This window comes from Xenopus laevis, chromosome 1S (genome assembly GCF_017654675.1).
Source record: "Xenopus laevis strain J_2021 chromosome 1S, Xenopus_laevis_v10.1, whole genome shotgun sequence".
Classification (NCBI taxonomy): Eukaryota; Metazoa; Chordata; class Amphibia; order Anura; family Pipidae; genus Xenopus; species Xenopus laevis.
Window position 1 is genome coordinate 133,219,231 of NC_054372.1, and position 72,089 is coordinate 133,291,319.

The 72,089-nt window shown below is 38.3% G+C and overlaps 3 protein-coding genes across 4 annotated transcripts in view; 2 read left to right on the forward strand and 1 right to left on the reverse strand.

The window, feature by feature from the left end:
• Nucleotides 1-10,782: 10,782 nt before the first annotated feature.
• Nucleotides 10,783-33,925, forward strand: pes1.S (pescadillo ribosomal biogenesis factor 1 S homeolog). Its single transcript, NM_001087088.1, is given in 15 exon segments — nucleotides 10,783-10,813; nucleotides 12,916-12,995; nucleotides 16,632-16,785; nucleotides 17,454-17,563; nucleotides 19,252-19,423; nucleotides 23,375-23,464; nucleotides 26,390-26,506; nucleotides 26,951-27,028; nucleotides 27,251-27,340; nucleotides 28,584-28,714; nucleotides 29,503-29,628; nucleotides 32,053-32,237; nucleotides 32,366-32,499; nucleotides 32,600-32,767; nucleotides 33,168-33,925. Coding segments are annotated over 15 exon segments (1,740 nt in total). The 5' UTR covers nucleotides 10,783-10,789; the 3' UTR covers nucleotides 33,249-33,925.
• A 136-nt stretch (nucleotides 33,926-34,061) lies between these two features.
• On the forward strand, nucleotides 34,062-57,592 carry gal3st1.S (galactose-3-O-sulfotransferase 1 S homeolog). The gene is made up of 3 exons (XM_018243987.2): nucleotides 34,062-37,059; nucleotides 44,308-44,441; nucleotides 53,311-57,592. The coding sequence occupies exons 2-3, from the start codon at nucleotides 44,308-44,310 to the stop codon at nucleotides 54,458-54,460; spliced, it is 1,284 nt and encodes a 427-aa protein (XP_018099476.1). The 5' UTR covers nucleotides 34,062-37,059; the 3' UTR covers nucleotides 54,461-57,592.
• An 8,376-nt stretch (nucleotides 57,593-65,968) lies between these two features.
• sec14l3.S (SEC14-like lipid binding 3 S homeolog) overlaps nucleotides 65,969-72,089 on the reverse strand; it is a 32,030-nt gene continuing 25,909 nt past the window's right edge. For both annotated transcript variants that reach the window (XM_041580233.1, XM_018243988.2), the window contains exons 7-12: nucleotides 71,206-71,266; nucleotides 70,629-70,712; nucleotides 69,794-69,900; nucleotides 68,582-68,721; nucleotides 68,196-68,365; nucleotides 65,969-66,962 (exon numbers count right to left, since the gene is read on the reverse strand). In XM_041580233.1, coding sequence (XP_041436167.1) covers nucleotides 66,820-66,962; nucleotides 68,196-68,365; nucleotides 68,582-68,721; nucleotides 69,794-69,900; nucleotides 70,629-70,712; nucleotides 71,206-71,266 — 705 coding nt within the window. In that variant the 3' untranslated portion in view covers nucleotides 65,969-66,819. The remainder of the gene's footprint in view (nucleotides 66,963-68,195; nucleotides 68,366-68,581; nucleotides 68,722-69,793; nucleotides 69,901-70,628; nucleotides 70,713-71,205; nucleotides 71,267-72,089) is intronic.

Below are 72,089 nucleotides of genomic sequence, written 5' to 3' on the forward strand. Positions count from 1 at the left end.
TTAGGTTTTAAATATAATGCCCGGACCCAGTCCAAAAAGCGCTGGCCAAAACCAAATTTAGTCAAAACCTCCCACAGATAAGCCCATGATATAGTGTCAAATGCTTTTGCTGTGTCAATAGACACCACTATTCTGCTGCCCTTGTTCCTGTGGTCTAAAGCCAGGTTGTTATACAGCCTCCGAATATTGATATCAGTAGCCTTGCTTGGCATGAAACCAGTTTGGTCCGGGTGCACTAACTCAGCAGTTACCATTTTCACCCTATTAGCTAGGACCTTCGCAAATATTTTGGCATCGCAATTTAGCAATGAGATGGGTCGATAGGATTCACAGCATTCAGGCGGTTTCCCCTCTTTTGGTATCAGGACGATATGGGCCATATAACATGACTCTGGCAGTGCCTTGGTTTGGGAGACATCATTAAACAACGTGGTGAGTCTGGGAGTTAGGATTTTAGTATGAGCCTTATACCATTCGGCAGGAAGGCCATCCGGACCCGGGGAGCGTCCCGTTGGCATATCCGCAATAGCGCTCTCTACCTCTTCAGCTGTGATGTCCCTCTCTAGTTCGGCCACCATAGGGCGTGAGAGACAAGGGAGGTCAATTTGAGCCAAGTAATCAACCAGATGTTCAGTAGGGATTGGGGGAAGAGCAGCGTACGTATTATGGAAGTACTGCCTAAATCTGTCAACTAGCTGCTGCTTATCCACAAGCAGAACCCCCCCTTCTCCTTCAACACTGTGTATGACTGTATGAGGGACATCCCCTTTAGCTAGCAGAGCCAACAGCCTCCCATTCTTATCCCCCCTGTCATACCATGCAGCCTTCCTGTAGAGTTCACTCTGGGAGAATTTATCAATAAGTAAGAGGTCTATGTGCCTCTGTGCTGCTGCCATCTTTTGTTTAACCTCATCCGTGGGAGATGCAATGAGGTCCTGCTCCCGCATAGCCAATTCCACCTTGGCAGTCTCAATGTCGGCCTCGGTCTCTTTCCTCTTTGACGAGATTATAGATACATATTCCCCTCTAGTATGAGCTTTTCCCGCATCCCACACTACATTCTCTGGGGCCGTCCCAGGGTTATCCTGCCAATAACTTTCCAATAATGGGGCGTATCCTTCAGCTACTTTAGGGTTAGAGATCCACTTAGGGGAGAGCCTCCATAGCGAGGCAGTAGCTACATCCCGTCCCTCTAGATGGCATGATCAGAGCACACCCGAGTAGCAAAATGAATAGTATCAACTTTCCTAAGTAAGTCTGCAGTAACCAATATAAGATCAATTCTGGACAATGCTGAAGAGGAGGTGGTATAACAAGAGAATTGTTGCCTGTGGGGATTTTTCCATCTCCACACATCAGTGAGGCCGGTTGCGTCCAACCATTGCGCTAAAGCCCCGGAGTCGCTTGCTATGGGACGGAGTCTATCCAAGACAGGGTCTGGGACCATGTTAAAGTCCCCCGCCCAGATCATAGGGAAGCTACCCAAAGTTGCTACCTTGTGTAGGATCTCGTTAAGAGTTTGTATATCAGCTGGGGGTGGAAGATACACATTGATGAATATATACGTGACACCGTGTACTTGGCCTTTAAGGATCAAATATTTTCCCAGTCTATCCGTTATTACCTTATCAAATTTAAAACTAAGGGATTTCCTCACTAATATGGCCACTCCCCTAGAGTATGTGGAGTACTCTGCGTGAAAGATATTAGAGACCCAGTGTCGCTTTAGGGCCCTTACCCGTTGTCCCACCAGATGAGTCTCCTGCAACATGATAAGGTCTGCCCCTGATTTCCTAAGCTGGCTTAATATCACAGACCTCTTAACTTTGTCATTCACTCCCCTAATGTTCCAGGACAAGAGCTTGAATTTAAGTTGTACCGCCATTGACATGTACAAGAAAAGAGATACACTTGAGAAGGTGGAGAGCACCCACTTCTCCCATCACATTGGTATTTAACTGCATCCGGTTCCACTTTGGCAAACGAAAGGGGTTAAGACAAACATACAGAACATATATAACCACAAATCCCCAACCTTTCCCCCCACCCGGTAATCTCCACAAACAGAATAGGAGATACATCATTCCCCAAAAAAACTGTATCGAGTAAGAGCTCACAACTGTAACCAACAATTAGTCCATCAGTATTCACTAAGTCCCGTGAAACTGCAGTATTCAATTCCCTTCAGAAATCTTAAAGGGTCTTCAAAAACGTATCAAAACAGAATAATCAACAGTCAGAGATTCGCTCCGTGAAGTACAAAGTACCAACCCTCGGACAATAGTAGCGTATAGAAAGGGGTAGTGGTCATCTTAGGCATAATTTGTTAGGGAATGAGAGATCCCCAGAGGCCCCTCAGTCACGGACAGGAAAAACTAACAGGGGAACCGTCTCCAAGTAGTATGGGCCTAATCAGATCCAGGCACTGGGAACATCAAAGCAATTTACTCACAGCACCCTCCGGTCGGGATGGGCCTTCGTTCCATCAAGGCTGACGAGGAGGACTATCGTGCGGCCTAGGCGGGCTCCGCTGGTTTGCCCTAGGATGGGTGTCCAACCAATGTTGGACATTGCCGGGATGATCAAAGAGCTGCACTTTGCCTCCATCCGCAACCCGCAGCTTGGCCGGGAAAATCATGTTGTAGGAGATCCCCATATCCCGTAGGCGTCTCTTTACTCCAACAAAGGTATTCCGTTGGCGTTGCAGGGCAGCTGAATAATCCGGATAAAACGACACCCGAGCACCCTGGTAGTAGACGTCACCCTTGGTTCTAGCAGCTTTCAGAGCCGCGTCCCTGTCTCGGTAATTCAGCAATTTGATAAGGAAGGGTCTTGGAGGGGCACCAGGTGGCAGGGCTCTCGTGGGTACCCTATGGGCTCTTTCTGCCACGAACTGTTGTGAAAATGTCTCATCTCCCAGCATCTCTTTCAGCCAGCGCTCAGCAAACAGTTCAGGAGACTGCCCCTCACTTCTTTCAGGCAAGCCTACCACCCTGATGTTGGAGCGCCTTTGACGATTTTCCATATCTTCCATGCGATCAGAGGCCTGCTTCATCAGTTTGTGTAACTGGGTGATCTCATTAGGCAAGGGAGCAGTACGATCCTCCACAGCCCCCACCCGCTCCTCCATGGCTCTTGTTCGTTCACGAATGTTCTGGACATCATGCTTAAGTAGCGAGATTTCCACCTTCACTTCCTCTATCTTAGTGGTAAGGGCTGCTGTCAGTGTAGATTGGCAGGAAGAAATGGCAGCAAGCACATCCTGCATGGTAGGTTCCGTGTTGCCCTGTCCTCCCTCCTCCGTGTCTCGTGCACGATGCTGCTTAGAAGGGGAGGTGTGGGCGCCATTTTGACATGCGCCATTATCCAGGGCCTCAGGCTCCAGCGCAGCCTCTGTAAGCGGTCTCGGGTCTTTCTTACCCGCCGCAGGTCTTGACGCCATCTTATGCGCTAATGGGGAGCCCGCGCTAGCAGCGTTGGCTATCCCCCTGGAGGCAGACTTCTCCGGAGAAGGAGAGGAAGCGGAGGATGTGCGGGCGCCATCTTGCTTAGAGTTTCTGGCGTACTGCTCCAATTTAGCAGCCGTGTCGGAGCGCACCCGCTGGCTGCTCTGCGTGTTCCGCCTCATCTGCGATACCTTGCGTGCTGCAGCGTCCAGCGATCCAGTCAGACCACCGATTGTATGGATTTCGGGTCAGTTATGGGCTGTACAGGGTAAATGACAAGCGGAGCTCCTCTGCTGTGCGGCTTATCGGCTCGGCATGCGGCTCCGCCCCCAATTATTTATATATTAATATTGCTCAGCAAATCTTTTAAACTTAATAAATTAACCGTTTTTTAAAACATATGTATTTGTGAATAAAATTAAAAACAATTTAAATTAAATTGTGAAACCCACATATCTTATAGTAATAAAAACTTGAGAGAGCTGAGAATCATGGGGGAAAGATTAAGAGTTTAAAAGCTTATATATTACAAGCCAGAAATCTCAGTACCTATATGAAAGCAGTGTACAAGTTATTTTCATTTATCCCTTTTGGGGAAATAGTGTCTAGCTTGAAGATCCAATAACTTTCACGTTTGAGGAGAGCTTGCTCAAGATCTCCTTTGCGGATCCCATAGTTGATTTTTTCTAAAGCCCAAAATTTTAAAAGTGCTGGGTTCATATTATGACATTTTAGAAAATGGTGGGCTACTGTTTATAGTGTTTTATCATTTTTAGTTAGGTTCCCAGCTGTTCTTATTGTGATACAATGTTGCTGTAACCTCTGTTTTAGCATCTGAGTTGTCATCCTAATATATTTTTTCTGGCAAGGGCATTCAAGACAATAAATCACACCTTGGGTGTGATGAAGCCATTGACCCTGTGCTGTATGCCAAAGCGATCTTCAAAGGAGTCAATTCTCAGCATCCTATTACACATATTACATAAGGTTATCCCTTCCAATTAGATGTTTTCACACTGTCAAAGATTTAAATTTATTTGCCAGAAAATTGAAAATTGCCAGAAAATTGTGAGTGTCTATATCCATGCTGCTATCAACTGTTTCTTTCACTCAGGCCCATTGCTAAAGGCAGTTGGTTTAGCCGGTAATAACTATAAGAAGGGCAGCCCTTCACTGCTGAAGTGCAATAATAATGATATATCTAGCAGGGAGCACTAAGGGGCAGATTTACTAAGCTCGAGTGAAGAATTCGAATGAAAAAAAATTCGAATTTCAAAGTATTTTTTTGGGTACCATCGAATCGGTCAAATTTGATTGAATTCGATCGAATCGAATGATTCGAACGATTCTAAGTAAAAATCGTTCGACTAGACTGTTAGACTGTCTCTTTAAATACTTTGACTTCATACTTCGCCACTTTAAACCTACCAAGCTGCAATGTTAGCCTATGGGGACCTTCCCCAGCACTTTTCTACGCTTTTTTTGATCGAATAAAAATCCTTTGATCGATTGCTTAAAATCGTTCGAAACATTCGATTCAAACGATTTCATCATTCGATCGAATAAAAATATATCGATCCTTCGAATTTGATATTCGAAGGATTTTACTTGATAAATCTGCCCCTATGTGATAGTGTACCATGGCTAGTTACGAAATTTAAACAAAATTCTAATACTCAGACACTGAACCATGGAATAAGGACTAAATGTAATTTGTCATGCTATAGGACATTCTGCTTCTTTCGAACCAGCCCATGAAAAGATAAGCATAAGATGGGGCAAAGGGTGCCCCCATGGCTGTGCCACATCTCTGCAGATACTCTCCATTAAACATGAAATAATTATGTCTTAATAAGTATTCAACAGAATCCACTATATATTGATTCTGTACCATAGTGTATGTATTAGTTTCTTGTAGCCAATATTACATTACTTAACCACGTGATTCACATTGATGCCAGTGCGATGCATACCTGCGCGAACGCTAGTGCGTGTCTGTGCGAACGCCGTTGCACCGCGCGGAGGCGCAGCAGTATCATTTTCTTTAAGTGGGAGCCGAATCGGGGGAGTATGGCTGGGTCGGCGGGGGCCCATGAGGGCCGGGGCCCACCGTGTTTTTTCCCGGTGGCCCAGTCCGACACTGACTCTACATTTAAAGAGCTGATGGCACTTCCTAAGGTCATCGGCATGATTAAAAAAATCAAGATTGGAAAAATACCTACAGGTATATGAAACCAATATATAATTGGCTTTTCATTTTCTTTAATACGGAATATGAACAATGTCTATAGAAAATTTACAGCACATTTACACTTGTTTTTCTACTTAGTAACCAAATATATGCTAAAGATGCCAATGGAATGCACCTTATCAAAACAATAACTGCAATAAGATAAAGAACTGTGAACAATTTTAAGAATACTTTGGCAGCATTCTAAATCGTCAAACAAACATAGCTTTCATATATGTGATTTAACTACTTGCACTATGAACGGCCATGTACCTGTCTCTTGCCTTCACTGGTGAACAGCTCGTTAATGCGTTTCTGTTTGTATATATAATTTTTTTCAAGCAGCTTTTTATGAAGCCAGTCTGGATGACATACACGAGGAACAGGATTCTTCACATTAAGAAGACACAACAAAGGATGCGACACACAAGATTTAGCATAGATAATCCTTTCATCCACACAAAAAAAAAAACAAGACACTATGCAGAAGCAGGAAAAGTTGGAAAATCTCAAGTTGCAAACCTTATGAACAAAGCAGATAATTATATCTGCAGATATAGCTTGTATTGTATACACAAAAGCACTCAAGTCTTTACTTTGATTCCATATGAGTTCAGATACATTAGTACCTTATTTAGTTTTAACACAAACGTTTTGTGACTCTAAAAGAGGGAGATCAAACAGCACTGGCAAACACCAATTTTGGAAGTGTTTTACAGGTTAGTATTCCTCTGTTCTCTAGGTTGAGGAATTTATTAATGTATTACAGTTTATGTATTCATCATCAGCACTCAAATGACACATACGTTATACTGTATATATATTATGTTGTATATTATATACACACAAGATATATTTTTTTAAAGCTTAATATGTGTTTCATGTCCCCAAACAGGCTATTAACTCTTCCATTACTGTTCTCATGGCTTGAGGAAGAACACAGCCAGGCTCGAAATGTTGCAGTTTCTATGTGTGCAGTAGAACAATGTGCTGCTTAATTCCTACTTTATATATGTGCACAAACGACACCAGCATTTAGATTGCTTTAAAAAGAGTTAAAAACTGCACAAAAGACATGTAACATTTTGAGACTCATGGTCCTTTATCAAACACGATGATCGGATATGTTTGATAAAGACACACGAGTCTGGAAATGTCACTTCAGTCGTCGGGACATGGAACGATTTTCCACGAGGAAACTTCAGACGACTTCGGAAATCAAAGCGACACGAGTTCATTGGCGCTGGCGTTCTCTCATTATAGCAGGCGGAAGGCAGTTCGGGGGTGATTGTCACCCCGAATCTGCCCGTGTGCTAAAGCCCTAAGACTTCTAGACAGTAATCTGCCACATTTGCCACAGATGCATAAACCTCTTCAAGGGTACTACCCTTTAGGAAAGCCTCAAACACAGAAAGACTGAAAGATCTTGATCAGCTGCAGCTCTCCTCTTCGTTAACCTCAAATCCTTAAAGCTCAGCAAGTGACCTCATTAAACACAGCATACCAAGAGGTTAGCTGTATATATGTGCTTGAAAATGTTAAGCAATCTGGCACTCCAATTGTTAGAAGCTAATTGTTAGAACTCTATGAAGAATATAATCATAAACTAATCAGAAAATGCTATAAAACACCTTTTTAGTTATGCAACTAGTGAAACATAGCAGACACAGTACAATCCCAACTTTTCTTTAGCTTCTTCCCCTCCTCTTTGGATGCACTTGTGAGCCAGCTGCAGAAATTCATACAGAATTTCATGTTCTTGCATCTTTAATTTCAGCAGCATCTCCACACACCTTCTGGTTAGCCCCTAGCAGAGCTATGTGAGCCATCTGGGCGGACAGATTAACATTTGAGAGCCACTGAAAGAGAAATGAGACCATGCTTTAGGGAAAAGGTGTATTCTGTTATATTTTATCATTGTGGTTACATTTTGCCATTAGCATTTAGCATTAGCAAAATCAAGTAATAACAAAGCAGGTTCTCCACTCTTGCTTATTTACATGAGGCCTATGTAATGGATTCTAAAATCCCCTCTTTGCAGTCAGAACTGTTTAGCCCCTTTTGTCAGAAGTCTGTCTACAAGTTTTCATTTTATGTCTCTCTATTTCTTTTTGTCCTGCAGGGTAAAAATTTTGCTGAAAGCTGAAAGACAGCTATGTTCTGCTGAAATAAATGAAGTAAAAGGCAATTGCCGGTATGTAGGTGTGCTTCTTCCATATAAAGTTGCTGGATATCGTTTTGGCCAGGAAGCAGCCAAGGAAGGGAATGCACCCTAGAGAATTAAGTAAGTGGTGCGTGGAAGAGTTTTGTTTCTGGATTAATAAACATACATTGGTCAGATTAAGTAGCCAGCTGGGGACACCAGGTGAATTTTGCTCAACTAAGGGGCAGATTTATCAAAGGTCGAAGTGAAAATTCTAATTAAAAAAAATTGGAGCTAATTTTTGTGTACTTCGACTAGGGAATAGTCCAAATTCAATTTGAATTTGAAAAAAATTTGAAAATTAGAAATTTATCATGTGCTGTCTCTTTAAATTTTCGACTTCGACAATTCGCCATCTAAAACCTGCCGAATTGCAGTTTTAGCCTATGGGGGACCTCCTAGAACCTGTTTGGAGTCAAATGTGCTATGACTTTGATTCTTACATCACAACATACACCCTTGATGTCCTAAAAGCTGATATTTAAGCTATTTAAACCTTAATAGCCTGGGACAGCTGCCAAATAAAAGGATTTATTGTGCAATACCATGAAAGGGAGTGTACACTGTAACAATTGGAAAGCAACAACTCTTTCTGTACCAAGTAAGGCTCCTACACAGATAATTTTGAATTGCATTAATGTCAAACTCTAGAAACTCTGGGTCAAGTGGGCTTCCATAAACATTGTAGTTGTGTAGACATAATTATATATACTACATAGTATCATGGAACAGAGTATTTATCAACTTTGAGAAAAAAAAACTTTGATCCATAAGCAATGAGACACGAATTATGGTATACCAGACATTATTATCCAAGAATTGTATAATGGCTTTAAATGCTGAATTTTAGATGAAAGTTTAGTAATTGTATTACCATAAACGCTGTAGTTTGACATGGTTGTATTCTTTCCCCAACCCTATTTCCACTTGATCTTGACAATATTATGAACAGAGTAGTGAAAAGAAAGTGATAATAACACTGGGGGTTGAAGAGACAGGATGAAAGATTAGAAGGATAGATTTGAAGTGAGAGAGAGAAAAGCAAAAGCTATACTACTAGAAATCAATGCCAAGAAGAACAGAGAGATTAGTGTGAATGTTAATATTGACACCAGCTTTTAGGTGGCAGGGAGAGAACTGCAGAAAGTAATTTTTTTACATGATGGGAAACTTAAGTGACTAAAGCAGGAAGTGCTAAGGAGGATATCAAGTCTAGAATAAAGAAAGACAATGGTGCTTTTGTACAACGTCACTCTTTATGGCAAAATAGAAACATATTCAAGAACATGAAGGTGAAACTTTGTTTTTATTTGAAGTTCATTAACACCAAAATAATTATGGTACATACATCATTGTACTATGGAATGCACATCTTCAAACAAAACAAAGGAAAAAATAATATATATTACATATAAATATTGTGTTGCCAGTGGTTTTCCATTCTTCTCTTTTTTTTCTTCAAAAATGGTTTTTATGATTCAAACTTTTCAGTCCAAGGGGGTTATTTACTAAACTCCCAATGCAAAAATCACGAAAAATGTGATTTTTTTTTAATAAATCGGACTTTTAAAAAAATCATGAATGTTTCGGAATTTATTAAACCCTGAGGATGGAAAAGTCCAAATCTGAAAATCCGGCATCTCAGACCTGTCGAGCTTGCATATAAGTTAATGGGAGAAGTCCCAATGATTTTTTGATGTGCGCTGGGTTTTTGGCAATACCCCAAAGTGTTCGGGCAAAAGAGTTTTCGGGGGAAAAATCCAAAAAAATCGGATGAGAAATCCAAAATCAGATTTTTTTCCCTGCAAACATTTTCAGGAAAGTGTATTAATAAATAAGGCCAAAAAACCCATGCGGATTTGGTCGTAGTTTTTTTATCAGAAATTATTGAGATAAATTGGAATTTAATAACCCCCCAAATGTTCCATTCATTTGGTTGTGAAATGTGGATAACCACAAGAAAAATAAGCTATTAACTTCAAGGGGAAGATTTAACAAAGGCCGAAGTTCGAAGTTAAAAAAACTTTGAATTCAAAAAGACCAACTGAATGGAGGTCGAAGTTTTTTGGGGCTGAATTCGACCTACTTCAAATTGTACGATTCAAAGTAGCGCTACTTTGATTCGAAGTTTTTTTTTTAACTTTGATCTCCCAAACTCCCCCAATTGCCTCCATACAGGTTCTAGGTTTAGGTGGCGAATGGTCGAAGTTTTAAAGAGACAGTACTTTAAAAAAATTTGATCTTCGAAGTTTTTTCAAATTCGAATTGAAGTTGGACTATTCGGAATTCGAAGTTTTTTACTTCGAAAATTCACTTCGACCTTTGATAAATCTGCCCCCAAGTGTTTGTAAATTCTACGAATTCTAAACACGATCATGCTTTGATGTTATAGCTCATTTCCGTGGCGAACTACAATTCAAGAACCCACTGATAATCATCTTAAAAAGAGTCAATGGAGCTGGATTTGTCATATTTTACATGATGGAGCCATAGAAAACTCCCCAAAATGAAAGCTCCATATAAAGAATGAAGGAAATAAAGGCTACACCAATTAACAGTCCCTGTATTTCCTACAGTTCGCATATAAAATGAAGTGATTAAAGAGTGGGTTTTCCGAACATATATATGTATCAAACTGATGATAAAAAAAGAAATAACTGAAACTTTGACGTCCATTTACAGAGCTTCCTTTAAAATGCTATCCTTCCGGTGCAGCTCTTACTGAAACTAAACAGACTCTTTCTGGTTACTTCAAGTTTCCCGAGTAGGACCTCTGTTTAGCTGCCTTTTAACTTGCCTGCTTTTTCTCGCTAAAATGCATTACGATAGCCGCCTCTACAAGGGGCCTTGCCTGTTGCTTACGGAATCCCACGTGGGAAGTCCAGCCCTAGTGAAGGATATCTCGCGGAGATGGGTGGTCTGGAGAAAAAAAAGGTATTTCAGACGTCTATAATGCCCGATTTATATAGAATTCGAACTTGGTCTGTGTTTGGTTGTATTAATACGTGAGTAGCAACACGCTTTACAGTGTTATTTACATGCAGGAGGCAGGCAGATACAGACAGTACTGCATCAAAGCACTTGGCCCTCCACCTATTAGAGAAGGAAAGTTTTCATTCCTCCCTGACATCCCTTAACAAGTTTGTTAAAAAAAAGAAAGAAGGAAAAATAGAAAATTATGTGATGGAATTTGAAGTTCTACGGCACCTGGAGATGTGGTTCTCTGCAATCCTTAGCACGTGACTGTATTGTTTCTGTCAGTGTGTCTAATATTGTCGTTCACGAACAGGCAGACAATTTGTGTAATATATTATCCTATTTGTTGTCCTCAACACTCTCAAATGGGTATACATGGAACTTACAGATAACAGATACTGACCAATACAGGATAAAAAGAGGGCCCCGCTCAATAGATCTTACAATCTAAAAGTAGAAGGGGGTATGAGACGTTCTAACACTAAATTTACCCAGGTGCAGTAGACTATTTCATCCAATCGGCATCTTGCATTTATTGGTCTCCTGTTAGAAAACAAACGTGTCATCGGATGCTGGACCTAGGCAAACATTGTCTGTTATTATTATTATTATTATTACATATGAGGGGTGGTGTGAGTTATAGTCTACGGAACACATTTTAGGACATCCTCCGCAAAATTCCTGCCCTCCATGCGATGTCCTACGGCCTAGGAATGCCGCATCGGGTGCTTTTACCATCACTCATCCTCCAAATCTGCAGTCTTACCTCTGTCCTCTACCCTCCCTTCTCAGCCATACCAACTCCGCCCTCAGGCCTCCGTCTTCCTCCCTCAGTCCTCCGCCCTCCCTGCTCAGCCCTCTACCCTCTTTCCTCAGCACTCAGCCTTCCGCTTTACCTGTTCATTCCTCCGTCCTCCGCTCTCCCCCCTCAGAACTCATCTCTCTAAGCGTTCAGTCCAAGAAAGCGGAAATGTGTTTAAAACATCTCTAATACTGGCGTAGTGCAGAGGGATGAAGAGGTAAAGCGGAAGGCTGAGGGTAGAGGGCTGAGCAGGGAGGGAAGAGGGTGGCAGGTGGAGGTCTAAGGGCGGAGTTTGTATGACTGACAGCTGAGAAGAGAGGGTAGAGGACAGAGGTATGACTGCAGATTTGGAGGATGAGTGACTGTAAGCCATAGGAGGACAGGTATTTCGCCGGAGGATGTCCTAAAATGCGTTCCGTAATAGTCAACTCTATTTGGTCATCAAATACTTTGTATTTAATAACTGTGCCCTTTTTTTAAAGAATGGCATGACATGCTTTAGCAACATTCTTAAAGGAGAAGGAAAGGCTTGTACACTTGGGGGTGCCAAATGTTAGGCACCCCCAAGTGATTGCATTGACTTACCTGAAACCCCGGGCAGATGCTCCTATCAGCAGAAAACTGCACCGGCCCGGGGTTATTCCAGTGAGAACCATGAATCGATCAGCGTCTTCCAATTTCCCGGGGCAGACACATGCGCAGTTGAACGAAATAGCCAACTTTTTAGTTAAAGTTCAGCTTTTCATGCACAGCCGCGCAAAGTAAGACGGAAGACGATCGCTCCGTGGTGCTCACTAGTATAACTCCGGGCCGGTGCAGTTTTCTGCTGATAGGAGCGCTGGCCTCGGGTTTCAGGTCAGTATATACAATCACTTGGGGGTGCCTAACATTTGGCACCCCCAAGTGTATGAAGCCTTTGCTTCTTTAACATAAGTGAAGCTTTTCAGTCACAGTGACATAGGGATTTATAAAGTTTTTTGTCATACACCAATTGCAGTGCCAAGCTTGGTGTCCTTTGTTTTATCTATGTCAGTGGCATTGCTGCTGAAGAAAACAGAACAAACTTAGGTTTTTTTTTTTTGGGTATAAGCCAATTCCTTATTTTGTGTTCTGTATTTTTGATTACTTACAGACCATTTGTGTTATAGATATTTTGATCAGGTTAGTAGGCTGTTACTAACACAGTACTTTATAAATTTATCAGGCAGCTTATCTTGAGGCTTTCAACAATTTTAGTGATGTGCTCTATCTTTTTCAGTATGAGAGAGGTTCTGCTACCAACTATATCACAAGGAACAAAGCACGAAAGAAGTTGCAGCTTAGTCTGCCTGATTTCAGGTGGGTAAATAACTGTCTGTAATTCACTATTCTTTCATCAATAGATAATATATAAGGTTAAATGTACAGAAGACCTAGTGACCAGCCTGTCTCCTCTTATCCCCAGGCCCCTTGAGTCTTGGGTACTGCTGTATGGTAGTTACCCCACTGCCTTTGATGCAGGTAATCTGCCATAATCCTTTTTATTAACCCAACACAGTAGCTGGTGAAAATAAGCAATGTAAGAAGCAATTTAATTAAAGGTGCAAATTTCATGCCTAGCAGCCAGTCAGAGATTTGCTTTCAAACCTGTAACAGTAAATTATACCTGCCAGTTGCTATGTGTTACTAGACATGACACAAATTTTCAAACTTTTACTCTTGCATCTCTCTAAAACACAGGATCCCAAACTATTTGGCTAGCCCCTTAGGAGAGCATTAAAGTTATTTATTTGTTGTCTTAGACATTCTTGTAACTCTGTCTTGATGACTTCTACAACAGTGTATTCATGACCTTACAGAGTCACTGAACAAAATACTTCCCTTAAACAGGGATGCTTTTTAACTTCCCCGTCAAAACCCTACTGTGTAACATCTGGTTTATTGGAACAGATGTCTCTTGCAGCCATTATATATTTTTTTCTGTTTTAATTCCTAGTGTGACATATGCCTAACTTTAGCCATATATGAGGCATTATTGCCTGCCACACCACCTTTTGACCAAGTCACAACTTATTTGTAAGAGGCAAAAGCTTCAACCAACAGCCACATATTGATTGTGACGCCTGCAAAACACTTTGTACAAACAAAAGCATAGGACTATGGATGTTGTTCTCTTGTGATGTGTGTATATAATCCCATAAACAATTAGATTAACCTAATTTGATCTACTACCTAGTTCACCACATCAGGCAATTATCCGCTAGATGAGCAGTATCTACCTTGTTTGCCCAGCTTAAAGGAACCGTAACACCAAAAAATGAAAATGTTTTAAAGGGGTTCTAAAGTAAAAAAAAAAATCATAATTTTGTATGTGTAATTTTAATCAAATAAAGCAAATCTTCAATATACACTTATTAAAAAATCTCTACCATTTATTAAGTGGAAACATTCCTCTTTCACACTTCTCTCTAATTGCTTGACATCGGCTCTGCTCACTCCTGCCTAAACCTCCACGGCCCGTGGCCGTCTGTTGGTGCTACTATCCCGAGCACCAAGCAAGAATATTTTCCTTAGGGTAAGGGCACACCTGGCAATTCGAGGAGATTTAGTCGCCTGTCAACTAATCGCCTCTTCTTTGGAGCGACTTATCTCCCTGAACGCCTTCCCCCTGTCTTGCGCCGGCTATAATGAAAAGTCGCCTGCACGCAGTGCTTCGTATTCCGAAGTCGCCCGAAGATACCTCGTGAGGCAACTTCAGGCGACTTCTGAATATGAACCACTGTGTGTGGCATGCGACTTTTCATTATAGCCGGCGCAAGACAGGGGGAAGGCGTCCAGGGAGATTAGTTGTCCCAAAGTAGAAGCGACTAAATCTCCCCAAATTGGCAGGTGTGTGGCCTTACCCATAATCCATCAAGTGTGGTTAGAGCTTCTGGTAATCTCAGTAATAACAGACTACAATCCTTTGTACGGACGTGACTTGGTTTGCTATAAGCTTCATTAGTCACAGTGCAGATAAGGAGTCGTCAGGTGGAGGCAGGAAAATAGCGATACAGTGGGGAGTGATACATGTCCCATCTTCATTTGGCTGGAGACACTGAAGAGAACGGGGCTCCTTTTAGATCTGTTTAAAAGACATTTTGACTGATTTGCCATTAGAAATGTGTATAAAAAATTCTGCTAGAATTCTTGCATATGTCAGGGCTACATTTAATTGTAATGTGTATTGTTTGACTTTAGATCCCTTTAAAGTAATGAAAATATCATGTACTGTTGCCCTGCACTGGTAAAACTGCTGTTTGCTTCAGAAACACTACTATAGTCCATATAAACAAGCTACTGTGTTGCAATGGCGGAAATTGAAAAAAACTCCAATGTATAATACAGCACCGCAGATGCAGGATACTTAGTTTAAAAAGGACTACCTGACTTCTACTTTTCTAAAATGGGCGTTGGTTAAGGCAGTCTCTCCCTCTTAAAAGTCGCTTAGCAGTTGGCGGGGGAGGATTAGTTTGAAACCAAAGCACTGGAGATGTTTACATAAAGAATTGTTACTACACAGAGAGGTAATGTTCCTTTTTTACTATGACTAAAGATAAATAAGTTAGGGACCACCATGTGGGGTTTTACCTTGACGTGGTATGGTGGCTTATCAATATTATGATCATAACTTTGTAACAAAAAAACCCTGTTTCAAAATTACATGCACTTGCATATTTACTTGAATCATTTAGACAGGGCTTTAAACTTTTTGAAATTGGCCTTAGGTGTGCATCCACAATCTCCCCTAACTTAGTTTAAAAAGCCTTTGTTGGAACATATGGCTCAAGACCTGTTACAGAGCAACGTTTCAGGCCTACTCTCGGCCCTTTATCAAGCTACTATTTAAATCACATTGTTACAATTTATAGTCTTCTCACACAGTGCCATCTATTGGCTAACACTTATCATATCTTAACAGATTCAGAATTTGTTGCAGAAAATGTCGCTTATCTCTTTTCTTTATAAATATCTCTCTTTGTATATTACTGACTTGATCTGTCCCTTGTGCAAGTCTGGTTTTAATATTATATATTCATCTAGACTCGTCCATAGTCTGCAAAAAAAATAAAATACAATGACAAAATATTAAAATCAGTATTAAAATCAATACTAGGATGACAGTTACCTAAATATAGGGTGTAAATCGTATTCACGATTAAGACCATGGGGTTCTAGTGTCTCCAAAGTACGTATCCATTTTGCTTCCTTTATTAAGACTTCTTTAACTCTATTACCTCCCCGTCAGGATATGGGTACACTATCTATTATTTGGAATTTCAACTGTTGAACCCCATGGCCTTTTTCAGTGAAATGAGCAGAAACGGCTTGATCAGGTTTTATTGATTTAAGTTTTTTTTAATTTAATGGCTGACTTGTGTTCTTGAATCCTTTCCCTGACTGTGCTGAAATTGAAAAAAGACTATATGGCACAGGTTATATCGTAGATAACAGATAACACTATTATGTTCTACAGAGCTTATCTTCTGTGTAACCTGAGCCTTTTCTCCTTTGAATGGCTGCCCCCATTGCTACACAGCAGCTTATTTATATAAACAATAGTAGTGTTTCTAAAGCAAACAAACCAGTTTTACCAGTGCAGGGCAACACTGCATTATATTGTTATTACATAAAAACACTTTCATTTTTATGTTACTGTTCCTTTAAGGAAATTATTTTAAATAACCAAGGAGAGATCACCAGGGTTCCTTGCAATATGGCATAATAATTAAATGATAGGGAAATTATAAAATGTATATAGTAAACTTAAACTGTTGGAAAACCTTGTCATAAGTTAAATACCTTTACAATGTATAGCTTTAAACCACAAACATTTCTATAAAATTAAAATAAATGTGGATTAGCAAATGCTTGCCAAATTCTTTTTTTTTTTTTCTTGGTTCTTTTGATTTCATGGGAAGTTAATTGATAAGCATGATTGTTTGCTTTTAACAGACGACTATGTATCCTAAAGGGTATCTACCCACATGAACCCAAGCACAAGAAGAAGGTTAACAAGGGATCCACTGCCCCTCGGACATTTTACCTGCTCAAGGACATCAAATTTTTACTCCATGAACCAATCGTAGGAAAATTCAGAGAGTACAAGGTCTGTCATATATAGTCTGATCCCTTAATGTGTGCTTCGATTGATATTTACAGATGTATATTGCACTGTACTTTAAAGGAGAACCAAACCCTTTTTATTAAAATCCCCTACACCCCTACCCTACATAGACCCCCTCCCAGCTTAGGGCATCAGAGTTCAAGGCGCCTTCTTCTTCTCTTCGGTAATCTTCGGGAAGAGAGTGGCATATTGGTGCATGCGCAGTTGGCGCCATCTTTCGGTCCCGAACAATTGCGCATGCGCCAAAAGCCACGGAAATTGCACAATGAGTGGTAAGTATAAAGTTAGGGGCATTTACCCAGGGTAACACCTTAGCTGGGTAGCAGCAGGGAGGGGGGGGGGGTCTATGTAGGTTAGGAGGTTTTAGTTAAAAAGTTTTGGTTCTCCTTTAAGCAACTGAATATTGTATCAGCAGACATAAGCACCATGGACCCAGTCGCTAAATGGCATATGTAAATGGTTGTTTATGGAAGACATGTTATGAAGTGTTGAGACTGAATATCATTAGAAAATAATATATAATTATTTATCATTTCATAATATATCCTTACAAATAATCAACCGCTACATGTTAATAGTTGGGTTTTCCAAAGTACTCCGATTCACCCTTTAATTTTCTTTTACTTTTCATAATTTACTCAAACCCTTAGGTTTTTGTTCGTCGTCTTCGCAAAGCCTATGGAAAACGTGAATGGGATTCAGTGGACAGAATTAGAGATAATAAGCCTTCATACAAACTAGATCATATCATTAAGGAAAGGTGAGTTAATGTATTTATTTTTAGGGTAGCTTAAAGGAAACTTATAATTTACTAAACTGCTTTGAGGACATGAACAATAAAATGCAACTGTCTCTTTGAAAAAAATAAGATGCAAAGTTTCTTTTAAAGGACCAAAATATATGTCACTGACTATTTAACTGTTTTAATTTGCTACATTTAGTTTATACATTTGTTATGAATTACTGAGCTGCCAGACTTGAACACCAGAGAAAGGAATATTACACTTTAAACTTAGATTTTGAAAAAACAGTAAAAAAATAAAAATGAAAAGAAATTGAAAAAAAGTATTTTTCTGGGAACTGAAAAATGTGTTTGGAAGGTGAACAACCCATTTAAAAGCAGCTGTTAAAATTGATACAATAGATGCTAATATTCAACTAATTGTATCAACTAGATGTTGGAAATGCTCCTGAATAACTACTGAGCTGCCAGACTGAAACACCAGACAGGAACATTAAAGGAGACATATAGGATAAATGATTCTAAGTAATATATGGTGTTGCTTTAATACGATGCTAAATATTATGTTTAAAAATAGCCCCTTTATTGGAGCTCCATATAGATGTACACTGGTCCCTGTTTCAAATGAGGGGTGGGCGTGTCCTAACTTTCCCTGCCAGAAGCACAGTAAGCGGGGGACAGCCAAGCACAGTAAGCGGGGGACAGCCAATCACAGCCTGTAGTCACACAAGCAAAGACAGGCTTCAGTTCCCTATCTGGTCCTGCTAGCTGCTGATTGGTTCCTGTCCTACAGTGTAGTGAGCTGAGAGCCTCCGGCTCCCCGCACATCTTGGGAATTCAGGGAACAGGAAGGGAAGGGAGGGATTATTAGGGTTTTTGCAGAAATATTCAATAAATCAGCCTGAAACACTACTTTTTGAAGCACAATTCTTCTATATCTAAATGAGTATAATGCACTGGTGCATTCTTATTTTTTTACACAAAATGTCTCCTTTAAATTTTGGAAGAACGGTAAAAAAAAGATGAAAAGCAATTTTGAAAAGTCTTTGTTTATGGTGAGCAATCTGAACACAACTGAACTGGAAGGTGAACAACCCCTTTAAAGATAAATGTAGAAAAAAATTCTGCTTCTGTTTGTCATACATGTAGACGACCACTAGGTGGCAGTTATGTTTTGTTCTATATGCAATAATGCCAAGTGAACTGAAAATGGCATACATGTTAATTGAATGCAGTTTTAAAGATAGATAGACTTACTAGCATTAATGGCTATAAGAAAATGAAAAGAGGAGCTCTAACACACTGGTAGTAGTGGCAGACTCCATCGTAATCATGGGGATGGCAAGCATAGCACTTCTTTTTGGAAAATTCCTCTTCCTTGTCTTTTTTTTTTTTTTTTTAAAGGAATACGATCATCACATCCATTTTATTGTAATTCAGTTTCATTTTCTAGGCAAGCTTTAATAGTGTTATAGGTTTAAAAGGTAAAAAATGGAGTTAAGTTTCTTGTATCTGTTTTCATCAGGTGGTTCTGTAAAACACAGACTCTAATATTGAGATTATAAAGTCTTTGCTTATTTTACACAATATTACATTTTGCTTTTGGTGTTTAGAACCAAAATCTAAGCTTGTGAAAAGATGACATGCAATAGCAATGTGCTTAGTAGACAGTTCCACATATGCTATGCTTTGGCTTTCCCCTGCAGGTATCCAACATTTATTGATGCCGTCCGTGACCTAGATGATGCTCTGTCCATGTGCTTTCTCTTCTCTACTTTTCCTCGCACGGGAAAGTGTCACGTTCAGACCATCCAGCTGTGCCGTAGACTGAGTGTGGAATTCCTCAACTATGTTATAGATTCTCGTTCACTGCGTAAGGTAAGTCCTAGAGCAGGCTGCTAGAAATCCACGCATCTATAAGTGCACATGTGCTCTGTTTTCTTTTGTGAAAAATCAACAGGAAAAGTTATAAACACATAGGCTTACATTGTTAGCAGGCCCCACTGACCACCATAGCCCTGCCAACAAGCATACAAAATGATACAAAAGTATAGTCATTTAAAATAGACAACAATTGGGCTCTAATATGCTTGTTCTATTCTTACCCAACATTTATTTTGTTCAGGACATTTTGCCATATTAATCTTTATTAGACTAATAGGCTAATTCAAGTAATGTATTCAGATCCCAAAAGAGCTAGCAATTGTTGTTTGCAGAGCCTTGGTGACATGTTTTGTATCCCTGACCTTACATAAGTGATACTGTGTGTGATTCCAGACTCGTATGAGTTGCTTCTCCTGCAGCCTTAATATACATCTGCAGTGGTAAGCTACAGTGGTGTTTGAAAGTTTGTGAACCCTTTCACATTTTCTGCATTTTGATATGATCGTGACCTAAAACATCATCTGATTTTCAAATAAGTCTTAAGATGAAGAAAATGTAGTTAAACAAATGAAACAAAAAATATTATGTTTGTTGAAAAAAAAAATGACAAATCTGCGTCTAGCAAAAGTAAGTGAATCCTTTGGATTATCATATAATTCAAAAGTAAAATCAGAGGCTGGTGTTTTTAGTTAATGGGATGAAAATCAGTTGTGAGTGAGAGACCCTGTCTTAAAGGCATTCAGCAAAAGCCTTATCACGCATACAACACATTTGTGGATGTGTATCATGGCTCAAGCAAAGGAGCTGTCTGAGGACCTCAGAATTGTTAATGCCCATAAAGCTAGAAAGGGTTATCTCTAAAGAGTTTTTGACCATCAACTCCAACTGCAAGTGATACTCTAATATAGGTTGCAGAGGAATCCAGGGTAACTTCTAAGAAACTGAAGGCTTGTCTCACATTGGCGAATGTTGTTGTTCATGAGTCCACCAACAGGAGAACACTGAACAGCATTGGTATGCATGGCAGGGTAGCAAGGAGAAAGCCACTACTCTCCTCCAAAAATATTTCTGACCATCTACAGTTTGCTAATTATCATGTAGACAAACACGAAGGATACTGGGAGAATGTTTTGTGAATGAATGAAGCCAAAATATACTGTAACTTTTTCTGAGGAGTGTTTATTTGGAGAAAGAAAAACACTGCATTCCAGAATAAGAAAATTATCCCATCTGTGAAACATGGGAGGGTGGGAGTGTTCTAGTCTGGGTCTGTTTTGCTGCATCTGGGCCTGCATGGCTTGCCATCATTGATGAAATAATGAATTCTGAACTATACTAGAGAATTTTAAATGTCAAGACATCAGTGGGTCATGCAGCAAGACAACGATCCTAAACACACAAGTTGTTCTCCCAAAGAATGGCTAAATAAGTGAATGTTGTGGAATGGCCAAGTGAAAGTCCAATTGAAATGTTGTGGAAAGACCTAAAGCAAGCGGTTCATCTGAGGAAACCCACCAACATCTGAAGCTGTTCTGTATGGAGAAATGGGCTAAAATTTGTGAAGGAATGATCAACCGTTACCACAACGTTCAGTGGTTATTGCTGCATGCTGATTCACTTACTATTGCCACACACACAAATGTTATTGGATCATTTTTTTTTCAATAAATACAAGACCAAATATAATAATTTGCATTTCATTTATTTAACTAGGTTTTCTTCATGTTCTTTTAGGACTTGTTTTCAAATCCGATGATGTTTTAGCTCACATTCATATAACAAAAATATTGAACATTTAAAATTTTCAAAGAATACACTAACTGAAACATACCATTTTTTGTTTTGCCCACTAAGATATATGTTTTTTTTAATTGCTTCTACAAATAAAAGTTCTTTCAAGTTAAGAAGCTTGATCACTTTTGGAACTTATTCCTTAATTTTTACAAAGAAAACTAAGAGACTTCCCACCTAATACCAAATGCCTCAGAATTTGTAATTTTATTGATATATATATCAATAAAACACTATTTAGCTGTGGAACGTATTGGTAGAAATAGTACCTGAGGGAAAGCCCTGTGTCTTCTGTTAGAGTTGTACATTTGTATGTCACAGAAGAGAGGAACTTTGTACCTTCAGCTCTGCTAGTCATTTTATTGGTACCAATTTAAGCCTTCATATAATCCAAACAATGAGGAGACCAAGGTTTGTTGATAGAACTGTGGTAACTATACATAGCAAATATTAGTTTATAGATAATTTCCTGTGAGCAGGTTTTAGAGTGGCAGAGCCTGGGCCAAAACATACCTTGTGGGCCCAGTTATGTTTCATATTTGTTGAGCCTATAGTTCAACATCTGAAGTACCACAGATTGGCCAACATTAATGTTCCCTTTTGAGAGGCAGTTTCTGAGTTTGAGTTTCCTGCACATTCAGGGGGTATACTTGTGGGGTATTTAACTTCCTACCTACAACCATAGTTAGTAGGGACCATTGTTTACAGAGCACAGGGCAGCAGTTATCCCTGTCTATACTCCTGTAGTATAGAAGTATAGGTATGGGATCTGGAAGCTCAGAAATACAGGAGGGCTGTCTCCCATAGACTCTATTTTAATCAAATTATTACATTCTTTAAAATGAATTTCCTTTTTCTCTTTAATAATATTGTACTAAGATATACTAGTCCTAGTGGATTTATTATTTAAAGTAATTTTAAAGCTGGCCATGTACAACCAAGATTTGTTTTACAGTTTTATAGTTTCTATCCAAAGTATGATGGTAAAAGACATCCCTGTTCCATGGATATCAAAAATCTTTCTTACAAATGATCATACAGGTATAGGATCTATTAAACAAAATGTTTGGGACCAGGGACTTTCTGCATAATGTCTCTTTTGATCACTATACCTTAAGTCTTTTTAAAATTAAATGAACCCAATAGGTTTGTTTTACCACTGGTACAGATTTATGCAGCTTGGTTTGGATCAAGTATATCATACCTTTTTATTATTACAAAGAAGAAGGAAATCTTAATTAAAAGGTTGTGTGGTCAGGCCAGAATTGAAGCACAGTTGTGTTTTCAGACAAAATTCTTTGTGTGAACCACAATTTGTTGTGTTTGCTGGCCTCAAAATTTGTGTGTTCTCTCGCACCTTAGAGGGGAACATTGGTCTGTGTCTGAATGTTGATAGGGATCACTCTTCTGATAATTTTTAATATTATCTAAGAATATAAGCTCTTCCAAGGCAAGCCATCTTAAAGGCACTGCATGGGAAAATATATCCTAAGCAGAAATAATTCACTTACTATTTTAGTAACAATATAATAATGCTGTGGGACTATATACTATAAAACAAACGTCTAGTTTATAAACCAGTTTATAGTTTCTAAATATATAGTCTATAACTTAACATAAGCATATGGGTTATAAACATGAATAAATACACAAACTTTAAATAATATATATGTATTTTTGGTGAATTATTTTGTATTCAGACTTTTGAGTCTTCCAGCATGTTTGCTTTCCCCTTTCGTTTTCCTCTTTATGCAGGTATCTTCTTACATCTAGGAGACTATATCCCATGCAAGGTGTTGTAGAGCTTTGCACAAACCATGGTTTGAATAATAAAGCTGGTTATTCCTACTTAATATTGTTTTTCTTATGTACCATTTATGAGGCAATCTTTTGTGGCAATATTCCTTAAAAGTAGATTTATAGTTTAAATACGCTTTGCAACACTAAGGCAGCTAACCCATGGCCTAAAAGATCCCATGTGGCCAGCATAATCTCACGCCTGTCTGATAATATTGGTTTTGTGATGAAAACCATCTTTCTGTAGATGAATGCAGAGGTCATATTTGTTGATTAGGTGCCATTTTTTTGTTGCTGACCAAATTAAATTGCCTTCACCTCATTGACTTGGGCAACATGCTTGCTTTCTATCCCTAGGTTTTCCTGTCAATTAAAGGAATCTATTACCAAGCAGACATCCTTGGGCAGACTTTAACATGGATCACTCCTTATGCATTCTCCCATGATGTAAGTTTTCTAACTGTAAACCATGCAATAACTTTAAACATGGTCATGCCTGGTGACTGTATTGTATTTATAAACATTACTTTGCACTTCTTCTCACTATTAAGCATGTAACAGGTAAATGCAAGTAGATAAGATAATACTCCGTATCCACACTTTATACACTCCTGCTGCCTTGTCCTGTAAATTATTATTTTTTTTTCTTGTTGATTTGATAAGGCAATCCTGTTTATTGCTGTACAAACTATGTCAAATATAAAAAGTAAGAGGTTTCAATTTTTTATACAATTAAAATTCATGCACTGTAAAACTAACGTTTGGAACAATCATGGAGCATGGGCAGTTGCCCAGAATACATCCATTTGGGCCACTGACTGTCCAGTCGGATACTTTAAATGGATGTAAATCCAAAAATAGTTTTGGCCTATGAAAGAGAAAGTTGTTTAGGATTAAATTTAAATTTCCATCTTTGGAAAATATGGCATCAATATTGAAAACTTGCTTAGAATTCATTATGTAAAATGAATTTTATTTTTAATTTAATGGACACATTAAAGGTTGGCCAGTTTATGACCAACTATTGCTTAATTCTTATAGCAGTTAGCCAACCTATTCCATTCATTCTGAATTACAATTTTTAGCATTGTTGGGATGCTGGCTAGTATAGTTTTACAACACCTGGAAGACCACAGGTTATTGTTACTGGTTAACAACAAACTAAGGCTGATTGCAGAGCGGGCATAAACACTTGAAGATGAGAAAGAAGGCATATATTTTAATGCAATTTTCTCTCAAAATTCATTACATGAAACTACATCGCTATTATCCTTTATCTATATCTACCACTAGGCGTGACATGGGTGCATTTTTAGCAATACGATGTCGGAGTTAATTTCGAGTTGATTTTCAAGTTTTATTTCTTAATTGGAGAGTCACTGCATTTCTACATTATCTGCGCAACAGAGAGAGTTAGGAGAGTAACACAAGGTTCCCCTACTTGCCTCTTTTTGTCAGCTTTCAAAGTAAGGGATTTTAGACCTATGATAACTGTGCCTATCTGCTCCTTGTACTGGGGTCAGTAATGTGTTTCTAATGGAAGAAACTGTCATAAATAAGTATTGTTATCTGAATGGGAGGGAGAATAGGAGATGAGCTAAACCATTCCTTATCACTATGTTTTGCTTTCATATTGGGCAAAGTGCACACAGTGATATTGGTTACCCTATATAGTCAGATATGTATTTCAGGTGAATTCTATCTGGATATTGTTGTTCCTGTTGGTTAATTGGCAGCAGATCTGTTCACGGACCAAACAGTGGCAAGTTGTGCAGTTTGGTATTAAGCTGATGACCTGCAAAAGTGTCCGATAACTGTGGCTTCTCTCCATGCACACAGATTCATAGTTTTGTGAGGTGCAGAAAGTAATATAGTCACACATATCATGAATGTTAAAGTGGATGTTGACACTTTTAATAAAAATAAACCGATTTTTCCCATTTAAAATACTGGCAAAAAAAATGTACCATTTCCATAATATTTGCCTGGACAGTTGTGCTGATTATATACTCCCCTTTTTTTGACATGTGCTCATTCAGTTGGGCTTATGTAGAGAGGTGCATAATCACTATCTGAATTGGCAAATATATATGTATTATTTTGTTACACCAGCATGCCTGATTCTACAGATTGAAAGGAAACAAATGATAGTCTACCTGTATGAGTGAACCAATATTCCCACAATCCATCACTTCACAATGGAACAAAGTTTGATAGGGGGTTGCATGACACTGTGCATCTTGGGGGTTGGATAATGGTTCTTTGAGTAATATGGTTTCCTTTCAATCTGTGGAATCGGGTACGTCTATGTAAAAAAAAAATGGGGCAAAAATTAATTGTTGCTTAACAATATATTGATTAAGCTGACTGATGCAGACATTGTTGCAGATCTAGCCTGACATATATGCACAGCTCCCTTATGGCATCTCTTTGTTCACTAATGTGCCAGTCAGGCAAATATCTACTTGCTGGGCAGCCTCACTAAAGAAGCACATATTGTATTTGCATGTGTGGCTTCGTGGTGTAATGAACAAACACTGATTTTTTTACTCAAAAACTATTGTCATGGATATACCAGCTTTGAGCTATTGCAAAATAATGGTGTACATTTCAATAAATACGTAAACATAAATCAATATAACCACTTTCAATATACCCACTTTGCCTGCGGTTTCCAGAAAGGGCGGTGGATGGTGTAAAACCAGGAGTAAGTAATACCACATTATACACCACTTTTTACACCAGTTTTTATTTTAGTTTAATGCATTATACAAATGCCCCTTGGTGTATATCCAGAATAAATCTATAAAGCAAGAGAGCATTTTTGTCTTCATATGGTTAAAGGAAATACACTTCCCAGGCTACCACAAAAAGCAACTTTTTTTTTTAAGGTCACATGGTCTATGTTTTATGTTACTGAGGTAAACTCTGTTCAGTGATGACTGTGTCTGTGCCCAACATTCTGCCTAGATTAGGTTACATACGGAGTCCCCGTTTTCTTTATGGTCAAACTTTTTTTTTTGTTTTTTTTTTGTTTTCCATGTCCGTTTTCCATTACATTGCTGGGGACACACAAGATAACTGGTCATACGAAGCCTAAGAGCCACACATACCTCTTTTTGTTCAGATTCTCTAGTTACCTACTCGTGCTTTGTTTATTTTGTTTTTTCCACTTTATTATCCCATGTTTCATTCTCTTATTTTATTTCTCTATATTTTCTTGTGTGGTTTCCATCCTTTTCTCCTCCCCAATTCCCCAGAAAGTCCAGAACCCCCTAGAATAGTTACGGGCTGGTGTTGCCAAAACTCTCCTTAATTCTTTGGCTTTTTGGGAAGCCAGCTAACATTAGCTTTTCCTGCTCTCTTTTTCAGCACCCTACAGATGTAGATTACAGAGTTATGGCAACCTTTACTGAGTTCTATACTACGCTGCTTGGATTTGTGAACTTCCACCTCTACCAGACTTTAAATCTACAATACCCACCAAAGGTAAAGCCTACCTTCTACGTTGGGCATCCATGGTCTGTAAAAATGTTTTGCATATGTGGTTCATATGGTTATTTCATTGTGATATTTCCAAGTCAACTGTGGGTTGTGTTTAAAGATGCAAAGTTTTTTTTCTCCAGTCCAGAAACCCACATTAAACTAGCACCTTGTTTTCATTATGATAAAGAAAGAAGTTTATTCAGATAGTGTACTTTTTTTGTCTCTTATAATTGATTTTGATTCACGCAAAGTGTTCTAGTCACATTTTGTCCCTATGTTATGCATTATTATAACATCCCTCTCTGCTCTGCAGTGCACAATATCAATTTCACTCCTATTGCCACTTTTGCTTCATTTCAATATACTCCCAGCCCCTTTGTTAACCTCACCTTCATTTAATACTTTCTGTGGGATGCACTCACTGTACTTTTTCTTATATCCCATCAGTTAGATTCTTTCTCAGAAGTTGATCTTAAGTCAGATGGTGAAGACAAATATGCACTGGAGACTGAAGTATACATGGAGGTAAATGCCTGGAAAAATTAAATTCTGTATTTTATTTTAATGTTTAGTCTCTTCCCTTTCCCTTTTGTGATTTTTTTTTTTCTTCCTAATATATTTTAGACTTTCTCTCTGTGCCAATATGACATGTCTTTTAACTTCTCTCTTCATAATAGCTATCGCATCTTCTTTCAGGTTTTATGTCGACTTCTCTTCCCCCAATGACTTGATTTCTTTATCTTGCAGAAATTGGCAGCTCTGAGTGCTAGTCTGTCCCGAGTAATTCCCAGCGAACCTAATGATGACACGGAGGTAGATGAATTCCCTGCCGATCCAGTAAGTGACCTTTTGTATGGGATAATCCTATTCAGTTATTTTTATTCTACCCCATTTTTATGTATGCGCAAAAGTTAAGCTAAAGCTAATATGCGTTCTTTGAGACCCCTAAATTAAATTGTTTGTTCAAAGTCAAGGCAGTACATCAGAACATTAGCAGAGTTGCCAAAATTGTACAAATAAGGCTACCCAACTACTTCTAATATCTTTATTTATCAAAAAGGGGTACTTTATTTATTATAATACACACAAGTTTTAGTGAGTCATGTGACAAAAATTACCTTACTAAGCTCCATTTATAACGGATGACATCACTAAGTGTCATTTATATGGATATAATTTAAAGGACATTCATGGCTTTTGTGTATTATAAAATCATTCATATTCTGCTGCATGTATGATAGAAGTCAGACTTAAATGGCAGGGATCTAGCCATTCCCTTATTAAGTTAAATGACTGCCTCCTCTGGTTGGAATTGGTGAAATAAGTGTTAGCTGCAGTAGAGCATGTTTATGAAACCAAAAGCTGTTGTCTTAATAGAATCTGAACATAATGAATTCTACAGAATACCTATACACTCCCAAAAGTATGGCTCCAGCAAGACTGATACCACTGAAATTAATCTCTTGGGATTCTAGAGATATAACCAGTATCTAATACAAAGGAATAACTGGCATTATGTTCCTATTTTTAACTTTTTTTCCCTACCACCCCACCCTACAAACCAGGCCAAGGGAATTATGTTTATATAAATTACGATGTGATTTGGGATCAAGATTTGGATTTGCTCAAATCAGCCTGGTTCAACCAAATCTGAACGAGTCATGTGATTAACAGGGTCAAACATTTGCATTCAGAATTTGAAAGATTTCGGGTTCAGCCAAATCCTGAAAATAGGGATTTTATGCATTCCTAATATAGGTTAATAAAAAAAAGTCAGTGGGCTCCACTTACTTTGTCTGATGATCTGATATGCTTAATTGTATGTTTTCAGACTAAAAAAACACTTGAAAAAAGGTGTGCTGAGGGCTTACTTTTGTCCCATATGGAATGCAGGAGAGTTGGGAAGGGAAAACTGTTTGCTCCTGAATGTTTATGATTTTCATGAAAATGGAAACTTTTAAAAGCATAAGTGGTTACCCTCGTAGAATTCCTTCTGCTTCGAATGCAAATGAGGAGAGTCTTCTCCCTGATGTGGACTTGTATAAAACAGGATTGATATGTGACACTCTGTATTATACAGGAGAATGCTGGTCTGGAGGAAGAGCAAAAGAGGCAACTGCAGGAGGAGGAAAAACATAAGTCATTGTTTGTGGGGCTCAAGTTCTTCTTAAATCGGGAGGTACCACGTGATGCCCTTGCCTTTATCATCCGGTGAGAGGAGGCTTCTAGGGTTCTAATATCGTATGAGTTTTCTGCAATAAGGGAAGTACAGAGTAGGGCATAAGTGAGATAGATGTGAGTGTAGCTTCATTATGGTTAATTCTGTCCTTAAAAACCCTCCCCTACCCTCCCCTTATTGTCTAAACTACTCTCCTCCAGTTGGTGATGTACGACAATTGTGTGTGATCAGGTGGGATGGATCACAAAGGAATTCTGTCATGCTTTTGTGGTGTGATTTTTATTATTAAATTACATTGGGTACATTGCAAATAAAACGTTCTACCATTTAAAATATGTACATTAATATATTTTTACAGCTGTAATATTGGTGTGCATGATTCTGTGCTTTCAGAAAGAGCCAGCACTTCACAATGGAATTTTACCACTTGGTGGGGAATGAAAGCATTTTAAGCAATGCAGTTGTCCCTTGGAACGAAGAACATATCTATCCCCATGTCACATTTCAAAATTAAATATAAAAAAATCAGTTTGCTGTTTTGAAAAACTGCTTGTTTCTCAGTCTGCTAATACCCAACACTGGCTCCGAGTCTTTACTGTAGAGCAGCAGATATATGTGGAGGAGGTATTTCAGTATTTTGCTGGCAGAGTTGAAATTGAGGTTAAAATGCTTCATTACTACATTTACTACAGCCTGCAGTTGCAAATTGTGCTAAATCCTCATATTAAGATTTAATAAAAATAAATATTTGTAATGATGCCCAATTTCTCAGTGCATATTGATGCTTTGATATTTGTAAATCTGTGCTATGTTCTTTCAGGAGTTTTGGGGGTGAGGTGTCTTGGGACGCCTCTGTCTGCATTGGGGCAACCTACAACAGCACAGACCCATCTATAACGCACCATATAGTGGACCGACCCAGCATACAGACCCAGATTATCAACAGGTAATGCTCCATGTGTGCTCTTGCATCATAATGCAAATTTCCTTTTTCTCTGTAATAATAAAATAGTACCTTGTAGTTAATCCAAATTAAGATATATTTAATCCTTATTATACGTAAAACCAGCCTATTGGGTGTATTTAAGGTTTAAATTATTCTCTACTATGAAGATCCAAATTACAGAAAAAACAGTTATACAGAAAACACCAGGTCCCGAGCATTTTGGATAACAGGTCCCATACCTGTATTGCAGAATTCCCTGTAGTTTACACATGTAAATATGAGCAGAAGAATGTTATAGTAATGGCAGGCTATAGACCTTTAAAATTATGTGACTGACTAATTATGGATAATGAGGTGTGCTTTAATTAACTTTTTTTCAGCAGCTAAAGAAGAGTACACTGATGTTTTAACTGAAAAATATTTTAGACATTTCTCTTATTAATTTGGCCACTAGTGGCTTTTTTATTAGTCTGTGGATGAGGATTTATCACCATAGTAACTAAGATTGCTTCCCATGTGAACTCATGCAAACTCGCAAAACTGTTTTCCTGGGCATTTGTAGAAGAATAAACTTAACATTAAATATGTACACGTATATTGTCCCTTTAAGAACCATATACGTCAAGATTTCATTCAGAAGTGTTTTATTTTAAATATCAGCTTTCATGTATAGCATGATAGAAATACAGTTTGTGTGCATCTTTTTACTAAATCCATCATTTGATTAAACGCCCTATATACTGTGTGGTTTAAAGCAGCTATGCAAGTCTACTAAACTTGCATATAAACCAGTTATTAAAAGATATATATGTGTTTTTGCCAGGATTTATTTAAGTTTACTATACTTGAATGGCTGTGTTTCCATGAACTTCAGTAAGGCTTCAATCTCTTTGAAGTGTAAAAAATGTACAGCTTTAAAGGAGAAGGAAAGGTTAAAACTAAGTAACCCTTATCAGAAAGGTCCACCTAAATATACCAGTAAACCCCCAAAGTAGTGCTTCTCTGAGTCCCTGTCAAAAGAAACACAGCATTTCTTTCCTTCTATTGTGTACACATGGGCTTCTGTATCAGACTTCCTGCCTTCAGCTGAAACCTCATTGCCTTGGGCAAGAGCATGCTCAGTTTGCTCCTCTTTCTCCCCCCCCCCTCCCTTCTCTGCTGTAATCTGAGCCCAGAGCTATAAGTGAGCAGGGAGAGACTCAGGCAGGAAGTGATGTCACACCAAGCTAATACTGATGCTGCTATATTAAACAAACAGTTTCTAGAACTTTTTACTCGGGTATGGTAAAACATTCTACAGAATAAATATAGCAATCTAGCTTGCACTATTGCAGATAATCTATTGGCAATAAAATGCCTCCTTTTCCTTTAATGAGCAGTTAACCTGGAGTCTATACATATAGAATTTATGTAAAAGGTCTTGCGTTAAACCTGAAGCTTTATAAATATGTATTTCATTTTGAACCAAACATTACGCTGTTTTGAAAACAAAATTACATAGCTGTATAATTTTTTGCTTGTGTCTCTCATGAACTACATTTTGAATTTTCGGGCAGAGGTGTGCAGCATGCAACCCTCCAGATATAGGTGAACTTCATATTGCCTGCATCTCCCTGACAACTAAAGGCTGTTGGAGGTTGTCTACAACTAATATTAGATTACAGCAACTATATTATAAAACAATCAAACTTTAACAGTCTCTACTTTTGTGCTTAGCCCCTTGTTGCTGAAAAGTCTTTGTTCTGCACAAACACTTGCTAATTTGTTATTCAAATTTATAGAATAAGGCAATTTGCACTCACTACGCTAATCTACGCTGTCCTACTTTACTGTTTCTTTACATAGATCTTTAAATATAATGTGTGTAGAGATAAACTTTTTGAAAAATTTAATTTTAAGAACGGAAGCATTTTTTTTACTTTACTTTTGACTGAATTGTAGATATTTCATAACAGATATGCTTTGAGCTTACAAGCAATGATTGATAAAAAAAAAACAAACCTACATTAAGTTAAAGAACATGCATATTCCATAGTTTGTACAAATGGGTAAAATGGTACATCCCATTCAGGCTCTTAATGACCAGTATGTCAGGCCTAGGTAGGTGAAAGGTTTTCTCACTGGTAGAGGGTGCGAAATAACTGTGTGTCCTTTGTACATCATATATCTTCCTAGAATACCAGATATTTAAGTGCCATCTTATCTGTAGGACTGACTAGAATGGAATGCTTTAAAATGTGTTTTTTTTTTCTCAAAATGAATGACAGAAATAAAGATTACAGAATACTGTGTATGTATACAACTTTACTTACATAGGCACATTTCTTCATTAACACTTCACTGTAAACAAAAATGGAAAAGGGAAGGAAAACTTGCTTGGAGGAAACTTACTGATTTAGTCCTATTGCCATTATCTCCTTACAGATATTATTTGCAACCACAGTGGGTGTTTGACTGTGTAAATGCTCGCTTGCTTCTTCCTGTTGAGGACTATTTTCCTGGGGTGCTTCTGCCCCCTCATCTTTCTCCATTTGTCCATGAGAAGGAGGGAGACTACATTCCTCCTGAAAAACTACGGCTGATGGCAATGCAAAAAGGAGAGAATCTTGGTAATGATACACCTTCCTTAGAAATAGGACGAGTATGGTGAAGACTAGCAATATTAACCTTGGGGCAAGCAGTAGGTGCTGGGAATACAGTTAGTGGCATTCATAACCCTAGTCTGTATCAATTAAAGGACTAGATGAGGAGGATGATGATGAAGAGGAGGATGATGATGATGATGATGATGAAGAGGAGGATGATGATGATGATGAAGAGGAAGAAGATAAGAAACTGAGACAGTTAGAAAATAAAAAAGTCGGACAGAAGGTACATAGTGTGTGCTTACATGTGTTTTACGTTTTTATGCATAGTTCTCTCTGCCCTGTACTTAGCTGATGTTCCCTGTTTTGATATTTTTTATACACAGAACCTGAATGTTAAGGTAACAGCAGGCAAGGTTAAGGTGGAAGACCGCACACAAGTTGCAGAGCAGGAGAAAAATGAGGAGAAGCGTCTAGCAATTATGATGATGAAGAAGAAAGAGAAATATCTGTATAACAAAATCATGTTTGGCAAAAAACGCAAAGTCCGGGAGGTGAGGTGGACATATACATAGATACGTGGCATGTAATGAAAATAATGTACAGAAAGTTATGATAGGGGTACTCAGCAACTCTTCTGTATGTCTGTTTTCTGTATGTCTCGCTCCCTATGCCCTCACAAATAACTGTATGCTCGTTAAAACTTACAAGGGACTCATTTCTGGATGACTTTGTTTTGTGTCCAGACTCTTGATAATGGCATTGAGTCAAATCTAGACAATGAGGGGAGGGTTCGTAAAGGTTGTGACTCAGACAATCAACTATGTGGCTATTTAGTCATGTCAGATTCCACCCCATATCCTATGAATGCATATCCTCATTGAAAAAAATATTTGTGTATAATGTTTAAACATATTGCATTTGGCTTGACATTCTTTCTGTTGCCCATCACAGGCCAACAAACTGGCATTGAAGAGGAAGGCTCATGATGAAGCAGTGAAAGTTGAACGGAAGAAGAAGGCTAAGAAGCACTAAACACCCACTCTTCTCTGACCGAACTTCATAAATTCTATTTGAAAAGACTTGTAAAAGCTCTCGTTTCCCTGCAACTCAATATATTTGATCAGGTTCAGATCACTGACTTGATGCTTTTGTTAAACTTTCAAAATGACTTTTAAGTGACCAAGTCTGCACCTTGAGTAGAAGATCCATTTGCTATTTCCAGTGAGTATTTAATGTCAGGCTGGAGAATGTTAACAGTCTTTTGATGGACAAGTGACTGCTTGGCATGTAAGAGAAGCTAAGCCTAGCATTCATTTATATTTTCCCTGGGTAACATAATGCCACTTAGCGTGGGGTAGAAGGTATCAGTGAGTGTAATGTGATATAAAACCAAAGAGGTTTTGAACTATGAGCTGTTTTAATATATGACCTATTGGATGCATTATAAACCAACTACCACGTCAAAACTAAATATTTATGCTGTTGTGAAAACAAAACCGCGTTCCAGTTCCATGTGTCGGCACAGTAGTTGACCTGAGTAAAAAAGTTTAACTACGTCCAGCTTGTTTGGCTAAGCCAGGCAATAGCAGCCTTTATGCCAAGGTGTTGCAAAACCACAGCTCTCTGCCAGCACCTTGGCCTACATTTGGGTCTGACATTATACTGTAAACCACCAGTGTGAATTTATAAATAAACCAGAGTTTTACAGACTATTTTATTCTTTTTTACAAAGATAACTCCTCAAATGTTTTACTTACAACCACCTGAATACTAGGATTTATTACTTTTAACACAAAATACTAAATCTCTGAGAAGACACATCTCACTGCATGTTCTCCACAAAAAAAAAAAAAGATATTGCAAGGTAGACTATTTCTCAGTTTGAAATAAAGTTCTTTGTACATAATTATTCAGTTCCCTCCCCTATCCACCCCTGCTAAGCCTGTGTTATTACGTACCAGGAATACCATGATAGAAGAGAGTAACCAGCTCAGTTAGCTCATAGCAGCGGTGCAATACAATAAATAGATGAGCAGAGGCTTAAGCTTTAGATCAGTGTACCAGAAAGCTGTTTAGCTTATTCATTAAAATAATAGACTTATCTGCTAGTATGAGTCATAATAAGAAATGCATTCTATTCATTGCTAGAAGGTAGTCAACAGAACAATTAACTCAGACCACAGGTGAAATACAATAAATTGGTAAAGTTCTATTTAAAAAATTATTTTATACCTCCCAACATTTTGGAGATAAAAATAGGGACAAAAAGGTTTTTTTGACCACACCCATGTTTGTGGCCACACCCCCTAATTACCATGTAAATTTTACAAAATTTGGCAAGTTATGAAAGTTTGAACATATTTCTGTTTTTTAAAGTTATTACAGTTTTGCTAATGAAGGTGAATTGCCCTTTAAGTTTTGAGTCTAACATTTTTCCAAGGGACCTGTTCTCTTATATTGTTACAATTACTTATTTGCTTATCTCAAAATTGTTACAAAAGTATCTTATCTTCTGCTGTGGCTGTTCTGGACTCTCTGCCAAAAGCCAATTAAGTTAGAAACTTTGTTTCTTTTTCTGCCTGTTCAGTGCTGTGATAAACTTGACTTTCCAGTACAAATAAAAGACTGCGGGTTGAGCTGTCAAAAGAGGGACTGTCCCTCTAAAAACAGGACAGTTGGGAGGTATAGTTTTGGACGGACAAGCTTTGTAGCATATTAAAAGTACCTGTCTTTTGGCATAGGTCATCCGAAGAAAGCCTTTCTATTTATTTCAATAACCAAATCAAATTTTAATAAGCACTCAAGATTAAGATGATTGGAAAGACACTAAACAATCTTGCACATGGATACAGAAATCTAGCAATACAATGTATAGGAACTGTTATTGAGAGGGCAAAATTGATTTGGCTGGCTATAGGGGAATAAAGTAGAACGTTATGGGAGGGGAAAATGGAAGTGCTGCTATCATTTACATCACTGTCTGCCCCGGTGGATTTCATGTTCTTTATTACATTTAGACAAGGTTTGGAAATCTTATTAGGAGGCAGTTATCCTCTCTGAATGTTTTGGAGTGTGGAAAGAAACAGAAGCATCTTAGTACCCACGCTATACCAATGCTACCGCAAGCCCCTAGTTTATGTACAAATTGAATATGTTTTTAAAATGTCATGTTCCTTATGTTTTAGGGGCACTAAAATAGTTTTAAATGTGGACCCAATGGTTTCTATTCACACCACCGCAAGAAGTGCATAAATCTTTTGGATTGATGCCATTTGACTGCCGCAATTAAGGATGTGTGGCTTATCTCATAGGCAGGTTGTGCTGTGGAGCGGGATATAAAAGGGTGAGTTCTGTAATATGGCTAGTCTGTGGAGACAGTCTGAAATGGCTGTAAAATAAAGATTTGGGGGAATACATTTTTGCTGACCCCCCCCCCCCCAGCTCCCCTTAATAGATATGTAGGTTAAACCTAATTTCACTATCCCCACACCACTGCCATCCAAGAACAATGTAAGAAAGAGACTGCATAGTTCTCAGCAAAACACACGATTATCTCAGAACTGCATGTATGCAGCTGTCATGTCTTAAAGGAAAACCATTCCCCCAAACAAATGTATTGCATAAAACAACTCATATGTAAAACCCTGCTTCATAAACCATTTTCATAATAATCTACTTTTTTAAAATAACGACTGCCCCTGGCATTGTAGGATTCATGATGTACAAACAAAACACGTTAGGTCACATGAGCCAATTAACATTTATTAGTCTGCCATTTTATAAAAAAAAAAACATCTTGAGAGGTAACTGGAATCTGTGAGTGAGGAGTTCTGGCAAGTGACTACTACAAGACAAAACACTGAATCAGTTCATGGATAAAGCCCAACAGCGACAGTCCACAGAGTGTCCAAAAAAGGCATCTTATTCATGAGTGGGAGAGTCATATGGAGCATGGGGGCAGAGAGAGAAAGTCTTGCGGGACTGAGGAGAAGCATCCATGTCTAATATCTGGGGGGAAGCTCTACGTTTCATTTAAATAGCCAAACTGAGAATGCTACAGACCCAGTTCTACAACCAGCAACAGAGATATCACCTGGGATCAAATGATTTATTGGGGAGAGCACTGAAGACGCCAATCATTTTCAGAAAAAACATTTTTATTTTTAGTGTAATTGTTCCCACAATGCGCCTGCCTTATATGCTTAATAGACTTTGCTATTTCAGAGACCCTCTCAAAATGTGATTTAGCTGTAAATGTTCCCTTATTAGAGCCACCCCATACAAGTGACACATATTCCTTCCCACTGTGACACAGAACCCCCCCCCCCCCACAGCAGCCATCTGAAACTGTCATTTGTTCTTTAGTCAGATAAGAGGAACCTTGTTCTCTGGACACAGCTGAATGGGCTCTCTGTGAGGAGACAGAAAGAGAGGGGTGGAGGGATCGAGCGAGATTGGGAGGGGGGCTGCAAAAAGAATGGGAGTTGGAGACGAGAATGTGCGTGAGGAAAGGAAATAGAACAAGTTGCTGAAAGGGAACTAAAGTGAACTAGGTGAGAAAAAGCACAAAGTCCAACTGGAGTCAAGGAGACAGAAAAAATGAGGACCTATGGGAGAATAGAGGGTTAATGAGTGAGGAAGAGCAAGCCAAGGCTTCAGGTTAATAGTGACAAGAGGTGCAGGCGGGGCCAGGTAGAAGATCGGGCTTGTCTGTGTCAGTATTCATAATCAATGACACCTTGTCTGTGACTGAATAGAAAGAGAATGGCTCAGTGAGGTCTCAAGTTAAGACATTTAATAGCAGAGACGAAGGCGGTTGCGAGAAGGATCACTTGGGACAGAGGTAAGTGTGCTGTAAAATTACGCAATGTGCTTCATAAGCTGTTGGGGTCAGGGCTATTCCTAAACTCTATTTTAGGAATAATATGATAGAAGACACTAACACAAATCCAACTTGTTTTCTCTTTTTTTGTTGTTGCCCACTGAGGCACCAGAAAGTCCCTAAGGGCCCAGGTGTCATTGAGCACCTCTACTAACCCTGTCATATGAACTTGTATTCCAGTGCCATTTCTCATTTCTATTAGAAAATAAAGAAGAGATGAAGGAAAGGCTACATGAGAGTATGCTAAGAAATGAGACTAGAATAAAATAAAGGTGATTGAAGGTAGGAATGTTGGATGGACCTTTGGTGTAAGGTTCTCTGGTGGTTTCCTAGTATCTCTTAATGGACTACAAAACCTTGCATCCCCTGCAGCATATTGATATTGGATCTATTGTAGTCAAGCAGCCACAGGTTAAGCACCTCTGGTTTGCAGATTAAATTGCTCCTGCAATGAGACCCTTACCTCAAGCAGTAGTGAGTGGCTAGTTACAAGGGGAGACAAAAAGCCACCTCCTGTAACCTTAAGAGCTGAATTTCTGTTTTTCTGAGCTCATTGCACTAGTGGTGCAGCCCCCCATTGAACCAGTCCAGTGCTAATGTTTTAAGCATGTAGCAGGAGAGGGGGGCAGCTAGGGTTGCCACCTGGCCGGTATTTTACATTGATCCCAATGTTATTAATAGGGAAAAAAAGATAAATATATACGAAGGCTGGTATTTTTTTCCACAAAAGGTAGCAAGCCTAGGGGCAGCATTGGGGATTGTCCCTGGGTGTATGTTTATTAACCTGTGTAAAAAAGTAACTTTAGGATACAATTTGTATTACATTGCCACGGAAGGATGTGTACAATCAGGTATTTAAAGGACCAGTAACATCAAATTTATTTGAAAAAAAATTCGTTAGTATACTACGAATAAAAAAAGCCAACACATATTAAAATTTAAAATCGTTATTTCTTAATAATCTTCATTAAGAAATAACATACCGAAACTCCGCTTCAGAAAAGGCGACATGGCGACCATCCATTGTGCGGCGCTTGATTTCTCCTCCCTTGCCATCTTCTATAAGAAAGGCAGGGAGGAGAAATCGAGCGCCGTACGATGGATCGCCTTTTCTGAAGAGGAGCAGAGTTTCGGTAAGTTATTACTTAATGAAGACTTTGCTATTTTAAAGTTTAATATGTGTTGGTGTTTCTTTTCATGGTATAAGAATGTTTTTTTTTTAAAAAAAAATAGTGTTACTGGTCCTTTAAGAACCCATGTAATTAATTGATGCTTACTTTTAACCAAGTTCAAAATTTCCGCTTACAAAGAGGTGTTAGCTTCAAAAAAAGCTTTGTAATCCTACCATTGAGCACGCTCTTCTTTATACAGCATTTAACAGCTTTTTTTACATCAGATATTCCTCTCTTTGTTTCATAAATTTCAGTGGGTTACACCAGGTTCGAGGTGACCAATTAGCTCTTTGTAATTGTTTTTTTCCTATGATCATCTTGCATGGAGTGAATTCACATGGAAGGACAATAACAGAGCATTAGAAAAATGGGTTTACCGCGCCTTTAAAGGGGTGGTTCAACTAAAGTTAACTTTTAGTTATTTTTTTTTTATTTCTGGATTATTTGCCTTTTTCTTTAGGCTCTTTCCAGTTTTCAAATGGGATTCACTGACCCCAGAAGTAAAAAAAAAAAACAAAAAAAAAAAACTATTGCTATGTGAGCTACAACTATTGTTACTTTTTGTTACGTATTTTTTCTATTCAGGTCTAGGCGAAATGTCTATTGCTGTCGGCAAAATGTCGCCACTGCCCATTAAAGTCTATGGCAGTCAAAAAAAAAAATTGTGCGGTGAATTTTTTTTTTTGACACGCATCTTTTTTTTTGTCGCACAACGTCATACAAGTCAATGGGTGTTTTCTGCGGCGAAACAAGGAGAAAAAAATTGCCCATCCCTATTCAGGTCCTCTTCTATTCATAAACCAGTCTCTTTTTCAAACTACACAGCAGATTTTACGGAGTACCAGGCAGCTTGGGCCATAAAATCCTCATTTTATTGGATTTTTTAAAAAACAGTTAATCACACGCAGTAGTGTATCTTACCCCACACTGGACGCGTTTTGTGTTGTCACATCACTTCCTCACAAGCATAAGGTATTAACCCACCAAGCACCAGTTAATAGGCAAAGACAAATCCACCCACTAAAAACATTTAACCCTATACGTTAATCCATCCACAGGTATAATATAATACAAAACACTCCAAATAAAAATAAAGAAAACTACTCAGATTGCTATGGTAATTTGGACCCTAGCAACCAGATAGCTGCTGAAATTCCAAACTGGAGAGCTGCTGAACAAAAAGTGGCATAATTATAACACCACGAATAATGAATGATGGCCAACTGCAAATTGTTTAAAAATCTCACTTTCTACATCCTACTAAAAGTTAACTTAAAGGTGAACAGCCCTTCTAACGTGATTTTTTAAGCACAAATTATTTGACACACCTTTATTAATATATGTTCCTCAGTTGCCTCCCACTGTAAACATATACCTGCATAGTCCAGCCTTACAGTTTTACGATTAATAGTATTCTTGCTTGGTGGCTCAATAATTTAAATCTAGCACTGGCACACTATCAAGCCTATGGAAATATTTAAAAATGTATAGACCTGTAATAGGCTTCTAAAATATCACGGAGTGTGTATTGATGCAAGTACATCAAAAGCATTCGGATGGTTCACATTTTTGCACTGCACCATATAATTGTAAATGAGTCCTTAAGGGTAATAATATGAAATCTGTTCCTGCTGAAATAAATGAAGGCCTTTCCTAACCATAAAGTAGAATTGGAATGGTCAAGAATGTAATTGTTTGTAGTAGTGTAAAGCTGGCAAACATAACTGACCAATTTGGCCACCCATATGCAGGTGTGTTGATAAGGTCTTCATGACTGGTCCTTGCAGTATTATCCAATACTTGGCCCAATGTCATCCTTCCTTAATTACAGGAATTTCAGATCTAACAGAAAAGTTTGGTGATACCTATTATTGGCTAACTGAATAAGTGACAATTGCAAGCTTGCAGAGCACACAGGCCCCTTCGTCAGGCAAAAAACTTTCCGTACCTGAAGTCTACTAGAAAATTATGTAAACACTGAATAAACCCAAAATTCTGGTTTTGCTTTCAATAAAGAATTAATTATATCTTAGTTTGGATCAAGCACAAGGTTCTGTTTTATTATAATAGTGGAAAAAGAAATCATTTTTAAAAATCCAGATTATTTGGATAAAATGGAGTCTATGGGAGACTGAGCTTTCTGGATAACGGGTTTCTGCGTAACAGATCCCATACCTTTATATATGTACATGTACTAGTGCTTATTCTTCTTCAAAATAACCCGTTCTGTCACAAGCCTACATGTAGAGAATCAGGTTTATGAGGGGGAAGGTAGTAAATAACTTGATTATCTTTCTTTACACATGCTGGAGTCAGAGTCATATAATGAATAACAGGTTACATACATTGATGTGTGATCTCTTTGCCTAGAACAGGGGTCCCCAACCATTTTTACCCATGAGCAACATTCAAATGTAAAAAAAGTTGGAGAGCAACATGAGCATGCAAAAAGTTCCTGGGGGTGCCAAATATGGGCTGTAATTGGATAATTGGTAGCCCCTATGTGGACTTGCAGCCTACAGGAGTATGAATGTTTTTTATGCAACCAAAATATGCCTCCAAACCAAAATTCAAAAATAAGCAACTGCTTTATGGCCGCTGGGAGCAACATCTAAGGGGTCGGAGAGCAACATGTTGCTCACAGGCTGGTTGGGGATCACTGGCCTAGAAGATGTATCAGAGCTGCCTACCTTTCAAAATAACTAATACGATACTAAGCTGCATGTAGAGAGACAGATGCTGAGAGGGAATTTGTGAAGAGTAACACGATTATTTCAGAAACACACAGAATTTTTAATCGATTACATTTAGAAAGATTATTTCCATGAGATAACGCTTAGATGACATTTTCATGATAGTTCTCTTTACACATTGTCTCCAGACAACAACTTTTATTGAGAAATGCTAGCATGCTTTCTTAGATTTGCAAACAATAGCCTTTGCATATAGTGTCCCTCAGCCATGGGAGTGCCTTTATTTTACTCAGCAAGATGCACCATACAAAACATTTATTGTTTTTAAAATCCATATTCGTCATTAAAAAATCCACATAACTCTTTGTATTCCAGATTGCTACACGCATGCAGGAGTGCAATTTTCGATCACATCTCTCGAAAATAATTTTCTGTTTTTTCCTGTTAATTTTCTGTGGAAAAAATTATTCTTTTGTGATGAAAAGTCACGTGATTTCCCTACCTGCCCCTGATTTACATATGCAAATTAGGATTCGGATTCGGTTTGGCCAGACAGAAGGATTCGGCCGAATCCTGGCAAAATCCTGGCCGAAGCCCGAACTGAATCCTGGATTCGGTGCATCCCTAAATTATGTCAATGCCATTTACAAATAACTTTAAAACTATTGAATATTTTGAAATCATATATTTGAAAATACCTTAGAATTAGATTTTCTTTCATTATGTAAGTCAAACTGTGTGGCAGCCTATTAAGTTCATACATGTAACACTGTGCATGCCTATTGCATTATTTACACAACATTCTTGCTTGCATGTTTTATTTTGTAATCTGTTCTCATAATAAAAGTCTATTGTGCTGTACTACGTTTGCTGACAGATTCTGATTTACAAGTCAGTGTTAATGCAAGGGTTACACTGAAGTTACTAAGTTACTAGTGAACTGTTTGCCCTACTCCCAGTTTAGATGGGAACAATATGTGTTTGCAGTGTGGTGTCTTGTAGTGCAAGCAACTGTCAGAATATAATGGATCTTTAATAAGTGATGGATACTGATATTACTGGAGAAATTCCTCAGTGAATGGAGCTGATGATGTCATACAGCTCTCTGTGGATCCTCTGAAAAGACCACGGATCAATCAAATCTGTATGATTATGCAAATTAGCATTGAAATTCACATTAGAATATAAAATAAAAATATGACGGGGTTTACTGTATTCCTGCTTATTTTGATGTTGAGAGTAATTGAAAATGTAAAATGTTTTTAATTAATACATTTTTTCTATTGTTAAAAAATAAATCACCTCCTGCTTAGATGTGAATACAATTACCGGATTGAGTAAGGAGCACCCACACCAATTCTCAGGGCCACCATCAGAAATCATGGGGCCCCATTTGACAATTTCTGAGCCCCCTGGGCAATGCCCACCACTACAGGCCCCGTCCTAGACCCCACACACCCGACACCACATTAAAAAAAAGCCAACAAACATGGCCCCCCCATAAAAAATTAGTTTAAAAAATGGTGGTCAGGGCCCTCCTATACACTTGAGAAAGGGCCATGCCCGAAACATGTCATGTGATTTGTAGTCAATAATAAAATGTTTTAGCAGTACCTGCTTCTATGAGTGCTCTACTATTTTATGGACTAATATGGGATTGCGGTAACCCTTTATGGAGGATTGAGGCAAACTTATTCTAGCATCGGCAGAGCGAAGGAACAATCTCCCTGTTGCCCTCCTGTAAAAGTTAAAAAAAACTTCACTGGTGACCAGCCCCACCGCTACAAGTTAGAAAAACCATAGATGGCCAGGGCCTCCCCAAATTTTAAAAAATTGGTGGTCACCCCCCCTCCCCCAAAAGTTAAAAATACAATTGGTGGTCAGGGTCAGTGTAAGGGTTCATACAAGTGGGCATTTTGTGTTTGGATGTTAGAATGGCACTATAAGGAAAAACAGGCTGCATTTCATTCTGCGCTCACCAGTGGTCGAATGCAGGAAAACTGACCCCAGGGGAACACACAGCAAAACATCCATCTGTATGAGCTCTAACACAGATCAAAGACAAGCCAGAAACAAAAATTCAATACAAGACTTAGGGGGTTATTTATCAAAATCCGAATTTTTTTCATTCTTATTAAAAAGAAAGTCTGACCAAACTAAAATCCATAATTTGACCTTATTTATTATTAATAAATTGTACGATTTTTTGCATTTTTGGGAAAAGCCCGAAATAGTCAGATTTTTGGGCTAATTCCAGCGCAGACCACAGAAACTTCCAAATAGGATAGGGACCTCTCCCGTTGACTTATATAAAAACCTCGGCAGGTCCGAGATGGTGGATTTTCGGATTCAGACTTTTTGCAGCATCGGGCATAAGTCCTGAAAAAGTTCAGCTTTGGCTGAGGACACACAAGGCTCAGCCTCTCTCCGACAGTGTTTTCCCCATCGGCAGAGAGAAGCAGATGTGCTCAAATCCACTCCGGCTTTCCTTTGCTCTGGCAGGTGTTTTGGTGCCAAAATGTGTAAATTTGCATTATAGAGCCGATACTCACTCTGTGTTCCTGCACCCAGGCCAGTGCAGTAGCTCCGAGTGTACACACAAAAGAGTGCTAATTCAAGCATAGGTGTATATTGTCCCTGTTAGACCCTCCTTTATGATTAACTGTTGCTACAAGGCACTGGGTATTGATTTCTTTTTTTATTCATTCTCCAAGAATAAATGGTAACTTCACAGGGGAAGTATAATATGTGATTAAACATAAACCACATTTTTTAATCATTGGTCTTTTTTCCTGTGGTCATTACAAAAAATGTTTTGTTTGTTTTTAAATTATCCTATGAAATAAGTTATGCTGTGCATAAAGTAATAGTTTGGGTTGCATTCATCCCTGCCTGTCATACATAAGCACCTGCCACCTTCGCAATTTGCTCAAGTCTGCCATTTTTCTGTTTATAGATGCAGTACACGTCCTAGATGCAATATATGGCGATAACATAAAACATGTTATTACAATCTTAAAATGATGACTAATACAGGTTGCTTTATTTGTTTCCGTCACTACCAGTGCACAGAGGAGCATAGGCTTTAATACTAGTGTCAAAGGAAGGAAAGAGGAAATTTGGCAAAGATAACAAGATTTCCTAGATTAACAGAGTAGGAAAGAAATGACCAAATGCTATGTTTTTATGAATTGTGCCTAGTTATTGAGGGCCTAAATCGTAGCACATCTAAGTCTAGCTTTTCATGCCAATAAATACATTAGAAGTCCTTTATGGACTATGCTCTGCTCCCCATAATAGGCCAAAATGTCCCCAATAATTCACTATGATGTGTTTAATTGCAGATGACTTGTGTGCAGTCCCAAGGGAAGTTATGGCGCTCCATATGGAAAGGTTTGGCACTCGGGACTCTTCTCACCAGCTTCTTGATCCTCCTGTATTCCTATGCTGCACCGCCCTTAAGCCTCAGCAGCACAGAGTAAGTGTGTTGTTTTAATTAGGAAATATGATTTATTATTTTTTTTATTTCTAGCACTAAACAGGGCAAAATATGAAAATGAACATAAAGTCCCATTCTGTATTCTGTCCCGCCAAACAAAGTAAAATCAAATAAGTAGTAAGCAAACCCTTTCTTTCCCCCAGCTGCAGTCTGTTATCTTTTTAGATAAGGAGCAACTTCTCTGGCTTCTTAGTGGACACCTAGTTTATTTTGAACTTGCTCAGCAGGACAGGAAATAGAAAGGGACTAAACTTACATTTTTAGATTTTTCAGATTTCCTGGTACAATTCGGAATTCATAGTTCCATCAGTTATGGTAAGCCATCGTGTGCAGAGGGCGCAAAGTAGGCCCAAAACATTATACTCAAGGCCAATAATCCATCACTTCACAATGGAACAAAGTGAGGGAGGGGGTTGCAATAAACTACTGTCGGAGTATCATTTTTTTTTCAATCTGAATCAAGTATGTTTGTGTAAAAAAAAGTATATTTACATTCTGTTGCATCAGATAGTGTTGATGTATCTTTTATACATAAACCTAACAGAATAAACTCATGTTAAAATAAAATATTTTCTCTTTATGATCAACCTTGAATAATAAAGAGCCATCTATATGTTCTTTAAATAAGGCAGGGCCTACCACAATTACACCTGATCATTATCCCATTGGCTGAAACTCCTGCCTCTAACTCCCCCTTTAAATGAACCGAGAATCCTAAAGGTTTACTTTATTTTGCCACACACAAATATGTCACTTTGGACCATTTTCATAAATAAATAAGTATAATTTTTTTTAGCTTATTTGTTAAAATGGGTTCTTATCTTCTGTTAATAAAAAGATCACATATTCTGCAAAAATATTTGAATTTTAAAAGGTTCACAAACTTTGAATCATTTCGGAGTGGTCCCAGCAAAATGCTGGATTTCACAGAGATCACAACAATATATATGACTTATATATCATTTTACAGCAGTCTATGGCAGATGCAATAATGATCACAGTGCATTATAAGGAGTCTGCTTTGCAGGTAGATCACATTATACTGAGGACCCTTTTACAGCTGTTTTTGGGGCCCCATGCTCTTGGCTTGAGACCTGATGCTCTGTAAGGTTACAAATGTATTGTTATTGCTACTCTTTATTGCTCACTTTTCTATTCAGATGATCTCCTATTCATATTCCAGTCTCTTATTCAAATCAATGCATGGTTGCTAGGGTAATTTGGGCCCTAGCAATAAGATTGCAGAAATTGCAAACTGGAGAGCTGCTGAATAAAAAGCTAAATAACTCACAAACCACAAATAATAAAAAAATGAAAACCAATTTCAAACTGTCTCAGAATATCACTCTCTACATCATACTAAAAGTTAATTTAAAGGTGAACAATTCCTTTAAGAATCAGGAGCAGATGTCACTTCCACTCCAGTGGAAATGATGCCAGGTAGTCTTTGAAAATGATTTGGTACATCTGCATCTGATCTACAGCAAAACACACATGCAGTTGTGTCTACTTTGATAAGACTATTTTGCAAGAGTCAAATGCAACACCATGTATCTGATTCAATACCCTCATTGCAAATGCAATGTTGTCAATTCTGGGAAAAACTGGTGCATTGTGTGAAAAAAATCATTGCTTCTGAAACAGTGAATGAGAATTAGTTACTATTTCTTTTAATGATTATCCTTATCTTCAGTTATGTCTAATAATAGTAGTAGAGGTTACACAAAGACATGACTGTGATTTTTTTTTAACATTTAGGGCAATGACATGTAACAAAGGAATCCTGTTACTTACAGATGTGCAGATTTGGGTATTGTCACATGTACTAACAGCCAGTCCCCTGCTTTAAAAATTCTGTTACACACTTACAAAACTTGCCTAAAATCATGTACACCCATAACAAAACACAATTAAAAAAAACAAATACCGTGAATATTCTGTACAATATATCAATGTAAACAGTTCTTAGTGATGTCAATTCTATTACATAACTCTCTGTAAATTGTGTATTGTGTACCCACCTCTTGAGACATACAGGGATAGGGTTGCCACCTTTTCTGAAAAAAAAACCAGCCTTCCTATATTCTTGACGTTTTTATTCCTATTAATAACATTGGCACCAAGCATCATTTTTACCAGCCAGGCTGGTAAAATACCGGCCAGGTGGCAACATTATACAGGGATAATGAAAATGTTATAAAACACACTCTGCCTTGTTCCTTTTTATAGGTCATGGAATATCTCTATGACTTTTATTGCAACCTTTACTATATAAGCAGCATTGTAGTTCTCTGGTCAGTATCATAGAATACTTCTAACATTCTAACCTCAAATCTATCCAGCCTGTTATCACTGTCCTACCCTTTTGGAACATACATGTCTCCATACATTTTCTAGGATAAAGCTAAACAAGTATTTATGCATTATATTAAAAAATTATGTGTTCACAAAAAAAAGTCCTGGGAGCGGCCCAGCGCACATAGCTACTTCCACCCACAGCCCTCTCCCTTGCTGCAATCCCCTTCCCCTGCCATATGCTCACACCAAGTAAGCGTGTAACATTTTAAAAATGAAGAGCGGTGTAGAGGGGGAATTTTTATGCTTACTCTCGGGTCCAGGTCCACAGGATCTGATTCCTCTATAGTTATGCCACTGGAATAATATAATTTTCTATTGGTGTATAGCAGCAGAAAGAGCTAATCCCGTCTACACACAGCCTCCCAAGTTTAGGTGATTAAATCATTAAAAGGTGGGACCAACTGAAAAGCAGACTGGGTTTCGGGTTGATTGAGGGCATGACTGGGTATAACTGGGTGTGGCCCAGGTGGTTGGGGGTCTTAAATTAGCCTACATATAACTATTTCCCACAAATATTAAGAACACATGTCAACATTCTGAATTTATATAGCATGGCTATTTACAATCACCTATCAGATTTGCTTTTTTTTTTCCATGCCTATTTTGCTGCGCTTTTGTGGTTTCAGTCCAGTCATTTCTGAATCAACATGTACTAGGAAAAGAAGTCATGGTTTCATCTAGATGCTTACTCACAATATATAGACAAGATAACTAATGAAAATGTAATGAAAGATCTCCTATAGTTGGTACACATAAAGTTAAATACATGCACAGGGTATAACCCAAAAATATTTGGGTGAGGAGTACAGGCAGAAACAAACCCTCAAGATGGGTGAAACTCCTAAATGTAAAGCATTTTATTTATAAGATTCCATTAAAAGGACATATTGAAAACACAATTTTAAAAGACATGTTTGGTACTGAAGTTAGAAAGATATGAAGTGCTTCAAAGAAATGTCCAAATGTCCAGCAAATTACATTCAAACCATATTCAAGGAAAATTTACTGTAGTTGTGTTTCCTCCTTAATTTTAAGGTAGGACAAAGTTGAGGGAGATCAGGCAATAAATACAGTATATATATATATATATATATATATATATATATATATATATATATATATATATATAGAGCAGTCCTAGTCAGGTGCACTCTCTTCCAAACAAAAAACATCCGCCTGGGTGCTGGTAAAATATAACTGTATAACCCTCTCACAAACCGCACTCCAAGGACTTAAGGTGTCAAAATTCAAAATGCCTTTATTTCAACGTTTCGGCTCCCACTCGTGAGCCGTCTTCAGGAAAGTGACGGCTCACGAGTGGGAGCCGAAACGTTGAAATAAAGGCATTTTGAATTTTGACACCTTACAAGTCCTTGGAGTGCGGTTTGTGAGAGGGTTATATATATATATATATATATATATATATATATATATATATATATATATATATATATATATATAGTTCAGAATGGACCAGCACTCCAGTAGTTTGATCAAATAGATTTATTCACACATCACTCATGAATACACGAGTGATGTGTGAATAAATCTATTTGATCAAACTACTGGACTGCTGGTCCATTCTGAATTGTTGATATTATACTTTGACCGTGCACCCACCATTGATTAGTGTACAAGTCTAGGTACTTTTGTGAATTTCTATATATATATATATATATATATATATATATATATATATATATATAAGCAGTCAATCCCGACTCCCCAGAACCAGTAACAGAATCACCATCTACATCTAGGAACACTACTACTGTTTATATAAATAAAGGTGGCGATATAGCCAAACGAGTGGATCTCTCCTCGAAATGCCCAAATTGAGGTGGGCGATATCGGGCTGATCCGATCTGATCCTAATGCAGCCAATAAGGGTAGTCAGATCACGGGACCGCATCAACTAAACAAATGCGGCCAGACCGGATTAACATCTGGCCGACTTTTGGCCAGATATCAATTGGGAAAGCCCGTCGGAGGGCCCCACATACGTGCCAATAAGCTGCCGACTCAGTCTGTCGGCAGCTTTTTATCTATGGCCACCTTAAGCTGATGTGTAGCAATGGGGGCAGGAGAAAATGCTCAGGTTACACAACAGATAGCAGATAAGCTCTATAGAACATAATGGTGGTATCTTTTATCCATTATTTAACCTGTGCCATATAGCATTTTTTTCAATTTCTGCCATTACTACAAAGTAGCTTGTTTATATGAACTATAGTAGAGTTTCTGAAGCAACCACATCAGTTTTACCAGTGCAGGGCAACAGTATATTATATCTTTTTTATTTTAAAACACTTTCATTTTTTGGTGGTACTGTTCCTTTGAATCCAGGGCCACCATCAGGGTACTACTGTACCGGGCCTGGGCCTGAAGGGGGGCCCGGCTGTGCTGCACTTTTTGAAATAGCCGGGCCCACCTTGAAAGCGACAGAGCCGCGCTGCCTCTCTTGAAGTCCCGAACAGCCGAAATGTGGAAGTCCCGAAGCCGTGAAAAGACCCGAAGTTACAAAAACACCCGATATGGAAGTCCTGAAGCCCAGGAAAGACCCGAAGTCTCAAAAACAGCCGAAGTTGAAGTCCTGAAGCCATGAGTTCAATTATACTGAACACCAATGTGTGTATTTAAAGTTTTTAATCCCCTGGCCACCAATGTATAATTTTAATAATCCATAGGCCTCTGCCACCAATGTTTTTTTTAAAAAATATTCTAATATTCTCTGGGGCCTCAATTCTTTTTAACTTGTAAGGGGGGGTCCTGACCACCAATTTTTTTTTTTTTTTTTTTTAAAAACTTTTATGGGGGGCCCTGCGCCACAGTTTTTTTTTTACTCATAAGGGGGCCCTGACCATCAATAGGTTTTTATAACTTGTGTGTGTTATCTGGGGTGGGGCGTGCAGGCTGGGTGGGGCCCTAAAAATTTTGTTGTAGGGGGCCCCGTGATTTCTAATGGTGGCCCTGTTTGAATCTGATGCACATTTCACCATAGCTTCTTCACCAGGGTGTTCTGTGTAGCAAAAAGTTATAGTTCTTATATACCCTATTTTTTCAGTTCCTGTGGTGCTAGACTTTTACTATTTTTTGTAGCACCTCAATATTATTAATATTGTGTTTTCATATATGCTATTAAAATGAGATAATAAAGCTATATCCTACTAGCTGAAGGCTTCAGTGCAGTTTAGGTCATAGAAGTAATTGGATAAGGGAAAGTCATGTGCACATGAAAGCCAAGAGATTAGGTAACACAGCAGCCGAGTTACATGGAAACTTATGTATATGTAATGATTTGTGTAACCTAAACATCGCAATCCTCTGAAACTTGCAACTCCTGATTGTCACACAGAGGACTAGAATAGATTGTATTGCTGGAGTTATTCATCTGGAAGTCTCAGGTGCCACTGTCTGTAGGATAGAACACCCTGTACTGATAGTTATAATGATATAAAAGAAACATAAGAAATTCTATGTTCATATAAGGATAAACAGCTGCAAGCTCTGCCTCCTGGCTAATTGTATCTCCTGGCAAAAGGGACATTTATAATCTTCGGGTAATCTTTCAGACTGTAAACTAGAGGAATACAAAAATTATTGTGCTAAATTTGGTTCCGTTCACTGAATATTTACAAAATATTTACCTATGACTACGTATTGTTGGATACGAAACGCGTCAGGGAAAGGATGCTTTTAATATGTTTAACATAAAAATGTACTTCTTTTAATTCAAAGGTGAATGGAGTGCTCATCAAACATTTTCTATTGATTGTAAACTAAGGGAACACACCACCAGTTTTGTGGACCTGAAATAATGTTTGCATGTGCTGAAATGAAATACAGCTGGTGTATGTATGTATTGGATATGCCCCCTGTGCTTATTAGTGCTGTATAAATAATACTTTTTTCTGGGGGAATACAGTGCAGAAGATGCATCAGTTTGCTGCACACAGTCACAGGCAAGAACTAACTGAAATGAATGGCATGCCTGTTTGCATTAAAGGGTTGGTTCAGCGTTTAGTTAACTTTTTGAACGTAATACTTATTATATAGCTTATTCTACAACTTTTCAGTTGGCATTCATTTTTTTTTTTGCATAGTTTTTCAATGATTTGACTTCTCCTTCTGACTCTTTACAGCTTTCAATTGGGGTCACTCACCCCATCTAAAAACAAATGATCTGTAAGGATTCACATTTAGGGGCAGATTTATCAAAGGTCGAGGTGAATTTTCGAATTAAAAAAATGAATTTCGAGCTATTTTTGTGTACTTCGACTAGGGAATAAAAAACGAAAATTCGATATTGAAATTTATCATGTTCTGTCTCTTTAAAAATTAGACTTCAACCATTCGCCATCTAAAACCTGCCGAATTGCTGTTTTAGCCTATGGGGCATCTCCTAGAACCTGGAGTCAATTGGTGGGCTTTGAAAAATCTAAGGTTTTTTTTTTGGGAAAACTTTGATTTGAATTTGATCGAATGCACTATCACTTCAATTTATACAATTCAAATTAGATCGAAACAGACCCATTCAGCCAAAAAACGTTATTCCGATTGTTCTTTTTGAATTCGAATTTCGAAGTTTTTCAAATACGTAATTCGACGCTTGATAAATATGCCCCTTATTGTTATTGCTAATTTGTATCACTCATCTTTCTATTCAGGGCTTCTCCTATTCATATTCCAGTTTTTTATTCATAGCAATGCATGGTTGTTTGAGTAATCTGGATCCTAGTAACCAGTAAGTAGAAATTGCAAACCGGATAGCTGCTGAATAAAAAGTGACTCAAAAACCATGAATAATAAGAAATGAAAGGCAATTGCACATTGTCTCAGAATAACACACTAAGGGGGTTATTTATTAAGCTCCGAATACCCGAAATTCCCCGAAATCCAAAACATTTGTGATTTTTTTTTTATAAAATCAGACTTTTAAAAAAATCACAAAAAAATCGGAATTTATTAAACCCTGAGGGCTAAAAAGCCCGAATATAAAAACCTCGGCATCTCAAACCTGTCGAGGTTGCATTAAAGTCAATGGGAACAGACCCATTGATTTTTGGTTATGTCGGGGGTTTCAGGCAATTTCACAATGTTTTCGGAGTTTTCGAGTGAAAACTGAGAAAAAATTCTGAGATTTCAGGGAAAATTCACAAAAAAATTGTGAAAATCTGAACTTTTCCCGTAAAGCAAATTGTCGGGAAAATGTAATAATAAATAAGTGTTAAAAACCCGGGTTAGATTAGGAGTTTGTAGCAGCCGTTATTGTGATAAATTAGGACCTTGATAAATAACCCCCTAAAGGTGTAGAACCCATTTCACCATTAAAGAGGGTTTTCACCTTCCAAACAGTATTTTTCAGTTCAGTTGTTTTTAGCTTGTTCACCAGAAATGATGGCCTTTTTCAATTGCTTTCCATGTTTTATTTTTAACTGTTTTTTCCAAATTGTTAAATTTGAAGTTTAATGTTCCTGTCTCTGGTGTTTCAATCTGGAAGATGAGTAATCCAGGAGCCTTCTGAACTGTTACAATTTGCTACATTAGTTGATACATTTCTGGGCAGCACCTGTGAAATATTAGCAACAATTGTAACAGCCGCCTTTAATGAAACTCAGGGATTCTGCTCAGCAGGGACAAAGATAAGAGTCGGTAATTTGGCTAGCAGATGATGGGCAAAGAACATTGAATCTTAAGAGACGTGATTCCAGCCTTTTACTACAGTCCTGAGATGCTATATATGACCTACTGTATATCTTATAATATAAAAGGAATAGGAATAGGAAACTCTGAAATAAAAGTAAAAGGTTTACTATGCAGCAGCTGTCACATTACAGTAAAAGGCCATTAACACTGAAAATGATCTATATACATTTACACATATTGTTCATTTATGAGCCAATTAGTCCTTTTAGCGAATGAAAAAGTTGATAAGTGCCCGGAGGCAGATGCTCAAGTGTAGGATTGTATGTGGTGCGCAGATAGCAGTCAGAGTTATAAATTATGCAGAGGTTATGCACACAAGTCCTGAGCATTAATCCTGGGAACATGTTTAACCAAGGTATCAACCTTGTTGCCATCCAGCTGTTGTTAACTAGAGAAGTAATAATGGTTCTAAAGTGCATAAGGACTGGATTGTCTTTATTGGAGGAAGCAGTGTATTTTCCATATGAATCCTGTTAAGCTACAGTAGATAACATCTAGTTATAGGATATATTATCTGAAATGTTTGTTACCTGGGATTCTCTGGTTAATGGTTATTTCTGTAATATGGAATGCCATGCATTCAGGCTACATAAAAAACATAAAAAAATAGAGTTCTTATTATTGTGCCTTATCAATTTGCACTCCACTTTCTAAGCAAAATTGTTGAATGTGACTCTGTCTGGTTTTAAATGTGTCTGATTATGCTGTAAATCCTTAACATAATTTTTGTATCGAAACTGTGGATGCTAAAGTATATATTCTCTTTTCCTTCTTTTTCTGTCAGCAACCCTGTAGCATTCCAGTGTTTTGCACCTTCACGTCCTGTTGACTCAAGACGACTCACAAATTCTTCTTCTAAAGGGACATCACAATGCCAGCCACAGCACAACCTCTTTTTTCTGAAGACCCACAAGACTGGAAGTAGCACTATCCTTAACATTCTTTTTCGTTATGGACAAAAAAATAAACTTCGCTTTGCATTTCCCCGTGGGCGGAACGACTTTGACTACCCTGACTATTTTCAACACTGGCAGGTGGAGGGTTACCAGCCTGGTGCCTGCTTTAATGTCATCTGCAACCACATGCGTTACCAGCATTCAGAAGTAAGATCACTTATGCCACAAGATGCTACTTTCGTTACTGTACTCCGAGATCCTGCACTCCTCTTTGAATCCTCTTTCCAATATTTTGCCCGAGTGATTCCTCTGACATGGAAGCTGCAAGGTTCTAATAATGTGCAAAAGATGGAGGCATTCCTCCAGAGCCCTCAAAGTTACTATGATTCAAGTGGCTTTAATGCCCACTACCTGCATAACCTACAGGCTTTTGACCTTGGCTATGGAAATGATGTGGAAGACCTCAATGTGAAGCAGGTGCTGGATGAGTTGGATAGACGTTTCCACTTGGTCATGCTTCTAGAATATTTTGACGAATCTTTACTGCTGTTGCGTGAATTAATGTGTTGGGAAATAGATGATATACTCTACTTTAAACTGAATGCACGCAAAGACTCTGGTGCTTCCCGCCTGAGCCCTGAGATGTACCAGCTGGCACATAAATGGAATGCAGTTGACACACTGATTTATCAGCACTTCAATTCAACATTCTGGAAAAGAGTTGAAGAATATGGCAGCAAAAGGATGCGCCAAGATGTGCTTGAGCTAAGGAGAAGGAATGAAGAACTAAAGAGCGAGTGTATTGCAGGAGGAGGGCCTGTTGATTCCAGCAAAATTCTAGAGTCTGGACTGCAACCTTGGCAGCCAATTGGGGAGAAAACTATCCAGGGATATAACTTAAAAAGAAAAATTTCACCAAAGCACAAGCAGTTGTGCAGGAATATGCTGACTCCTGAAATACAGTACATGAGCCAGCTTGGTGCAGATTTGTGGGTCACAAAACTTTGGGGAAACATCAGGTCGCTGATCAAATGGTGATTGTGTACTTTAGTTAGCCCGGTTTATAAGTAGTCACCATGAGACAGTGAGTCTGAAGCGTTTCCAGAGCAAAACAGTATTTTTTTGGCAAGTGTAGGGGTTAATTAAGAATTTTGCAACATTAGTCAGTATCTGTAGTCAGTAAGTCCAAATTTACCTGAAACCAAATCCAACAGAATTCAGTGAAAACTTATCAAGCGTTCACACTAATGCAATGCTTTTTCTGTTCCAAGAACAGAGAAAACTAAGAGATAGTCCAGCCATTTCACTTTCAGTGGTATAGTGTGGGAATTAATCATGTTAAACCTGTAAAGGACTGCAAACTAGACTGCTGAATGAACTATGCTACACCCCTCCAAATGAGTTTCAGTGTTATTAAATTACAGTGCTTACAGTACATGAACTATGCTATGTGCATTTCCTCTCTATCAAACAAATACTGCATGGAAGCAGGAGATCTTCATAAACTGAGGGGCATGGGATCTTTATCAACATATTAGTTCTAGCTGGATCAGTTTTGCCTTCCATGCTCTCAGTCTGGACTTGTTGCCTCGTGATAACAATAATTAAGAAAAAAAACATCATTATATTCAGGAAAATTCTAATCAGAGTAAAATAAATCCTGGCTCATTCTCCAACAAACATAGAACCATATAATGTAATCATAAACTGCAACTTTCCCATAGATCACTTGCCTCACAGTAATATATTGATTGACATTCTAGTCAACATATTTGTCCTTGGGACAAGTCCAGAGCCATTTCTTTTCATTGCACTAAAATGGGCATATATATATATATATATATATATATATATATATATATATATATATATATATATATACCTGTATATGTATATATATATATATATATAAATATATATAAATATGTATAAATGTACATGTTATATATTATATAAGTAGTAATGCACTGTACATTAGGCAATGCAACATACAAAATGAGGGTACGAATACACTGGATCTGTTATGGTTCTCGATGTGACGAGTCTGCCTCTCTGTGAAATGTGTACAGATCTTTTATGCAGCATATAGTACTCGCCCAAATCCTTGGCTAGTGGTGCTAACTGGACTAAAGAATGTGCATTACTTGTGCATAAAACAGTACTGTAATAGGAAATCTCAGACATTCTTACATAATAGTAAAATGCCAATTAGAGCTGCACAGAATACAGCCTGGTATATAAATGGAAGACCCTGGTGCAACATTTGGGTCTGGGACCAGGCCCGAATTTGTGGAAAGGCCACCAAGACCTGGGCCTAGGGTGGCAGGATTTTAGGGGGCTGCATGCTGCCTAACCTTACCCATATTGGTTAAGAAACACTGGGGATGCGCAGGAGATACAATTTCCTGTGTGCAAATCTGCATTGATAAGGTCCCAATGATGAAAATGTACACGAATAAAGGGAAGGGGACGGGTGCGATGAACAGCAGTGGGCCTAGGGGCACCTGCTATGTAAATCCAGCCCTGTCTGGGACCCCATCTTGTGCAGGGCAGTATTTAAGGGGGTAATGATAGCTTGGGCTATGGAAAATTATGTTTAGTACCGTATACTCGAGTATAAGCCGAGTTTTTCAGCACCCAATATGTGCTGAAAAAGTCTACCTCGGCTTATACTCGAGTTAAACGCGAATGGCTGCGCTTCAGGACATCTTCAGCAGAACAACCGCTCCTGCGTGCGCTCTGCTATGGAAGAATTTGCCTCTTACTCATGCTGCCGTGCTCCTCTTCCTGGTCTTCCTGTCCGAACTTCCGGTTGTGACGTCACTTCCGGAAGTGATGACACATAACAACCGATCGTTACTGGGACACAGCTTCATATTCTTCAGTTGCTACTTGCGCTTCTTTGAACAGGCATGGAAAGGAGTCCGGACTGTGCAGAACATTGGGATCCTGAGGCTAACTCTGTTCAGACCCTGCACGGTGTAATGAAACCCCCACATCCCCCAAACAGGGCTGAGGAGGGAGGACCAAGTCATGAGGGGGGAGATTACAACAGCAAGTGTGGACAGCACAGAGGTGTGACTGCAGCCTCTTCAGATCAGTGAGTAGGAGCGTGTGTTCTGCTGAAGATGTCCTAAAATGCATTTCTCACCCTAGGCTTATACTCGAGTCAATATGTTTCCCCAGTATTTGGAGGTAAAATTAGGTACCTCGGCTTAAACTCGGGTCGGCTTATACTCAAGTATAGGTATTTTCTGACCTTAGTGAGAAGTTAGTTTCTGAACTGTGAAGTATAAAAGAAGAATCTAAACACTTACTTGTAACTGCAAAGGTGTATGTTTATTCAACCAACTTTTAAAACAGCAAGCAATTTTGTTCAGGTTCTACACCTCCCATATGTATTTTTGGTACCCGTATAAAGGCATCCTAATCATTAAGAACTTCTTGATCGTACAAACTATATCTACTCTTAACCCTCATACACTACAAGAGAGATACTCCCAACAATTGTAGAATATAATATTTTCTTGTCCCTTTGTAGTTATAGCCTTGATCTCTATTTCCACAGTAGAGACCTTCTGGCAACATGCATATGAAGTCCTTTTTCTGTTAGTAATTCTTAAGTATGTCTTAATATAGTAAATACACTCATGCTCCAAGCTGATAATGACAGGAAAAAGTAGAACTAAATTTATATAAAACCAAGGTTTCTAAACTCTTTGCATGTTTTGGCTTCATTTTAATAAGTGACTTAAAGGAACAGTATATCCCTTTTAAACATAAGTGCAATGAATACTTTTTACCTATTGTATTGATTTCAAAAATATGCCTTTTTTTGTTTTAATCATGGTATTCGGTATCTTTGAGCTAAACAGGGCAAACAGTGAAACTAACAGCTCCTGGTACTTTTAAGAGCAAAATTTTCTGGTTGTTTAGCCCAAGCTCTATTCATTGAACTCATGTAAAAAAAAAAAAGGTATACTGCCCCTTTAAAGAAATGTATTTTCTAAAAAATACACTTGTATTGTGAAATATTGCCATGTTCTTGTGATATGCAGGTTTATTGGATCTGAAACTGGTTTAAACTTCCTTGTGTGCCCTCAGTTATCTTTCCTTATTGAGCTGTACTGTCTCTTCTTTCATACTAGTAAATGAACCCCTCTGAACTCATTGGATTGTTGCAGTTTTTTTTTCTCAGCAGTTCCCTGTCACATTTATGCAGTAATGGGAGGTGCCTAAGAAGCTTCTGAGGTTTACCATGCAGAATAAGCTTTGGCATGGGCTTTATCTGTGTGTGATTGGTAATCATGTCTTCTTTCATCTCATTGGATCCTATACAAGAGTAATCACAATTATTAGAGTTACTGCATGTAGCTGACGATACATCATTGTGAAGGCTTTATGTGTTGCTCATACTTAACCAGCTGATTGCGCTTAAAAACATAAGACTGTGCAGTAACTCTCACATTTGTACAAAATGGTTTTCCCATCTTAATATCTTAATTAAATTATCAACCCTGTGTTCTTTATTGCATTCAAGGAAGCGTTTTCTGAAACTGTTGCATTTCTCACTGGCAGCTAGAGTTCATGCATCAGGCTGCAGGTGGAAATTTCCTAATTCACTGACCCCGCCATGGTCCACATGTACCATCCTGGATATATAACAAACAAGGGAAAGTTGAGCTCACCACTAATTTTTAAAACCATTAGGCGGGGGTGCAATGAGGCTGTGACCACAAAATACATATAGACAAATACAAGAGTCCTCTGCACTCAACCCATTATCAATATATTTAAGACAGAGACATCTTGTGCATACTGCTACTGAAAAATGCCTTACCCTTTAAACAAAACAGGGATTGTTTGTCCATATATTGCAATATATTTAAGCTGGCCAACTACGTCAAAGTCATCCCATATCTGGCCAGTCCTACGCTCAATTTTCATCTGGTTCATTAAGAATTCAATTGCTTAATTATACATTTTACAAAGGGACTAAGTTTTACCTGCAACTTACTAGCTGCTTTCAAAGTAAAACTCCCAAACTTGGCTGCCCTTTTATTAGACACCAGTGGGATCATCTGACTATAGCTGGATATATAGCCTTGCCCTCTGATCCACCCCACAACATTATGTGTTTTACCTAGTTGATCCATCTCACAGAGTGACACTTTTGACACAATGATGCCACATCTAGGTTATGTGGCACTCAGAAGACTATCTCTTTAAATTTTTATTTAGACAATGTGATACAAGTTTTACCTGCATGTTGTGAATGTGGCTGCAGCTCAGCAAAGGTTGGATTAAGCTTTTGGGTAGCTGCAGCGGATAAGCTTCCAAGCAAAGTGTGATACTAAATGCTATGTGAGGGTTAACTGGCAAAGCTTACCTAGCTGGTAAAAGAAGACAGGGAAATGAAACTCAAGCCACATTCTACTTCCTGATCCCAAAAAGCATTCAGATGAATTAGAAGCCCACTGAGAAGCCTCTGAAGAATGAGCTGCTCTTTATCTAAAAAGATATCAGACGGTAGATGAGTGATGGGAGGGGTTTATTTATATACTTCTCAGTGTCAGTCAGTCCATAATTAGCATTATATTTATTATTTATTTATTTTTATATACATTGCTGTATATGAGGGCACTGGTTTTTTTGTATCAGTTTTTCTTTTATATTTAGATTTATATGAGCAAACTGTTTCTATATTGATTCCAACAATATACAGCTAAGAAAACACAGGCATGACTTTAGGGGTCACTTATATAACAGAATGCAATGAATAAAGAGGTGTTGCATTTTTCACACAGTGTTTTGCTCTTCAGGAACTGCCACAGGTCTGTGTCCTCTGTTTTAGAGTTTCAGAAACCTGCTGTTCCCCAATGCGGACATGAAAGAAGCGGCAAAGGGTGCAGGCCACAGTGGAGCCCTGTACTTACTGCCTGCCCTATAGCAATTGGTTAAGGATAGGGTTGGTCTGCACCCTTTAATTTGACCTTTGCACCTAATGCAGAATTTTCAATTTGGTGCTAGGTACAGAGTGCAGCAGTAAGTAAATTACTTTTTTTTATCTAGTTTACATGGGAGAAAATGACTATAGTGCTTCCAGTGGGCCATAGCTAAGGTATTCTCAATATAAGTTTACAGAAAACACCATGTAATTATGACCTGTAGATCAGTGGTTCTGAATCTTTTTCTTTGTTTGCTTATGTCAGCATACAGGATTCAACCATCACTAATGCATTTCCAATTACATCTCTGTTCCATACATTCTTACATTGCTTTGCTCCTACAAAAATGTCTTAAAACTTTAGGCTCTATGAAGATTATTCAGCAATAGCAAACATTTTTACATAGGCAGGCCTGGATTAATGGCAAGGCCACCAAGTCCTGGGCCTAGGGCGGCAAAATTTTAGGGGCGGCATGCCTTCCAGCCGCCTCTCTGAGTAGCACTGGCAACACACAGATTCCCAGTTCTCCGGCATGTGCGCGCTTGCGTGTGGGGGGGCATACGCAAAGGCAGACAGGCGGGCACTAGGACTATTAGGCCTAGGGGCGCTGCAGAAGGAAATCTGGCTCTGTACATACCCCCAAAAGGACAGGATTTATACCGACTTTTGTACTTCTTGAATAGCTTTAGGACATATAAATTAAATTAATCAGCAATTACTGTTTGTGGATTTCACTCATTTTTGATTTTCTTAATGCATCCAAACAATTGGGGTAACAAAGCACTGCAGGTCCCTCTGTGAAAAAATGTTCACAAGCCCATTCAGGTTGCATTGCTGAACTTCAGAATTTGTGTAGACAGTACCGAGCAGAGTAAAGTTAAAATGCCTTTTTTTTTTTTACATTTTTAATATGTCATTAAGCATGACCAAGGCAGACTCATTACTGACAACTGATGAATACATTCCCTGCTTATGTTATAATGCATTATTTAGCCAGAAGGTTTGTTGCAGGACATACAACATCACCTATTTTGGCAAAAGACGATGTCATTATCAGTAACGTAACTATCACTGACGGGGCCCAGCTGCAGGATTTGCACCTGAGCCCCCCCCCAAGGCATTGGATTCATATGCACGTGAGGCTGTAGCCAGTGTCGGGCCACTCCAACTCCACTCCGATCAGCAGTAATAAGGAGAGCAGAGACAATGAACTGGACTAAGGGTAGGCGGCAGAGAAGGTATGTGTCTGGCATCCCAGAGCTTTGCATTCTAGGCATGTGCCTCTTTTGCCTACCCCTGGTTCTGACCCTGGGGTGGGCCCTGGTGCAATTGCACCACCGCACCCCTGTTAGTTTTGCCAGTAATCATTAGGATCAACATATCATCTTCCATTACAGAACTGAAGGCACCACCTAGTAAGGTCAAATGTCACCCTTTAAGCTGATATAGGACTGCAACATTTGATGTATGCTCTACATATTGTGATGTAATTGTGCCATACATAACCAGTCATAGCAGTAGAACTATTTTGTGCCTTGATTACAACTATGTTAAAATGCATCATTTTTAGCATTTTCATTACATAATCAATCACATGTCCAGGGTCTTTTTTTTATTTTTCTCAGCTCTATAATAAAATGTTGGATTTACCTCTCTGTTTGTTTTTGTAATAATTTATAGTACAAAAGAGTCAGTGTATTTATGATTCAAAAGGCCTTTTATTTCCAGTTATACTGAATAATTGGTTCTTCTGTTTATATTATTAAGGAGGACCACTATTATGTAACTTAAAGAGATACTGACACCAGAAATTAAACTCAATTTTACATTTATCATAATATTGCCTTTGGAAGCAACTTATAACTTTGTCATAAAGTATTTGCACAATGCTTTTATATTACCGATCTGATGCCCCCTGTTCCTGTATGAGGGGGCTGCCATATTTGTGCAGCAAAGAGTCCTGACTTTAACTGACAGGCTGAGATGGGACAGTCAGGTTGGCAAAACAGTCAGGCTTAGAGACTTCAACTAACAATAACTTACAAAAATAAACCTCTCAGCAAAAAACGATCAACACAACCTATAGGTAACTTTTAATGTACATTCTAATTTTAAAAGGTACTTTTTTAGTGTCAGTATCACAGTAAGGAGAAAACACACTGCTAAGGTAAATGTTATTACTCAGGCTAAATGAACCATGAAATAAAAAAATTGTTTAAGTACAGTCAAACTGTTCTCTTGGCTTATGCCACATACACACACTGTAGTCCAGTGAGGCACTTTATGATTTCCTACAACAGAGGGAAAGATGGAAGTCCTTCCAGTAGTCCTTCCTGGAAGATGTGATAGTGTCCAACCATTGGCTGTACTAGAGGTAAAGCTTAACCTAGAACAGGCTTTGCTTGGAGGCCTGTCAGAGATGTGCCATATAACAGTGGGTTCAGCTACGAGGAGTAATACAATCTCTCAAACACTGGACAAGCATAATTGCACTACCTAAATTAGCCTGGAAGTCACATCTTTTTTGATTCTCTCTAAAACAAAATTCATTCTATTTTTTGTATATGCCTTAATATCTTCCCCTGTCCCTCAGGGTTTACTCATGCTATATACATAAAGGAAGATGATGGACAATCCTAAACCCACTAAAATAACTGCCACCACTCTTACTTGACTTGGCTGAGAGGTGCCACAATGATAACACATGAACCACATCATTTTCCACAGTAGTCAAATATTTTTGTTCCACTCCAGGCTCGCAGGGCAGTGGGTACTTGCAAAGGCAAGCGGGCGTTAGGACTATGCGGCCTAGGGGCAACATAGAGGGGAACCTAGCCCTGTAAATTTTCTTTCAGCATGCAGAGGGTTAAGGCACACACTTTCAGGCCTTGGCTTCATTAGAACAGCAAGAACAAAATGTATTTAATTGTATATTTAATATTACATAGTGTATAGATTCAAAAAGATGTTACAAAAGGACATACATTGAAATATACAGTTACAAGCAGGTTGTAAACAAAAAAGTAGAAACACAGAAAACCTATACGATACCAAAAAAGACAGAATTTCCTAGTCCTGGTGCCAAGGAGAAAGCAAATAAACTTCTAAATGAATCATTTCGGGATGCGGCGCTCGAGGCCACTGGGTCATGGTGCCAGCACCGAAGCTGTGAACGTCATCATACAAGGTGTCCAACTCTACCCCAGTGATTATTGCTTTTCCTTTACCTTTAAACTGACACATTGTGCCACATCAATGGCTTATCGGTGTACATGGGATAGTTGCCAGCAGACAAATGGTAAATAGTTTGTGACAAGTGCTCAGCTGTTAGCAGGGGCAATCCTGGCCCCTCTGCCCCCTGAGGAAGTTTGCTGTTGCCACCGCTGGAGGGGGTTGAGGGGGGATCCACAACATCGACGGAGTGGTCGGAAACTCAGCTCTTAAGCAGGTTTCTATGTTTTATTCTTCATTGCCTTTCCATTAGCATACATGTATACAATTAGTGAACTGCGCTGCTCCAATAAAACTTCCTTAACTTGGCAAAATCTACCCCCTAGTGGTGGTCAGCTATTAAACATTTGCTGGAACAGGTAATTGGTTAATCTAATTGTTGTATCTATTTTCACACAATGATATATCACACAAGGTTTCCACTCAATTGGCTTATAAAAACGTCTAAAGAAACGGTAATGCTATAAACGACAAGCAGTAGTAACGCATTGAGCTTTATATTATGGACTTTATTTGGATAAACTGTCTGACTTCTGTATATAATAAACTAATAATGGTGTGGAACTATAACAAGCTGAGTTGCAAAAAATGTATAAGGCATATAAGGGACTCATTACATTTATACTAAGGAGCTTGCTGTTATACAAGAGTGTTCATTTTTTGTTTGGGGTTATTATATAATAGTGGCTTTTTAAGTTGGTTTGTGAATGGTTTGCATGTGCTGGTTCTGATTCTTGCTGGAATAGGCATTCATCCATATAAAGATGAGCTGCACTAATAGCATGTTAAAGCTGATGTTATGCACAATGTTCTTTAATTGTAACCACTGCTAAATCTGCACACACACACACACACACACACACATGAATGCTGATAGTGTTTAAAGGTTTTTGGAACCTCTTTTCGTTTCGTTTCATTTTTTTTCAGTCTGTTATTTAGCAAATATCAAATATTTCAATTTGTTTGTTACAGAGTTTAACTTCTTTTGACTTACAGATGAAATATAAACTGTCATATCTTGACCAGCAGTGCCAAAATGTTGAACATAACTGTAGATGGTGCTTATTAAACAGACAAATGCTTATACTGTTTTGGAAGCTCAGTGCAACCGTTTAGAGCAGTGATTTCCAACCAGTGGCTCTTGTGCAAGATGTTGTTCACCAAACCTTGGATGTTGCTCCCAGTGGCCTCAAAACAGCTGCTTATTTTAGAATTTCTGCTCAATCTGCAATTCTAATGCAGGAGCTGCTCAGACAACCCCCCTTAACCCCCAGCACTTACCTTTTCCTGTAAGGAGGGGGTGCATCGGTAGTGTGGATAGTGCAATCGCACACTCTCGCACTAGAAGAGCCGAATTTCTGTTTTAAAAAAAACCCAGAAATTTGGCTTTTAAGGATCAAGGCACACAGGCAGATTCGGGGAGATTAGTCGCCCGGCAACAAATCTCCTCTTCTTTGGGGCAACTAATCTCCTTTTCTTCGGGGTGATTAAACTCCCCGAACTGCCTCCCCTGCCTTCCCGTCGGCTAGAATGTAAATCGCCGACGGGATGGCACTCGGATTGCTTCGTTTACTGAAGTCGTCTCAAGAGGAAACTTTGGGCGACCTCTGAAAATGCCATCCCGCCAGTGAATTACATTTTAGCTGGCGGGAAGGCAGTTCGGAGAGATAATTCGCCCCGAAGAAGAGGAGATTTGTTGCCGCGACTTATCTCCCCGAATATTCCGGTAGCTACTTTTTTTTGCCACCCCTGGTAACAGGTTGGCGCTGCTGCTTGAGGCAAGTTTTTCAACTCTCCTCAATCACACAGTGCCCCTGTCCACAGCACTTATTTATTTGGTACCCCCAGGAACTTTTATCATGCTTGTGTTGCTCCCCAACTCATTTGAATGTGACTCATGGATAAGAAAAAAAAAGACTTGGGGATTCCCCTGGTTTAGTGCATTTAACGTTTTGGAGTCTATTGACGTGAGATAAAAATACCATTGTGCGTGGGTAGTTTTAAGCAAATAGGGAGATGGCAGTGACTGCACTTCTCTGCAGGGAAAATGCAAATACGTTTTAAATAATGTAGGCATGCTTATATCACGTAACATCATTTATTTTATGATTTGGCCACCAAACAGCTATGATGTATTATGAAATAAAAAGGAGGGGGGGGGGGAACGGTGCAGTATGCAGTAACAAAAAGTCAAATAAAGGCATTATCCAGTCCAACTGAAGAAGTTAAATGAGGACGAGGGAAGAGTCTCACAGTTCACCCCACTCTAAAAAGAGTGCACATTTATAATCATAGTAAAATTGTTCAAAAATAATAAGCCTGAGTGTTTTGTGCTGAAAAACTCTACCTCGGCTTATACTCTGGTCAAGCGCAAAAACGGTTGCCGGCTTCTAAGAATAGTCGCCGGCGTCTAAGAATAGTCGCCGGCGTCTAAGAATAGTCGCCAGCGTCCAAGAATAGTCTCCAAGAATAGTCGCTGGCATTCAAGAATAGTCTCCAAGAATAGTCGCCGACATTTAAGAATAGTCGTCGGCATCCAAAAACGAGACGCCGGCACCTCCAATGGGAGCAGAATCCCTGAATTTTTTGATTAAAACTTACCAGAAGCTGCTGCATTTCTCACCCTAAGCTTATACTCGGCTTATACTCGAGTCAATAAGCTTTCCCAGTTTTTGGAGGTAAAATTAGGTACCTCGGCTTATACTCGGGACGGCTTATACTCGAGTATATACGGTACCCTCCAAAGGCAATACATATATTTTGCTCTTGCCTAGTCAGATGTTTCTAGCTTTAACCCATGAACTCTAATTCACGATACCCAAACTGGGGGGTTTAGGGTGAGATTTGAAAAGAATGCCACTCTGCTCTCCTAGATACTCTTGGATACACTGCTTGAATATCAATTACAGCAGAATTTGGGGTAAACACAGAAATCCCAGATAGTCTTGGAATCATGGCGGCTTTTGCATATATAACCATGAACAAAGGGAAGCCATGATCAAATGTTTAGGGAGGGTTTTAACCAATGAATTCACCAAACCACTGCTTTAAGCAGAAAGTAAAGCTGGTAACACGTGTACTCAGATCACTGATCAGACAGGCTTGAAAATGTTGGTTTGGAAGATTAACATTGGTACATTTATTTTAAATCTGACTGTAACACCAGAATGAGCTGGCAAATCTTGCTTTTCACGAGTGAATGTATGGCCACCTTAAACCAGATAGTATAAATACTTCATAGCGATTTTTAGCAGAACGTTTCAATAGGCCCACTTATATTCTGAGTCATTCTCTACCCACATGTTTCCATCACTGTTCCCCCTTGTTTTTTTTTGTATTAACATAATCAAAGCAATGATGCAAAATATTATCTTAAAAAATTTGGAATTTATTCAGTAAGAAAAAACAATTAATGTGCCCGTAGATTATAAGGAAAAGACGATTGTCTGATTGTTAAATTAGTCACCATTGAAAGGGAGCTTTCAGGTGTGTAAACAAAGACCATGTATGCTATGTGTATGTAAACTAATTGCTTTATATTTAATAAATATCAGGGGGACAATTACCTTGTTGTTTTTTTGAAGACATATTCAGAGGCTATAGCCACCACAATGTATTACCTATTTGATAAAAAATGTTAATTATCATGCAATCAATGTCCTAATTCAATTAGTATGTTACTGGGTGAAACACACACACTGGCTCTGTATAATACAGTATATTACAAATACAAAGGAGCTCCTCTCTTGTAAGTAAACAAGTGTTTCTAATTAATGTATTATTTCAGAACGATCATCTAATACCCATTAGGCATACAAATGCTGGCACATTGAAGTCTTTAGGCAGTCCCTATAAACATTCATGTCATGTGACATGTAAGATTCATCAGGACTGAAAGGTGTCTAATAGTGAAATTGGCTTTTTTGTTATGCCATCTCCCTTCAAACTTAACTTGCACTGAATATAGCTTTTTCCTGTTACACCTGTTCACTTTCATGACTTCTGACTCCAGCATGAACTGATTGCTTTTGTTCATACACTGCATCAAGTCTCTTGATATATATTATTATAAGGCACTCATGAGTCATCAGTAAGTAATGGGATAGGCAGCTCAACTCTTGAGTGCCTTAATTCAATTATACCAAATCAGGCATTATTGCTGTAACTGACATTAAAGATTTGCCAAAACAAATGATCTCTGCCATATGGATAGTGTCTCTAGAGACTTAGACTGCTTTCCATCTTGCTTTCTAGTTGCTGAATTTTTTCTTCTGAGTTGTGATCAGGAAGCAGAACTTCAACCGTGTAACTGACCTTCTTGGCATGGATGATGCTGTATGTGTTATCAAAGCGTAGTACATCTGAAAAAAAAAATACAAATCTTTGAGTGAAACAAGACAGACTGTGTGTTGACAAGTGCATTAGGCAACCATATGAACTGCTTCAACGGATCGGACAATGGGCCGAACTGAAAGGGTATACGAGGGGCAACACACAGAAAAACATAATTCCAGTTCACAATTGATGGAAGCTGTAGCTCCTCTTCCCTCCCCTATTTGCAGATGCAACATAAAATATCGGGGCATAGTGCATCTGCAGATTAAATTTACCTGCTTGATTATGGAACTGACAGATATCCATAGTACATAATGTACCAATATTTGTATGAAATACTATTGTGTGTAAGGCCAGCTTTAGGGTCCAAGATCATTTCCCCCCCTTTATATGTTATCTTATTATGAGCTATGGGGGAAAGTCATTAAAGCTGAGCTTTCAAAAGGGAGGCTTGAACTTAAGGCATAACCCCTCCATATATTTCATATTTTAATATTTTTCAGTACACTTAAAATATGTTGATCAAAGTTATGGAAAAAATCCCTTATCTGAACCCCCCCCCCAGATTCTAAGCATTCTGGATACTAGACATACCTGTACAATAAAAGTTTATTTTCCTATCATACCTGACTAAAGGCATAGAGGAGGGGCAGGCAATATTTGATTGACAGCTGAGATTTTTAAATGAGTTTACAACAGCTATGAACCCTTAAATATTAAAAAAAATTGAATTTCATGTTTTATTTGAAAAGGACTTTTATTATACAGATTTTTATGTCTGGATGACAGGTCCACTTTAATAAACTAGGGAGGAGAGAAAGTGACAATTTCAACAACATTGGGTGGACTTTATTCATAAGATGTGCAGATGCCCTAAGTTCTGTGCCATCCTTAACAACTGTCCTCTCCACTGTTTGGAATGTTTGGCTTAAAAGTATAATGTAAAAAGATAAAAAAAACACTGTGATCAGTTGGATGTGACCTAGGGCACTGGCACTCAAATGTTATAATAGTGTGGTTAATCATGCTCTCCTGTCCATCAACATGGCAGGAATTGAACTAATGCCACAGGTTTGGCATTAATATTATTCCCTTTGAAGCCAACCAGTGAGTTTTTCCTCTTTTAATAACTCTCCACTGTTCTTTTTCATTTGTTTCTTTCGTTCTTGTTTTATTTCTGCTTTAACATATTTAAAAAAGATAAACATTTAGTCCACAATATATACCAACAAGTTCCCTTTATCCATTTCAAGACTTACATGTTCCTGGTTCGGGACAAGTTAAAGTTCCATCCTCAGGAACCATGTGTGAATTATATCTCTGATTTGACAACACCTCAATCATTTCTCCAGCTTTCTGTCTCTCGCCGGCTTTTGTCTTGCGGTATATTCCAAAACCTATATCTGCACCATCAGACTGGAACTGCCACCTGAGAATAGTAATAAACCACTAATGTGCTGTAAAACTTTATATTGTACATTTACTAAAATAATAATGCTGATGTACAAAGAAATAGTGTACACTCTGAAAATAACATTTACAGGTTGCATTAAATAATTATCTTTTGCAGATTGTCTGTAATAAATCATAAATTTGAAGTGTGGCAGGTTAGAGCATTGTAACAGCAACATATTTTTCCTCTCACCTGAGGACGCAGCCAGGGAAGAGAATCTCGTATTCCATCTGCTGACTAGAGCCCCTGCTGATATTCAATATATTTTCATAATTCTGCACCACCTGGTCTCTGACATAGTATTTCTTAGGGATGTCCCCACCATAGTTAAGCTGCAAGAGAAATTAGACCTCAGACAATGGATGACAATAAGTTGACTCCTGACTTAAAGGGGACCTGTCACCCTTAGAAATAATTCCAAATAATTTTCAATCAGGTTAGATGAACAAAGTAAACTTTAGTTACACTATATAAATATTTTAAATCTTGTTTTCTTCAGTCTTGGAATTCACAATCACAGCATGCAGACAAGGGCCATATTGTGGACACTGTTATTAAGGCAAGCTTTGCATCATCCCAAAATCTTGTATATGAGACAGAACGGGGGACCTAATGCCAATGCACAGGCTTACAATTATACATGGTGAGGATGGAGGGGGAATGGAAGGAGGCCACTGACATGTAGGAAGTGTAGAATGGAAGTGAAAGTAATTGCCTGCCTAGTGGCATAACTAGATATTACTGGGCCCCACAGCAAATTATTTTTCAGGCTCCCAAAATGTTTAGTGGTTGCCCTTTTTTACGAATATTCATTGAAATTCTATATTAATTAGGGCCTCATGGAGCCCCTATACCCCCATGCAGCCACAGAGTCTGCTTCCTCTGTAGTTACACCCCTGTGCCTGCCCCTCTTCTATGCCTAAGGAAAAGAGAATTAGCAGGCAATACATGATTGACAACTGAGACTTTTAAATCAAAAACCAAAAAGAATATCCCATAAATCTCTAATGCCATAAAAAGCTAGTTTTTATTCAAAAAAATCATGATAAAAGAATTGGCATACAGACTACCTGGTATTCCGCCTAATTGTAGTTTTTAAACTGAGACTTTTAAACAAGATTATAACTGATATGGGTGTTTTAATAAACATTAAAAAACAAGAATTTGGGTTTATGTTTATCTAGCAAAGGACTTTTATTATACAGCTTTTTATGTCTGAGTGACATGTAAATATCATATGTATTCCAATAAATTTTATATTATTCAGTGTTCAGGAAGATTTAAAAAATAATTTGCACTAATCATTTCCTGAATAATGAAAGTGTTTAAGAAGCTAGAATATTCTGGTATATGGGGAAAAATTACTTGATGTTATGATTGCAAAAAGTTTATTTTTTAATGTACCTTTGATTTACATTTCGGGTCACCATCAGGGTCAGTCAGCGTTCCTCCATAATACTGGGGCAGTTCCTCAGGAGCTATATATTTCTTAAGCACCTCCTGCCAGTTATCTGCAGAAATCCAAAGAAAAGTAAACAATAAGGGGCACATTTACTAAGCGCGAGTGAAGGTTTCGAATGAAAAAAACTTCGAATTTCAAAGTATTATTTTGGGTACTTCGACCATCGATAAGGCTACTACGACCTTCGACTTTAATTTGAACGATTCGAACTAAAAATCGTTTGACTATTCGACCATTCGATAATCGAAGTACTGTCTCTTTAAAAAAAACTTAGACTTCATACTTTGCCACTTTAAACCTACCGAGGTGCAATGTTGGCCTATGCGGACCTTCCCCAGCACTTTTCGAAGTTTTTTTTGATCGAATAAAAATCATTTGATCAATTAAAATTGTTCGATTAGAAGGATTTTATTTTTATTCAATCGATCTAAGTATTTGTGCTAAAATCCTTCAAAATCAGCCAGTGATGGAAAAAGACATAAATGAGCCCCACAGCAAAATCATTTTAGGGCTCTCCCCTAAATATTTAATATACAGAAACTGCTTATTAGTAAGTATATCCTGGTCCACCCACCCCCAGCAGACACATGGGCTGTTTTCTCACTAGTTATCCCTCCCCCTGAAAATATCCCTGAAAAAATTTCAAACACTAGCATGCATTGTTGACAAGACAAAAACATTAGTAATTCCAATTATCATGCAAATAATGCTCTGAATTCTTTCCTCTGATAAGAATAAAAATGTATATTTTTTTCCAGATCTATGTGCATTACTTACCACCTAAAACCATGATCTTTCTGCGGGTGTCCTCACTCAGAAAGTGCTTGATGAGATTATAAGCCACCGGGAAGAGTTTAGGCGCTGACAAAAGAAAAACAAAAAGCATAGTTTACAAATGCAGTGCAAAGTGCAACATTTTTTACCCACAATGCGTCTGCTGCACACACTATTTTTCCTGATTTTTTTTTGTTGGAATGGTGCAATGTTAATAATGGCATCAACGTCCAATTCCCTTGGACTAATGCCCAAGTCCTGCTAAGGGAATCCTACTACTAGCAGGTACAGCATTGCACAAGTTGCACATTGTGCTTAAATAGTGATAATGCCAAAGAATAACTGTTGAGAGAGAAAGAAGAAATGTAGCTAGGCAAGAATTCTTTCTTGGCCTATTTATCAATGGTTGAATACATAGTTTGCCAGAATGGTAGTCCCCGGCTCTCTCTACATATTCACATGTGTATGTTTTTAGGGGAATATTTATCAAAGTAAGTTTGCTCAGCTTTCACCCTTTATCAAATGACCATATTACTGAATATGATACTACCTGGGTGCATTCTAGCTTAGGTCTCTTTACCTTTGATAACAAAGAGCCTTTTCAGTGCCTCTGGATAATTATCTTCAAACATCTGCAGAACCTGGAAAACAGAGAAAAAAAATCTATAACTAGAATCCTCATGTAAATACACAGTTTTTGTTACAAACTTGGGCATTGACCCTACTGATAGACACAGGGGCGTTTCTGAGGCAGGACCCACCTGAAGTGGCTCCTACAATGCCGCCCCCTCACCTTTCCTGAGAGGGGGTCTGTGGAGGGGGGACGCAACACTAGTGCTATAAAAAAACCTATAAAACCCTTTTTTTAAAATTGGTTCTCAAATGAAATGCCTACAATACGGATCTGGAAAGCCATCAAGGAGATCATATAGCAGTGGCCCTCCTAATTTCTATCTATAGGCGTATGACCACAATGCAAAATAATATTTTTAGTTTAGTGCTATACTGTAGATTGAAACTGTTTCTAATGTATGGTATCTATAAACATTGTACGTAAGCAATGATGAGACCTGGCATACTTGTTTTTTTGTTTTGAATTTCTTTTTTTTCTGTTTAGTAAAAATAATAAACATACATTAAAATTAAACAAATAAAAAGAAACTAGAACACTTCCCACCCACAATTCTCTGTCTTTTCAAAGAAAACTGCAGAGTGTTCTTTGTAAGGGTAAGCAGAACAACTAAGGGGAAGCCAAAAATCTAAAGTTACTGTACATTATAGCTTGAGTTCTTGAGTTAGTTAGGGTCAAGAACCAACTGCTGCATCACTCTGTTGAACTGCTATGGCTGCTCCTCTAAAATGTGTCTGTGAGGGTGAATGTTTGGAAAAGTGCTAATGTTAAAGGAATTGTTCAGTGTAAAAATAAGTGATTTGATGTATAACAAGTCAGTCAGATCACTACTT

Coding starts and splice junctions, on each gene's coding strand:
- gal3st1.S (XM_018243987.2), top strand. CDS start 44,308: ATGACTTGTGTGCAGTCCCAAGGGAAGTTATGGCGCTCCATATGGAAA. Junction 44,442..53,310: donor TTAAGCCTCAGCAGCACAGA/GTAAGTGTGTTG, acceptor TTTTTCTGTCAG/CAACCCTGTAGCATTCCAGT.